This window comes from Manacus vitellinus, unplaced genomic scaffold, assembly GCF_001715985.3.
Source record: "Manacus vitellinus isolate BGI_N305 unplaced genomic scaffold, ASM171598v3 scaffold_23_pilon, whole genome shotgun sequence".
Classification (NCBI taxonomy): domain Eukaryota; kingdom Metazoa; phylum Chordata; class Aves; order Passeriformes; family Pipridae; genus Manacus; species Manacus vitellinus.
Window position 1 is genome coordinate 9,731,805 of NW_021939718.1, and position 71,221 is coordinate 9,803,025.

At 42.8% G+C, this 71,221-nt stretch overlaps 4 protein-coding genes across 4 annotated transcripts; 2 read left to right on the plus strand and 2 right to left on the minus strand.

Moving 5' to 3' along the window:
* Nucleotides 1-10,260: 10,260 nt before the first annotated feature.
* Nucleotides 10,261-28,923, minus strand: LOC103758838 (fibrillin-2). Its single transcript, XM_008925128.1, is given in 14 exon segments — nucleotides 10,261-10,366; nucleotides 10,368-10,621; nucleotides 12,104-12,124; nucleotides 12,831-12,990; nucleotides 14,266-14,497; nucleotides 16,585-16,704; nucleotides 18,127-18,255; nucleotides 18,905-19,021; nucleotides 19,174-19,296; nucleotides 19,854-19,979; nucleotides 20,655-20,725; nucleotides 20,727-20,862; nucleotides 24,558-24,683; nucleotides 28,752-28,923. Coding segments are annotated over 14 exon segments (1,893 nt in total).
* Nucleotides 28,924-29,048: 125 nt separating this feature from the next.
* Nucleotides 29,049-38,638, plus strand: RIOK2 (RIO kinase 2). Its single transcript, XM_008925123.2, has 10 exons — nucleotides 29,049-29,181; nucleotides 30,211-30,349; nucleotides 31,165-31,281; nucleotides 32,200-32,375; nucleotides 33,546-33,634; nucleotides 34,310-34,501; nucleotides 34,884-34,976; nucleotides 35,887-36,423; nucleotides 37,344-37,437; nucleotides 38,326-38,638. The coding sequence occupies exons 1-10, from the start codon at nucleotides 29,116-29,118 to the stop codon at nucleotides 38,485-38,487; spliced, it is 1,665 nt and encodes a 554-aa protein (XP_008923371.1). The 5' UTR covers nucleotides 29,049-29,115; the 3' UTR covers nucleotides 38,488-38,638.
* A 2,826-nt stretch (nucleotides 38,639-41,464) lies between these two features.
* LOC112841093 lies at nucleotides 41,465-42,646 on the plus strand. The gene has a single exon (XM_025895121.1). The coding sequence runs from the start codon at nucleotides 41,587-41,589 to the stop codon at nucleotides 42,484-42,486; it is 900 nt and encodes a 299-aa protein (XP_025750906.1). The 5' UTR covers nucleotides 41,465-41,586; the 3' UTR covers nucleotides 42,487-42,646.
* A 10,820-nt stretch (nucleotides 42,647-53,466) lies between these two features.
* Nucleotides 53,467-56,165, minus strand: LOC112841092. Its single transcript, XM_029959964.1, is given in 4 exon segments — nucleotides 53,467-53,851; nucleotides 55,532-55,807; nucleotides 55,809-55,944; nucleotides 55,947-56,165. Coding segments are annotated over 4 exon segments (813 nt in total). The 5' UTR covers nucleotides 55,999-56,165; the 3' UTR covers nucleotides 53,467-53,502.
* Between the last annotated feature and the right edge of the window lie 15,056 nt (nucleotides 56,166-71,221).

A 71,221-nucleotide genomic window follows, 5' to 3' on the forward strand; every position in this document is an offset into this window, starting at 1 on the left:
AGCCCATCTGATTTGAAAAGACTAGGTACTATGGCATTTGCCCCATGGTCAAAAAACCCAAAATTCCACCAGTGGCACCAATCCTTCAGCCACCTATTAATGTTTCCTATTCCTCTCCTCATTCATCCCTGCTACTGCAGGAACTGAGGCGAACACCACCTGTGCTCCTGTCCCATTAACTAATGGACCCAGTGCCTTGAAGTCCTTTTTAATCACCCTGGTACTTCTTACATTCATGTCATTAATGTCATTACTGCCAGCCTGGACTACCAACAGTGGATAATAATCTGAGGGCCAAATTAGCTGAGGGAGTATCCCACTAATATCCCTCACCTGGGCCCTGGGAAGGCAGCAGACATCCCTGTGGGTCTGGTCGACATACAGGGCCCTTAGTTCCCCTCAGAAGGGAGTCACCAACTACAACTACCCTTTTTTTTTTTTTTTCTTTATAGCTGTGGTTGTAATCCATCTGGTAGATGGGGTGCAACCAGGAGACTCTCCAAACAGATCCTCCTCTTGACTGTCCTCTGCCTGACTCTCTGGGTCCAGAGCCTCATACCTGTTCTATAAGGGCACTGTGGGAGGTGATGGGGGGGGCGGGAGAGGATTCTTTTACCTCTCTGGTCAGGGACCTGTTTCCATTCCCCCCATCTACTTGGTTTGCTCCATCTGCCTGATGGCAGGAGGGGTAGGGCTTCACCATCTCCTGCTGGACTTTTTGGGGGGGCAAAAGGGTGTGACTTTACCAGTCTATTTCCCTTTCACTTCCCCTAATGCTTCTTAGCCTCTCTACGTCTTCCTTGAGCTCTGCCACCACGCAGAGCACATCATTCACCTGCTCACATTGTACACAGACGCCAATTACACTGTCTTCTGGTACTAAAGCCAGGCTCAAACACTCTGTGCAGCCAGAGACTTGAACAGCTGCATCCTTCTTGGTGTCCTTCTTGAGGGGTTCTGTTTGTGTGAACACACTCCTTGTGATAACAGCAGCAGCAACTGCTTTCGATTTTCTGGAAACCATTGCTTAAGTTGAGTTACGGGGAAAAAAAAGAAAAAAAAAAAAAAAAGCTCACCTGAGAGAGCTGGGAGGTGGCTGTGTCCCTCCTGCTTGCCCTGCCTGCACAGACTGCCGCGCAAACTGCAGCACCGTGTCCCTCTTTGCCCGCTCCGGGTCGCTGGCGCTCCCAGCAGCCTTTTAAATCCCTCGTCGACGGGCGGGGTTCCGTCCCCTAGTGAGCTGACTGGCCTCCAGGAGACCTCCAGCAGACCGCGTGCAGCTCCAGCAGCCAGGTTCTGGGTTTGTGGTTCTGACCATGTTCTGATAGTAATTAACCATATTCTGTGGCACCTTTTATGCCAGGAAATTAGTTAGTGACAGATTCGGAATTCAGATCAAATCCTGTTTCCTAGGTTTCACTGTGAATACTAGTAATGTTTTCTCTCCCCTTTAATGGAAATACTTTAAAATTAATCCTTTGTAATTACTTTAAAAATACGCTTCAGAATTAAAATTACTCTTTGTAATCTACTTTGAAACATTAATTATCCCTGTGTTGTCTGGATAAGTAATTGTTATTGATAAAGAAAAATCAAATACATAAACCAGCTTGTTCCTTCAGTCCTTAAGCATAATACCTCTGAAATCTAAGCAAGAGCAGGAAAAAATATCATGTGCGTTCACTGCCTTTGCTACAACATATGTACAGAGATTTGAGATTGCCCTGTGAAATATGGAGCTTGAAGGACTGACAAGGTTCTACCTAAGGCTTAAGATTTTCTTGATGGCAGCAGTAAAACTGGGGCTGGTCAGGTCACATTGTTTAACAGGTTTTTGAAGTTTGTATTGCTTGTCCTCCAGTTTGTTTTTTTTCTTTTGTTTGTTTATTTTCATGATAAACCATTTTGTTATGGAATACTTAATATTACTTGCATCATTGAAAACTTTTGATTTTGAGAGTTTGTGCGGACCATACTCTGGATTCTGCTTCCTCTTGCTTTTTAAACAAATCTTGGGTTTTGTCTTGATCACTTTAGAATAATTTGTTCTTTGTTGCTCTCATAAGCAGCTTGTTTGAGGTAGACTGCATTCTACATCTGAATGCATAGTTGTTTGATATGTTACTACAGCAGCACATGACAGAGTTTCTCTATTTATGGGGACTGGTGATAAATGTTCTGCTTTTACAGATGAGACTTCTAAATGTTATGGAGAATTTGTGACACTAGGGAATTGAGAAGCAATTAAAAAAATAAATGGGTGAAAGTGAAAAATTAAGAAAATAAGAGTGGTTAATTAGGTAGCAACACTAAACAAAAGCAAAACTAAGAAGCTTTCATAACAAGGAACAAGGTTATTTCACAAAAAGAATTATATAGTATTAACTGATATTGTTACTCTGAAGAGAATAAAAAGACTGTGAGATTTAAGAGTGGTTTCTTTTTATGGAAGAAATTTCTATTATGTTAGTTTTGGAAAGTACTGTCTGAACAACAAAGAAAGTAGATCAGGCACTGTGACTAACATTTTTGCATGTTGTGGATAAATAGATATGACCCAATTTTCTATCTTGAGTTCATCTGGAAACTTCAGAAACATTAAAAAAAATACTGCTTTCCACAAAGGATAGGTTTGCTGGGGTTTTTTGTTTGTTTTTATTAAGCATACCAAGTTCTATGCATAATTGATACCCTTTTCATGTTGTCTTTTACTGTTTTGTTTTGTCTTGCCAGCAACAATGTTTTCATGGGTGTTTAATGTAACTTTAGGGGAACAGGAGCTTTTCAATCATTTGCTTTGCTGGTGCTCAATTTGAGATTTGGTTACTGTGTTTTGTTTTTCTTGGGTCTTTCCTCTGGACTGTACTTTTCCTTAGGAACATGTGTCCTGATGAAGGGTAGCTGAGTTTTCCTTTCACTGAAAGAAGCTGGAGGACGTACAGGAGTAGACAGGATGTCAGACACAAACACAGGAGCCAGTTCAGCCCATTTAATTACGTTCTGTTCAAGTGTTGCGTGGATCCAGAAGGAAAAAAGGCTCATTTGTGGGTTGATCCATATTCCACAAACTTTCGTATTTTGAAGTTTATAAACTTTACATTTGTGTTCTCAGCAGGTGAAAAGTTACAACAATAAAGTTTATTTTCGAACAGTCGTCTTCTACTTTCACCTTGGCTTTAAAACTGAATTCCAGGACAGCTACTGTTTAGCCAAAAAAACAGCTGTTGTGAGACTGAATGGATCTCTTATTCTGTGGGATGCTTGGAAATAGCATTTCTTGGCATCATATGATAAGCAAGCAAAGAAATTTCAGTCCATTTAGTTACCAGCATGTCTGGTATACTTGGTATTTTCCATGGATTGATATTAATAGATGGTCTATATTAGGAGCCATCCTAATGAAGCTCAACTCTAATTCAAGAGCAGCAATTTAAGACCATCACTCTGTGCTTGATCAGTGTAAAAATAGTACACATTGTAAGGATTTCACTGAGTTTTAGGCATACTGAAATAAAAAAGCCTAAAATACTGTGCATGTCCAGGAATTCAATGAATGATTCAGAAAAGTGCTTTTCTGCAGAGATCAGAGACCCATTGAGAAACACACTGTACTTTCCAGAGGTGGGGCTGCTGTTGACAGAACTGTCTGGTGTTTATTCTTCATGATCAGGATTGAGAGACCTAGAGCTGAGGTATCTCCATAGTGGGTTTGGCCTTAAAAATACTGTAGTTGGGGTTTTTTTGTTTGGATGGTTGGTTTTTGTTTGTTTTGGTTTGGTTTTTGTTTGTTTGGGGTTTTGTTTGTTTTTGGTTTGTTTGTTTGTTTTTTAATTTATCTTATCTGGGCCTTGGGCACCAATTGATAAATATGATGACAGGCATTTCAAGCTGGATCTTGATTCTTAACTATCAGTTTTCAGTCTCTTATCTGTATATTTGAAACAATGCCATGAAAATAAAGCATTCAGCAACGCTGTGCCCTTCATTTTACAATATAAAAATGTAAAACAATGACACAAATTGTGAAGTTAGTAGTTTAGATGGGGGAAAACAAAACTCTGTGACTGCCAGGTGGTGTGGGATTGCAGACTTTACTCTAGACCAGAAGTTAAAGATTGTGGTTGTCTATATAATTAGGACCTGGAAATAAGTGCAGCTTGAATGTTGAGGATGCAAGAGCTGGGTAGGGCAGTGCTGAATCAGGAAGGTTGAGAGGGAGACTGGTGATGGCATTTTATTCTTACTTTTGACAGATTAAGCATAAAATATGAAGGCTGTGCAATTCTAAAAGCCTGTTTGTAAGAGGTAGGAATTGTTGGATTTTTGAGTTAATCTCGAAATTCCCAAATCTGATCACTTCTTGGTGGGCTGATTGTGCATAAACACGGGGAAAAATATGTGCACCAAATGATGGTGTAAACGTCCTATCTCATTATAGGAGACCAGATGTGTTATATTTGTACTAAACAACTTTTCCTTCTTGATTTTAAATGTTTACATTTTTATGTTTACATTTTTATGTTTACAGGCAACTCAGGCCATAAATCATTCGTGCCTGTCAGTGTTATGTGGGAGCTGTTCTTCTCAAATGTTTTGCATGCTCAAAACTGACTTTATTTCTGATTTTTAAGAATTCATGGCTTTCAAAAATGTTATGTGAGTTGGGGAGAGCAGTTCAAATACTTTTTAACCCTTGGGTTGAACTACTTGGCAGGATTTCTATTTAATTGGTAAGTTTTTAATCAGTTACTTCTTGCCTACTTTCAGCCTTCTGCTAGAAGATTTTTCTGGAACAGACAGTGAAACGTGTGCCTTTTGGTGCTATGGTTGATCTGTGTGTTGAGTTTTATCTTAAAGCTAATGTGTTTTTTTTTTTTAAAAATTGGGTGTGCACTTAAAAGTGCAGAACAGTAATAAATAAATCAAATACCTTGTGTGTCTATTGACTTTGCACACTGGCTGAAAGATCCCACTTTTCAGGGACAACACAATTGCTAGTACAGGGTACTATTTTTTTTAAGTAATGTTGAAGCAATGATATTAAAGCTGGCAAAATAATTGTTAAGTAGAGATTGATGTCACTCACCTATACCAATGACCATGGGCAAATCTCTCACTCAGCCTTGAGGAGTGACCTTGAGGGGCATCCCCCACTCAAGGGAAGAATCTCCACACACAACCTGCTGTTAAAAAGAATCATAGACTTGCTAGAATAGCTAAAGCGTACTGATGAAATCCCTGCTGCCTCAGACTAGCTTAGATGTGGCCTTTAGTCACTACAATCTTGCTCCAAGTTGCCAAGAGATTGATACATCAGCCTCTTCTAAAGAGCAAGACGATTTTCATTTTATTGTTATCAACAGATTTGGAGGGTTCGTAGCTTTCTGGGACACTACCTGTGCACTAGTCAGCTTTCTCATTAAACTTTATCATTAAAAGGCTAGAGGCTGTTAAAGGGTAGAGTTTGGATAAATGGGTGTAGAAACACATACTAAGATAGGCTGGATTGAAAGCAGGTGGTTGTTTTGGCTTGGTGGCTTTTTGGTTTTGATTTTGGCTTTTTTGTTTTGTTTTGTTTAATTGTGGTTTTTTTAAATAATTCAATATTTTTCCCTATGGATTTGAAGCTGGGGTAACTTCTTTCTGGGTATTGTGCATAACTGGCTCGTGCACTTTAAGATGATAAAGGATAATGCTGCCTTTATAGTAAAGGGATAAGGCTTTTTTTGTATATTAAACTTAGTGTGTGGTAAGTTAACACAGGTATTTTCTAATGATAGTGTCTTGTTTTAAAAAAAAGGCTACAAAAATCTAAAAAGTGTGCACAGCACGTGCAAATAGTCACTGTTTACCAATAAAATTCTCCAGAACTTGTAGCCTCAGAGCTCTGAGTCATTAGTGAGTGTTGCTACTATTTTCTTTCCTCTTTTGAGAGCTGGCAACAAAGGATAATATGCTTTACTGAGTTAAGTCTGTTGACTTTTCTTGCAATAAATGCTTCCTGGAAAGCTCCTATTTTGGACAGAGAGTAGCCTTCTTGGAAACTGGCTGAGTTTTTAAGTCCTAAAGTCAGTTATCATACCTCTAGAGGTCTTTTTGTTTCTGTAGCTGTCAGTCCTTTTACCCAGAAGCAGCTTTGAATTGTATCTGAAGATAATGCCAAGTAAGTCTGGTTACAGAGAGTTTCATGTTGTTTTGTCTAATTTGATGCACTACTAAATGTCATATAAACCTGAGAATGTATGCAGGTTTGTGGTGGTTTGACCTTGGCTGGATGCCGGACGCCTACCAGGGCTGCTCTGTCACTTCCTTCCTCAAGTGGACAGGGGAGAGAAAATACAGCAAAAGGTTCATGAGTTGAGAGAAGAACAGGGATAGATCACTCACCAAATACTGTCACAGGCAAAACAGACTCAACTGGGGGTATTGATTGAATTTGTTACTAACAAAATCAGAGTAGGAGAATGAGAAACAAAATAAATCTTAAAAATACCTTCCCTTCACCCTCCCTCCTTCCCAGGCTCTCCCTCCTTCCTCCAAGTGTGCAAGGAGACAGAAATAGGGGTCACAGTCAGATCGTCACAGGTTGTTTCTGCTGCTGCTCAGGGAGAGGAGCTGACTCCTTCCCCTGCTCCCCATGGGGTTCCTCCCAGATGAGACAGTCCTTCAAGCACTTTCATTAATTATGAAACAAATTACAATGCCATAATTTCTATTTTGTTTCTTGAGAGAAATTTAAGTGTATGAGTCCTTAAAAAACTTGTATTTCCTTTATTAATTTATTAATATTTTAGGGAAGAGTGATGCAGGAGGGTGGCAGAAGTATGTTAGCCTGGGGCTTTGACAGCATGGGAAAGAGGAGTTTTATGCTGAAAAAGAATAAGTCTCTAACACTAGGGAAACTCATTGTTACCATGTCCAATAACTGGAACCTTAGACCCTCGACTTGACTTTTAATGCAATTAACTTGTGAAGTGCCACTCCTACAAAAGAACCCCAACAGAGTATATAGGGCTAATTCTGCTCATCCAGACTGATTCTGTCTTCTATTATACTCCGAAACTAAAGAGTACAACTAAACCAAGCATTTTTCATCTTAATTTGGTGGTTAAACCAATGTGTCCAATTTCCCTTTCTCTGGCTGTTACCAGTGTGACAAAAACACACAATCAGTATTGGCTATTATTGTCTCAGTTTGAAGAGACTGGAATGTTTGCTAAAGAGGATGAGTTATGAGACAGACCAAACTCCTCTCTCTCAGCAATTGTAAATTCAAAAATTAAGGGGCTTTAATCGAGGAAATGTGGAAAAAAAGGAAGAAATAACAACTCTTTATTAAAACATGTATGTATGTTGGCAAGAACAGTAACAGAACATAAAACCAGCTACCCAACAGTCCTGTGCCCAGCAGTCCCCTTCAAACAAAAGAAAGCCTGAACACTTCTCTGTCCTTCAGCGCATCCTCACCGTGGCCTGCAGGGGGCGCTGTTGGGTCACTGGAGGAGCAGAGCCTGCAGTGCTCGGTGTTGGCCTGCAGGGGGCGCTGTCGGGCTCTGCGGTCACCATGAGGGAAGGGGCTCTGGGGGGGTCTCGGATCGCGGGAGAAGCTGAGGAGAAAATGGGGACCCTTCCCTCAATGGGAGAAGGGCAGAAGGAAAAGCAGTCCACCCCCACAGGACTCACTGTTGTTCTCAGATGTCGGCACCTCAAGGCTCCTCCTTTTCTCCCAATGAGCACAGAGGCTCTCCGATGAAAATGCAGCAGGTCTGGGCTGGAGACAAAAGACAGCTCACAGGCAAATTGAGGCCAGCAGTCAGGGCTTGACCAGGACAAGAAACCAGAAAGACACACCTCCAGGCCTTCTCTCCAAATGCACGCCCGCAGACCCCCGTCTCCGTCCGAGAGAGAGAACTCAGCAGTCCGATCTCTCCCCCCTGAGGAGTGCCAGCAGCCCCCCCAGAACTCCTCCCTACCTTTCCCCCAGCCTCCGATGGGCCATTCGTTAGGAATGCAGCTTGACTGGCTAGACCTTTTGTAATGCTAATTGCCTCCCTTTCCATTCAAACTCCATCTTTCCTACAGTGGGGGCAGGGGGAAGAAAAATTCTCCTGGATTTCTAACCTACAACAATTACTTAAAAGCAATCACCCGTTTAACTCTGAATAGAATAAAAGGGCACTATATTATCTTATGTCTTTGTGGAAACCCTGCATACTTTAGGGAAAAAAAAAAACAAAACAAAACATTTTTTGTGTTATTTGACTGTGTACCTAATGAAGCAACTGCTAGCAAGCAAAACTACCTTTATTGATGGTCTTTAGAGAATTCTGCTGCTCAGGTGGGATGGAGATTTTACACTCCTACTCTTAAACGTATGCAGACTTTTTTTCAGAGCTGAATTATCCAACTTAAATTGTGATGGTCCTTCAGCACTCAATTAATGGACAAGCACAATGTTCTGCAAGGCCAACCCACCTGAACCTGATATTTGACAGATTCTTAGAGAGGCAGTTTTAACTTCCGAAGGACATTTTAACTCCTGTGTTTCAGCTGTGTCATGAGAGGGAAACTGAGTCAACAAATAGTGTATAACCTTAAATATGAATGAAGAAGTGTTTGCACCGTAACACCCTGTTTTCCTGCTCTGAATCTTTCAGATTTACTATTAGATGGCTTATTTTGTATAAAGAATACAGATATTTTAACAAATAAAAACTAACCCAAAATAAGCTTTATTGCAATTATTGTATTGTCTTACTGATACAGACATTCAGGAAAAACATTTTTTTCTTACAACATTTGATTAAAAATGTAGGAAGTTTCTTTTCCTTTTCAAAATCCCCATACTCAACGAGAGAAAAGAAAAATCACTGAGTTTAACTTCATATAATCTTTGGTCAGCACCTACATGAAACCGAAACAAATCTTGAATCAGCATGTGCTTTGGCTATTTCACATATGAGATTATGTTACATGACTTAGTTACAGGCACCAGCTGTCAAAAAAAAAGAAGCACCATTGAGACCTACACTTAACGCATAATGGTACGAAACTTAAAACAGAAAAGAAATTACTACAGTAAACTAAAACTCAACTGATTGTACAGTCACCCTTCTTACAAAATAAGTTCTGATAAAATGAGGCATACGGTGTATGACTACATCATTAACGAAATTTCTAACAAATGAACTTCAAAACCACTTTTTCCTTGGTCTGTGCTGCATAATTAGTTTGCACACATGGCACTCCTGAAACAGCTCTCAGGTTTTAGCAAATGCACCATCATTTCCAGACAGCACCAAACAGTATGAAAACATTGTGTGCTCCCTTCAGAGAGACATTTTCTTCAGCTTCCTGCAGTAATGCCAGTTTTTAGAGCATCCTTTCTGAGAGTGAGGTGTGGTTGCATGTGTGGCTCTTTGAGGTCACTGGAGGAAAGTACAGTACAATTTGGTTCTGCAATTCTAATGGTATTAAAAATAGACAAGGTATTTTGTTACAGGGGTTGTGGCTCTTCCACTATTTGCTGTGGCTTATGTGAAACATGATCTCTGCAGAGACTGATACTGTAACACTTGTCCTCTATGACTCTCTTTCATTTTTCCCTTTTTTTAAATACTCAAAGTTTTTCAAGAGCATTTTAGAATATTCAGAAGATGTACTACAGTGATATTTCAGCTCTGATACATTTTAATATTACTTATATACTATTTGGATGACTGGCCCAAAAAGGAAACATCTTTCAAATCTGTTTTTTTAGGAAAGTACCTCTAAAATGCTATAGCTCAAATGTATAAATCTAAATAAAACCAAGCAATTTCCCCCCCTTTTTTACATAATTTGTTATTTTCTCCATATATTACTGCATTAAAAATAAATAACCTCTATTTTTTTAATTAGGAACGATAGCAAAATACCCAAAGTGTTACAGACTGCTAACAGGAAAAAAAAGAGCTCACATTTTTGTGCCATTTAGTGCCATATGATGACTTCTTGAACTTTAGCACTTTAATATACTTTAGCTGAGGTTATATGAAAGATACAGTAAACATGATTGCCCTTGTAATAGAAGTTTTGGCAGTGGCCTTTTGAGTTATCCTCCTGAAAGGGTGGTTCTGCAGTCTTGGCAGGGGGGGAAGAAAGGGCTCTTCCTCCCCTGGAGTTCAGTGGCTTTTCAAAACTTTGGAAAAGCAGATATTGTCTGGTGGGTAGAAAGGAGAGCAGAAGTGACTAAAGGACTGGGCTTAGTCTGGAACATGGCTAATAGAGCCACAGCCTCATCCTGAGCACTGCCTCCAGCACTGCCCCCAGGAGGTAGCTGTCCTTATTGCTCTCTTCCAGTTTCTTTAGCTCCTTCTTCTGGTGATGGAATGCTGGTGATTTCCAGTGTGTGAATGCCAGGCACTGACTTCCTCTTTGCCGTGTGCAAGTAGCTCAGCCCACCCCTTTGGTGGATCCTGAAGATCCCATCATCGTTTCCGTGAGAGATGATGTAACACACATGGTGGGTGGGAGGCTTGATGGCTGGCAGGAGTTCCAGGATATGCTCCTTGTGATCCAGCCTGGAAATATTGACCCTGATCCTCACAGGACTATCCATGTCCAGACTTCCCAACTTAGTCTGCTCCATCTGAAGCAAAGGAGGAGAGAATGTTTAGAGCAGGAGAAACAGATACTCACTTGCATTGAGAGAGGAATTGTTATGTGATAATTAGCAGCTTCTGCATTTGTCAAAATCTACCTGTGAAAGAAGCAACTGTAAATCCTTTCCACCTGGAAGAATGGCTTGTTCCATACAACACATCCAGTAAACCTTAAAGGCTTTTCACACGGGCTTAACAGGTTGAATACTGGGAGGCTCTGATTTCAAATTCTTTTGACAATCTGTTTAACTTCATGCTTGTAAAGAGCCCATATAAAGAAGCGACCTATGTTTACTACTGCAGTAAAGACTGTACAATGAGTCACAGCTTTGTTTTTATGATCCATCTCACATTTCCGAAACATATACCACGACACCATGGGAATTCCCTGAAACTTTCTCTGAGAATTCCCTGAAACTGTTTTAATGAGTCCTGCCTTCTAAAAACAAGCAGGCTCAGTATTTTGTGATGAAGAAGCACCATTTATGAAGGAAACTAAAGTAAGGAGAGAACTGCTGCATTGTCAGCCTTCTGCAGAGAGAGCCAGTGTGTCACGTTGTGCAGTTATGCCCTACTGGGACCACTGAAGGGAGCGTGGAAAAAGACACAGTACTGTGAATTTTCTGCCAAATCATTCACAATTTCTTTTTTAATTCGAGTTTCAGTAAAGTTATGCTGCAGTTGTGAGTGTGCCCAGAGGTGTTAGTTGTGAACACAGTGCAGTCCTAGGAAAGCCATTTAACAAGTAACAGCTTTTTAAAGTGCTTCTGCAAAAATCCCACATGAGTGCAACTGTGTACCAATATGTAATGCAGTTAAAAACATATGCTGAAAACAAGGAAAATTTTTGGAGAGGAGCAAGAACTGTAGTGTTTTAAATACTGAACCCTATAAATGTCAATAGTGATAACAGCTTTTCTTTTTTCACATAGTTTTATGGATGCAAAATCTGTCACTTTTACCACCCAAGCACTAGAAACTGACAAGGTTAATGTTATTAGAAAAGTGCAACAACAAGATTTAACAATTATGAACTCGATATGGAATTAACTGTGCAACAGAAAAAAAGGTTTTTCAAAATATCCACGAATTTCAGTGGTGGGCTGACCACAGAGTTCACACTAGAATTCAGGTTCAGTGGGAGTGGGTGGTAGGGAGGGACAAGGAATCCTTGTAGGAAGTTTGGATGTGTGTGGGGAAATCAAATATTTAAATTTTAAATTATATGTCCTTGAGAGAGAGAGATCCTTTAGAGCAAAAATTATAAGATTACTTTGCCAGTAGAAGAACTGGCTTTGATGGCATCATGCAAAGTAGTATGTACTAAGGCTGGAGCATCTGGATTATTTTATGCCCTTACCCTTTCAGAAAGCAGACTTTTTTCTCCGTCTTTTCAGTGTAGTTTGTGTGGGTAGCACAATTTACCAGTTTAGTTGAGGTTTTGCATTTTGCCTGTCTGCATTATACAGCTCTTTACCTACCTGTGTGTGTCCCCCCCCTCTAAACTGAGTTAGTTTTATATTACTGCATATTCCAAGACTACAGCTACAAGAGCCATCACACAGATTATGCAGCTGACAGATACACAGTATCTAAAAAAAAGTATCTAAAAGGTGCAAACAGTAGGTCTGTCCATTCATCAATATCCTATACCTTATCTTTAAAAGCCCACAAAAGGCAGTAAGAAAAAAATAAGTCTGAAGTATAGTTCTCTATCAGCCTCAGCAATTCTGCAAATATTGGACTTCAGTGTATCAGCCAGGTCATGGGCTCTAGTCCCACACAATAGTGAGCAACCATGGAACAGACACCAAGACTACAATGATCTGCAAGAGGGTCTGTTTGGCTGTCCCAGAGCATAAATGCTGTGCAATCTCTTCTTGACAGCAGAACAGACTGCAGATATGACCAGTTTCCTAGCTCTCTGTCATCATATAAAAATTATTTCCCTGAATGTATTCTGAGAACTAGATGACATACAAGCTTTAAAGACTTCATCCATTCATAGTTATTGCTGTGTTTTTTATTGTCACACTACTGCTACCAACAGGGCAGGGGAAAAAAGATTTTCACCACTGAATGTGGCCTGTTAAAAATTCCCTCTATTACTGATACTGTTGGTATCATATCTCTGGAAATACCTGAAAATGAAAGCACGTTACAGTGGTTATTTATCCCAGTACATACAGTGTCATTAGCACTTCTCTTCTTCCTGTTGTCTTTTCTGAAATAGCCATTGATTTTGCACTCATAACATGCTAGAGGGGACAAAACATTCTCTTCATCAGCATCTCCATCCAGTGGAAGGTACTGGCCTTTGTTAAATCCCATCCCTGAGACACAGTGTCTGTTGAATAAAAACATCTGTTTTAGTTACTCTTTGCAGTTTTACCAACTGTCCTGTTGAATGGAAAGTGAGTGTGTAATCTGTACCGCAGTGACTGTGTCCTCTTCCTTTCCCTTCACTCAGCAGGAGGTCTGTGCATTAATTTCCTTCACACTAGCGTGGCATATTGAACAAAATGCAACCACTGGCTGAAGGCTTGTAAGCTTTTCTAATTTTGATTTACAAGTTTTACGAAGAAACAGAAAAAGGCCAGCCTGCCCTGAACTTGAGAACTACAAAATTTACCCATTGTCATGTACTGGCACAATGCCAATTTGTGTTTAATGTTCTGGATTGATCAGTGTTACTTACAACCCTTAATTATCTCAGTACAGGTGGTAGCAGTCCTCACTGAGTAGGTTTGTGAAGGAGTTCATCTGCTGGTACTGGGGAAGAAAGCAGAACTCTTTGTTTACTGTTATATACTAGATTTAAAATGAATGTCATGTTGCATATACAGATATGTCTTTTTTTTTTTTTCTAGTTTTTGGATATTGTATGTAAAAGTAGAAAGGAGTAGAAAGGATGTCCTAGTTAGAACAGCTGGGACCAGTTCTTCACTGTGTGGGTGTAACCCAAAACTGTGTATTCTATAGCCTTCCATGCCATTTCCCAGAAACTGTTACCAATAGACCATTTACAGCAGCTGCCCAGAGCACACCTGACCCCTCAGGTTATAAGATGGGTGTTAAGAGGCCTGTGAGATAGGAGGATGCTCCTGTCCTCACACCCATTGTGGAACTCCCTGCCCTGAGGGAGGTACTGGGCATTTCTGCCCGAACCTGAGGATATATAATCTTGGGAGTCTTGGGACTTCTGCACCACTCCTGGGATCCAGAGAAGGACTGTGACCACCACTCTCAACCAGACTGAGACCACCACTCTCGACCAGACTGCAACAGTGCTCTCATCAACAGGTTTTCCCTCTCCTTTTCCTTTGGACTCAGGGGGCCCAATGAACACCACTCTGTTCATGCCCCAGGGTGTTGGGTTATACATTTGGGTTTTGTGGGTTAAAACCAATTGTTTGTCTGTATAATTATATTTATTGTATTATTTTTATTAAATTGTTATTCTGATTTATAATCTCTCTTTTGAGTTGGATTCATTTCCCCTGCTGGTTTACCTTTAAACCAGCACAAAGGACATAGCAGTTTGTCCTTCATTTGCACCTCTGCTCCTCAGACCAGCCCTCCTTAATGTGTCTCCGGTGAATGACTCTGTGAAGATACTTACCCTTGTCCAACTCTGTAATAGCCAGGTGGGCAGCCACAAAGATAACTCCCTTCAGTGTTGGAACAACCATAATTGCAGGGGTTCTTGATGGAAGAACACTCATTCACATCATGGCAGGCACTGGAGGACTGGTCAAAGGAAAACCCAGATGGGCAGGCACACTTGTAACTTCCAAGGGTGTTGTAACAAGAAGCAGAGCCACACGTGTTAGGATTGGAGCATTCATTTTCATCTGGTAAGCAAACAAAAATATATTGGTATCTTCTAATCTGACAAACATCAGGCAAGCGTGATGTAGCTAAGAAATCAGAATATCTGCAAGTCCTAGGCCTCTGCTACATCCCTAACCTCATTACCCCACAGACACTTGGTTTCTGAAGGAAAAGTCATTGCCAAAGGCCCCATATTTGTGTATCTGGGATGAAGAGGTATTTTAGCATACTGTTACTGTTAACCTTATAGTCACTCAATGTTCACCCTTCCTTCAATGTCTGTTTTGCTTAGGGGTTCTGTTTCCCGTCAGGATAGATAGGAGGGTACTGCCTTCTCATACAAGGTCCACAGAGGGGAAAATGGGCTGGAATTCCAGCCATGGTGGTGTTCCTGGGCACCTACTGATGGGGAGAAGTTTGCACATACTTTTTGTGAAACTTTCAGGCTCTGTGAGGGGAAAGCCAATTGAAGTAACCAAACAAATGCAAGAGAAAAGGAGTATCATCTTCACCTTGTGGGTTTTAAGATACAGAGAAGGTGACACCTCCAGTCAGTGTGACTGAATTTGGTTTCAGGAAGAAAAACAGCAGAGAGATTATTTGAGGACTATAATATTCAGAAACTGTAGCTGGTTTGGAGTTTTGTGAGAGCTTTTTGTTTTATGTTCTGTCACTCTCACCCCAGTCCTTTGCTTTCTTTGCTGTAAAGCAGTAATAAGTCAGGAGTGACAATGTTGGTTGGAACTTCAGAAAAACTTTCTGGTGTGCTACTTAATGTAAAATGTGTAGAATAAACTAATTTATATGTCTAGGAGCAGGATAGTAATATCAGCCTATATGAAAAGTATGGCAGTGCTTATATCCTCTGATTATATTACCATGAAAGCAAGCCTGAAAAGGTAAACATGCTGTATTGTTCTTTCTGAGCAGAACAGGATGGGAGTTTTTCACTATGTTCTAGAACAAGTAGCAGTCACAAGTATTGAGGTCATGTTGCTGAGAACACAGCTGTGCTGGGCAGGGCACATCTCCAGGATGAAGGACCACCACCTCCCTAAGATCTTGCTTTATGTGAACTTGCCACCGGCTGCCGCAAGAGAGGAGCCCCGAAGAGAAGATACAAGGACTCCCTGAAACAACATCTCAGCCTTGGCCATATTGATCACCATAACTGGTCTACTCTGGCCTCCAATCGGGAGGTCTGGAGACACACCATCTATAACGCTGCTGATACCTTTGAGAAAGCACACAGGATCACTCTTGAGGAGAAAAGACAACACAGAAAGAATCATGTCTTGCAGAATATACCACCTAGGGAGTCTTTCTGCTGTGCCTTTTGCAACCAGACATGTCTATCTTGTATTGGCCTTATTAGCCACCAGCGTGCTTGTAACAAATGTGGATAGAGCCTAGCCATGATGATGATGATGATGATGATGATGATGATGATGATTGGTTTTTATTAACAAAAAAAAAAATCCCACATTTCATTTTGTATTGCATTTAGCTGAGTTAATGAAACACAGAAAATAAATTAGCTAAATCTACCATAAAACTCCTGAGCATTTTTATTTGTCCCTGTTCCCTGCACAAATAACTAATATTGACCTTAATACTATATTTTGGAAGTAGACAACTCTTAATGGTTTTGTTGGTTTTTTTCTCACCATTCACTGTAGATGCCATTCTGTAGTATTCTCAAATTGCTAATAATGGTAATTCTTAATAGTGGAAGGTATGATTTTTAATTTTTTTTTTCTTCCCCCAGCAGAGGTATTCATGTTGATACTTTCAGGAATTCAATTAACATCCTTCATCCTCCTAAGATGGGGATTTTTCTACAAAGAAGAGAATTATAATTTAGACTTTACTAGGAAAGCTTCTTGTCTCACAGAATTTCAACAGGACAAGTGTGTTTTTTTGTTAACTCATGTCATTGATTTATGTTGGGAGTAGTAAATCTATGGAAGGAGGGCAAGGGAGATAAAAAAGATCAGTCTTTGCATACCCTTTGTTCTGTCCATTCTTGCCCTTGCCCAGTGTTGCCACTATAATCCCCATGATATCTTTGCTGCTTAAATATATTTTGTGCTGTTTGTTTCCTTACCAACACACTGATTCCACTGGTAATGCTGAATATATCCTTGTGGGCATCCACATCTGTATCCACCCAGGATGTTTTGACACCCATGCTGGCACCTATGGTTTCCATCACATTCATCCACATCTGTGTGATCAAGAGAGAATCAGAACATGAAAGAACACACAATTACACACATTGCCAAATACATTACTCACTTGGATCATAATCACTGGAACATCAGAATTTTTTTTGCCTCAGCTGATCCATCATATTAGAGAACTACACAGGGCCGAGCTTTCAGTTTCCTGGAACATACCGAGGTGTTGGAATGCTAAATTTGGATGTCTTTCCAACCAAAAAGAAAAAGCCGTCTAAAAACTCTCTGAGGTGTTAATTAAGGAGAAAGCCCTAGCTCAACTTCCCCAAATGTAAAAACTCAGACATCTGAAACTGTGTCCACTATAAGAAATAAGCAGATTGTAAGCAACCAAATTTGTCAGGTATAGTATGCAATTCTAGTAGAAAATAAAAAAAATCATGTATGGTATCACAGATTGTAAGTTACATTCCATTGTCCACAGCTGGAAAGAAATTTAATGGAATTGTAATGTCCCAGAGGCTGAGGTGTAGAAAACCATTGTGCCAAGAACTGAAAGCTGTCACTTTTATCAGCAATGCCATATAGAGCAATTTTGATGTGCTAGTTGTTTACATATCTTGTGAATGCTTTGATATATATAATTTTTGTGTTTCATAGGCACACAAAGGTATATGTACTTCATGACAACAAAGTAATCTAACAGGAGATAAATCTTTCTGAACCTTCTAGCTGCATATATCCTGCACTGCTATTCTAGAAATAGGCTCTATATATCAATTCCTATTTTAAACGCTGTATCAGAGTAGCTGCTATTTTGAGATCTCACAAATTTGTTAATGTATACCCCTGCATTTCTAATTCTCAGCAGTCAGATGGCCTAGTACTGCCATTTATTTTCTTCTTTGCTCAATACCTAAGGCCTACTGAAGAGTCTGTAGGTCTCAAATAGAGATTTCCCGACTGAGGCTCCCTTTTGGGCCAATACAGGGAGATGAAGCTCATCAATATAATTTGCATTTTGACTGTAATGGACTACCCTTCTGAGTATAGAGAATTAGCCTTTTGAATGTGTATCTTTGTGGTAGGATACCTAGAGAATTTAGAATCTAATCTTGGATACCTTCAGGTAGACAATTACAATTAGCTGAAAAATTGCAGACAGACTGTTTAGAAGTATAGAGACAAAAATAAAAAAAACCCAACTACTAGACTTTTAGGTGCATAAACCTACGTGAAGTTGAAATGGCGGGCTGAAAACAATTGTTCAAGAGTTCGGCTAAAAAGTGCCTTTTATTCTAATTTGTGTAAAAATTACTCAGGCAGTCATGTTCTTCCATATCCTTACACCATGCTTAAAATTACTCAAATGCTTTCCAATTACTTTCTGGTGCTCTGACATCAAATGATCCACTAGACATAGAAGTAAGGATTTGCACCATAAAAAATATTTGACCATTGCTAGTTACCTTCACAGTTTAGTCCAGTTGAATCTAGAGAAAATGCCCTTTGACACTCACAGGTAAAACTTCCAGGAGTGTTTTGGCAAATTCCTTTTGATCCACAAAGTGATGGATGAGAACCACATTCATTGTTATCTTAAAAACACAGAGGAGAGAGAAGAAGGTTGGTTTAACCTGTGGCATTATTTTAGACATGTTTATATAACAAGTTCTTAAGAGTCTGAAATCCACAGAGATGCAATATTTTATTTTGTAGCTTTTCATTTTTAAATGTCAGATGACCTGAAAAGTCATGCAGAGCTAGGAGTAATTAATAAATTGGAAGTGCAAGCTGTAATTCAGTTATGATATGAAAGACCAGTCATGTAATTGCTGATATTGGAAAAATGTTGCACTTCTGTGTTAGCTGAACTAAAATAGTTTCAGTTGGCAAGATTCATACAGATGCTTAAGATCTAAAGACATCTGTATCTATTAAGAAAGAAAATGCAGTCTGGTACATTTTAAATGAGATTTTAATAATTCACCCTTTTGTCTCCATGTGGTGATACTTAGAACATAATAACATGTATTAAATACGGACAACTGTTTACTAACCAAGAAAATTCAGACAGTGGACAGACTGGATAGACTGATTTTTTTTTAAGCTATAATTGTTGCTTTTCAAAATCTGTTTTCTGAATTCCTGATACTATTGCTCTGTATAAAGAGCAAAAGAAATAACAGAGTTGAGAATGTTGTTCTTACAGAAAAACCTATGAAAGAAAACCAATGTTTTTCTTACCAATACAACCTTTGTGATGTTGTGTAAAACCAGGTGGACATTTGCATGTGAAGCCTCCAAGGGTATTGACACAGAGAAACTGACAATTGTGTTGTTTGGTTTGACATTCATCAAGATCTGAAAGTAAGAGATGGTGTTGTCTTAAGAAAAGTCAACAAAAAAAGAGGCACATTTAGTCTAATTTGATAAAAAAATTACACTTCAAAACTATTTGCTTTTAAGCCAAGTTGAAACCAAATAAAAAAGTTACTGTGTATAACCTTCTTTACCTTTACATGTCTTTCCATCTTCCTGAAGGATGTAGCCCTGAGGGCATGAGCACTGGTAGCTCCCTTCTGAGTTCTTGCAGATAAAATTGCATGGTCTAGGAGACTGGGAGCACTTATCAATGTCTGAAGGGAGAAATTATTAAGTATCTGTTGTACTGAATTCCTCAACAGAAGGATATCTGCTGGACAGCAATACATTTAACAAATGTTCACAGAAAAAGCCTCTGATTCACACTTGTTCAGAGTTTCTATTCCTTTCTCTATGTTGCTGCGGAGTTTATATGGGTTTGCCTCTACCATGAAAAACTGTCCTGAGTTTTTTCATGTAAGGAACTAGTATTTTTTTTGGCATACTATGGTATATTTATACGTGTTAACCAGCAAAAAAGTGGGAAAATGTAGACCAAAGTCATGAGCTGGTTTGTCAGTTAATGTGGTTATACAACTGATCTGTACAACTTCAGTGATCATTCTACTGCAGGAATATTGCCAATAGAGTTCATTTCTCTATTTCCCCAAATCAAACGCAAAACCAGAAGTGCATGTTAGGAAAAGAAGGACAGAAACGAGATAAAACAGAAAAAGAGAAAAAAATGGTTTGCTACAAAGGTTTACAGAGGTTGATACATCACTATGTAAAAACCAAATAAATCTCTGGTAACTAAGACACTGAATCTTACCATCACAAGATGTGCCACCGATGTCAGTGGTGCGACCAGCTTTGCAGAAACATCGGAAGGAGCCCATTGTGTTAATACACTGTCCATTTCTGCACGGATTTCGCATGACCTTACATTCATCAATATCTGTACAGAAAATAATAAACATGTCACCTCTCAATTTTAAATTCAGCGTTTTTCCTCTTCCATTTTTGCAGAGTTCCTTATCACGGTGCTTCTGATAGGAGCTTTACCCCTTTTCCCTCTTTAAAAATGGATTCGAATCCAAAGCCAAACATCCTTCAAACTTTCATTACTCTTGTTTGTATCAAAACCTTCCTGCTATTTCTTTGTGTACTCAGGTCCCAGTTTTACTAACTCAAAATACAAACCCCACAGAAGTGAATTTTCTTATGACTGCTCATGTGGTCATAAAATTTTCACAACTAAAAAATGTACATTAGCTTCTGCTTCCTCTGAGGAAACAGTACCTGCAAAGTATTGTGAGAGTGTTGTTAGAACAACAGTTGTTGCTTTTGCCATGTATGCAACTTTTCAGCACACAAAAGCTTTGGGATAATTTCTAGCTTTTAGTTACTGTGGTATCTCCTACTTTAGAGATTCCAATCCTGAACATTCTGCACAGCCGTTCTGGTCGCAGCTACTGTTGAAATGTGGTTTTAATATCTGGTCGCTGAGCAGTATTTGAAATATCAAACTCAACAGAAAATTCTTCAAAGGAACTTCAAAGAGAATCCTTCATTCTCTTAAATATGTGAGCATATTCTTTTCCCCTTTTTTGCCTCTTTGCCCTGCCAATACCTCTTCCATCTGTGGTATAGCCTGGTCCGTGGGGACAGAGTTTCTTGTACTGGTTCTGGGCAGCGGGCATTGCACTGCATACACTGGTTCCCCCAGCCCTGGCCTCCATCACAGCAGCACTCAGATTTAGTGACAAGATTCTGGCTGCTGGAAGCCATCTGACACATTGTTTGTAGAACTTCAGCAAAGCAAAACCTTTGGTGATTATCTGTGAGGAAGAAGGAAAGAGATTAAAACAGAGAAGAATAGAAAATTATGCACCTGATGTATTACTGTGGCTCTCCGTCAACACATGCAAGCACTACAAGATTACTGGCTATCATGAAGACTGTCTTGATTTAACCTTTCAGATTTTTTTTTTGTATGCTGCAATTCCAAATATATTCAAGACATTCCTAATGTTCAGTACCTGCATGAGCTGGATAAGAGTTTTACTTCTAGGGAAGTTGAGCCCTGGGGCATATCTGATGATAGTAAGACTGGCTCAACAGTAAAACAGGCTGTGGGCCAAACTGAGCTTCCACTTAGGCTGCCCATGCTTTTACTTGGAGTGGGGTTAGAAGTCTGTTCTGTTTGTTTGTTTTACTGGACAAAATAACATCTGATCATCTCTAATTACCCTGATGCGGTTTAAATAATAAAATCCTCGTCACTAAAAAGTGTATATGCAAGTCAGTCCTTTTTCTGTGGTTGTCCTAGTCTTTGTTGTGGGGGGAAAAAAAAATTATGGTCCTACTGTTGATCCGTCCTTGTCTAATTCTATTTTATTTTTTAAGCCTTGTCAATACTTGTCAATAATGAAAGGGAAGCAAAGTTTGAAAGTCATGGAGCTGCTACAGGTTTCCTTCAAACAGGCAGCTGAGGAGAGCAGAGATCCCAGTTTCCAGTGCTAATGGAAACTGCAAATCTTGTGGAAATCATATCTTGTAAATAGGCTATGTCATGTCTTATTTGTTAATTAAAATGGAGACATTATCAAATATGGTCTGAAAATGCTTAAATTTTTAAATGAAAGATTAGCTCTGGAAGATAACATTCTAAAAATGAACAGAATTTCATTCCTACAAAGATAGTGAAAACTCAATAAATTGTAGATCGAAACTTTTAGGCCAAAAAAAGTGAAGGGTTTGGGGTTTTCTTTTGTTTAGTTAAAACATCCCATTAGTGCACTGGATTTGGTACAATGTAATAGCCTTTTCCCAAGTTTTTCAGCTCTGTGTCCAATAGAGATCATGAGAGCCCATGTGCCTTGAATCCTCTCATGACTTTCCCAGTAGTGGAAGGAGTCATCCTGACTACAGTGGAAAGTCTATAAATTGGGAAAAATTTATAATGTGGCTTCTTACTAATTTATAATAAGGCTTCTTACTAATGAGGAGCCTGGAGCTGGATTAATTTTAAAGTTCATATTTTCCCAAATGGCTTAAGTTATCCAGTTACATCTCTACACGAGGGCAGACACACAGAGTTACACATGCAAGTTGTGCCCATGTGCTTTGGAAATCCTTTAAACCCTCTTTACTGATATAAAATTGCCATTAATTTCTGAATGGTTAGTTCATGTAAACTGTAATCTAAGGCTCAAAACAAATCTGAGAAACCTTTTTACTGATGACTTAAAAAAAAAATGAAAAAAAAAGAAACACAGGAATATAAAGCAAGCAAATAGCCCAGCAAAGCAAGTTTATTGCTTAGCATAGCTCTATGAAAAAAGCACAAAATGAACTTTCACACTTATTCTAACAATAGCTATTTTTTTTCTAGGAAGAACAGAAGAAAAACCTCTAACTCACAGAATACATCTGGATGCTTAAGGGCAGAGGATATAGCAGGGGATCTCAAATCTCTCCTTAAATAAGAGAACTGCTGTTATAATAAAGAAGGTCTGAACAGTTAGTGTAAGATTTCAGCATTTACCTCTGAACACTGGAGCCTTAACTAGTTACTGACTGCAACTTTGATTTTGTCCTTTGTAGCCACTGAGTAACACTCGATCTGGTTCCATACCTAAAGAAGAGAAAGGAGCGAGCAGAGTACTTCATACCACACCATTTCTACACAATGTTTTAAATAAAAAACTTCATAAAAATAATGCAGTGTCTATTAAATAATTTCTCTGTACACAGTTTCTAACTCATAGGACACCAATTCCTTACATCCTTCCCAATTCATATATGTATTATATAAATGATGTAACTTCACTCAAATGGCCAGTCCCACTAGAAGTATAATTGTTTGAAGGACTAGTTATAGTTATATCCTATAAATCTAATACTGAGTGATTATGAACACTTAATTAAACAAACAAGCATGAATAAAGCTATGGCTTGGCTTTCATTCTCTGCTCCACTGTTGGATAATGGTATTATCCTGGTGTAATTTTGGCAGTACTATCGGGCTGTGAAGCTTGGGGAAATGGACAAACAACAGTTTCATGATGTCTTTTTTACCCAGAAAATTTGGTACAAACTGGGTAGGGCAAATTGTATTTGCATAATTCCCTGTGTGGAATTATCTGACCAGGGAAGCTAATGGGGAAGCCGTGATCAGGGAGTAATTTCTGCCACAGACCGAAGTGGTAGGGGCTTAGAAGAAACAAAGCCAGAGCATATGACCTGTTCTGCAGTAGGCTGCCAACAAAACAGGAAATGAAACCCACTGATTACTGAACCATGAAATAATAGCAAATATTTCAGTCTGCAGATAATGTTTCACTTCTACTATGCATGGTCCCACAAGCATCACAGATTTTTAAGCAGATCTGTCTTAAAAATATATTCACCTTTTCCTATAGATACTATCAGGGAGAAATGCCAAACAGCATTTTCAAAAATTAAAGCAGAGCTTTACATAGGTTAAAGAAGTAGAATGCAAAGAATTAACTCTTAATTACTGTTTTCAGAAGAAAGGAAACATATCACTAAGTTCTCCTTTTGGCATCAAAGGTGGATAGCACATGCCAGGCAAAAAAACAACATATACAAAATGACCTGCATTTTTTTGGATCTTTAGGAGAACAACTATTTTATGTATTTGAACTGCATCCTTGCCTGAGAGGAGCTCCTTCACATGGAGCTCTCCTAGGGTTAACAGCAGAAAAACCCTGAGCACTGCCAGGGGCAGATTACAGATATCAGAACAGGAACTTCATTTATTGAACTCCTACTGTCCATCATAACAGATATCCAGATGCTGTCTGCTTTGATGAGATATTGTATTAAAAATGCATTTTTTGAGAGGGGGATGGACTTCCACCTCAACTGGTTTGGGTAAAAGCACTTTTACCTGACTCCTGCTGTACCAAGTCTCATGGACTAATAACAAATACACCATGGATAAGAGAATCAAAAATGCAAGTGCACTTCTTGGTAAGTAACTATGGATAGATAGAACAGATTATAGGAATGGATACACAGTGAAGAGCTGCCTCTGAGAAAGAGCCACAAACAGGCTGAGAGCCTGTGGGTAAAAATCGAAGACTAGACCAACAAGGGACGCCTGGTATTTGGGGTCTACTCGAGCCATCTCCAGGAAGGTCTAGAAAAATGGACTGCACAAAGCAACTAATTTTATCACCAGGGTGGGGAAAACTTATCTATAAAAATATTCCCCCACAAAGGCCAGGCAGTACCTCCAGGATTCTGGACATCCCATCACCAATGCAAGAGCCAGGATTGGTGATTCCTCCCTCCCTCCCTCCTCCCTCCCTCCCTCTGTCCCTCTCTTTCTTTCTCCCTTTCTCCCTCCCTGTGAAGAGGAAACAAAAAGCACAGCTCAATGATGTTATGTCTGTCCAAATCAAACAACTGCAACTATTCAAGTATTCAGTAATGTTCATTACTAAAGTGCTCTAATGCTTTACATGACCACTTTTTAGGTATGTTCCCTTACAACATCACTTACCATCACATTTTTGAGTTTCCTCGTTCTGTTTGTGACCAACAGGACACTTGCACTCATAAGAACCTACTGAATTAATGCAGCGTCCTCCTTGGCAGACTCCAGGGATAGCCTGGCATTCATCAACATCTACAAAGACAAAACCCCAAATGATTACTTGGCATAAGATATATAAGTCACTTTCAGTAACTTCCTGCTGTATTTTATTAAGCGCTACATCCAGTTCAAATTACGTTGGGGTTTTTTTGTTCCCCACCCTCATTTGCTTATACTGTGTGGTGTTCCCAGTTGACATCTGGCAAGAATACAGCACTCTTTTTCAGGAGGATGTTCATTATCTCAAAGCCCTTACAAGGCACTAAAATTCCACCTGAGTTTGTGGATTATAGTCCTTCTTCAGTTTTTATTTCTCCTGGTGTTTGTGCTATAGATAAAGCCTTGTCCATTCACGCACTTTTTCGTTTAAGCAACTATAATTTCCCACAGTCAAGGAAGAAGGCAAGGGTTTTTTGCAATTTTTTTTAATCACTGGACTTGGGTTTAAGTACATTTGCTGGAGTAGTTTGCACTTAGTTCCTGGATCTATGCTGACTTACCACACTATTGTGTCCAAATGCAACAGTTAGACTGTAAATGAATTAAGGACTTCACCAAAGGCATAAACTTTCTATATTTTTTTCTTCTAAATAACTAATGCTTGGTGCTACTTGTTTACTTGGAAAGCAAACATTTCATCTCTAAAGTATTTTAAGGAATGGGGACTGGACTAGATGATTTCCAGAAGTTCCTTCCAACCCTAATTTTTCTGTGATTCTGTGGATCTTGACATGACTTAACAGCATCTAGACAGAAGATGGGTCCATCATTTATAGATACACAGCCCACCCAGCAGCTCCCTTCTGAGTAAAAACATATGGTGTTTGTCTTTTGACCCTTGGGCCTCAAAATGCATTTATCACATAGAGGATACCTGTGCCTCATGTCACTTATTAATGCTTATTTAATTAAGTTTACTGTGCCAGCAGATCGCTGTCAAAAGAAAACCCACTGTGTATCTGACACAGTTTTATAAGTCGAAGACATCAAGAAATAGTAAATTAACAGCGGTAGCAGCAGGCAATGAATACTTTCCAGAAACAGAAAAAGTATCACTGGAGCCTTGAGGTGACCAAAATTTTAAGATCTATTGATTCCATTAATTTCTTTCAATTCTTTTAAAAAAAGACAAATGGATGCTGATCTTTCTAAAATCGAAAAGCCAATCCAAATTATGTATTGCTATGCAGTGCCTCTCCAGTGAAGAAAATAGAAATGGTATCACTATGAAAGGTGAAATTTTTGAATCACAAGCACTCTCTTGCTTTTTTCTGCTAATAGCAATCTTAATGTAATCTTGTATGTTAATTATTCTACATCATATTTAAATGTAAAGATAATAAGCATATTCAGCTTTATTGTTAGCTTAAAAACATATATACACACTGCAAGTCTGATGCCTTTTTTTTTGTTTTTTGTTTTTTTTTTTTTTATTTGGCAGTATCACCTTTTGCTGAAAACACAAGTTTGTTTCAATATATCACTGGTGTTTTGGAAGGGAAAAAAGTCCAAAAGAACAAAAGTATTTTATTAAAAGGGCATGTTTTATCAGTTGCTTCCTAAATGCCGTTTTAAGACATAAGAATATTTTTTCTGAAAATACAACCAATTTGAAATGAAGCATAGTCTTATTTATTTTTTTGTAGCTTTGACAGTCAGGTTAAGTCATACAGGAGTTTTAGAATTATTAATTATCCATTTCCTCACACTTTGAAACCCCCATCACATTAACAGAATAAACTTTTTGTCATAAATAGAAAATTATACTAATAACTCTTTAGATACAGTCCTGCATACGAAGGTTCAATATGCTACAGATTAGGTAGAATGTTTCCATGTGTTCACAGTCTAATACCTGGTAAGTGAAAAAAAAATGGTTTTGTGCTTTTGCAGAGTTTTCTCTGCAAAATGCTTGTGGGATTTGCACAGCAGAGCTGAAAGGCAAATCCTCATCAGAGCATTTTCTCAGGGACCCACAAGCTGTACCCTCATTTTTGAGTGTGAAATGGTGCAAAACAATTTGTCAAAGTAAGTGACATGCTGCTCTCTTCTGATTAAATTTGATCTAGGAGTAGCTGCACTTGCAGTGAAAGAAGAGATGTGAGAAAAACACTAAACGGACTAAAAATGGGGCTTGGCAAGTGGATGGATGAACCCTCTACTGCCTGGCAAATACAGCATCCCACATCAAAGCAAGAGATATGGAGAGCCTGAATAAAAGCAACTTGAATTGCATCTGTGTATTTTAGGGTAATAGTGAAGAGTGGCATATAATGCAAGTAGCAGATTTAAAGCATGCAGGGCACGCTTCTCCTGTAATTAAGCCATGAAACTTCTTGCTGCCCAGTTTTGTGCCACACTGAGCTTTTCAAATATTCAAAAACAATCCAAGCCCCAGAAAGAGAAGTACCGTGGAGAGTTATCAAACACAACCAAATGTTCAGGAAGTGTCTGAGCTGCAAACTGCTGGATGTGCTGCAAAAGTATCACATGCATGCCTTTGTCTGATGCCCTCTCCTAGGTATCTCTCACTGGCAACTACCACTGACTAATTTCTGGCATCTTCAGTGCTCACCTTACTGAAGGATTTCTCCTCTAAGTGCAAAATATGAATGGCAAGTAGATACTAGGTGTTTCTCAGACCTACAAGGTTCAAAAGGTTCAAAAATAAGATATGATCATGCAGAAATATGTACACGTTGAGCCATTTGTCTGATTAGTGTGACTATTTTGATCATAACTTCCTTACTGATTATTTCACACCAAACTGACATGAAACGTTGTTCCAGCTGTAAATCAGCTGAAAATCTGACTGCTTTTCCAAACTATCACAAAAAACCCCAACCAACAAACCACTAACTAAAAAAAAAACCTAAAAAACCAACTAACTGGCATCCTTTAAAATGTAATTTCTTCAAATGCATTGTAAAATACCCCTGGTATAAAACATTTTTAAATGCAGTCAGTTTATGAAGACCACATTTGTTTCTGTACTGAAATATTTTATTCGTACTCCTTTAAACACTCATGAATGATACTAAAATTTAAAATTATACAAATTGTGTCACATTTTAATACCTGTCAAATTCAGTGCATTTTTGTGCATAATGTATGAAACAGGATGATCTACTATTAATGTTTGTAGGCAAACCTCTTCATACCAAAAACAAAAAAAGGGAAGATTTTTGGCAAGTAATGTTGTGAGCCCACAGATGGATTTTGATATGTAATAGAGAAGAAGAGCAGTTTAGTGGGAAAAGGTTTTGAATATTCATGTTAAATACATCATGAAGACTTGATCATTTTTATACAGCTGACAGCATTCATTTTAAGGCTGAATTTTTAATACTGTTCTACTGGTCCTACATGACCATTTCTGACCAGCTCCTGTGATACAACATTTTCCATCACACAGACTCCTATGATTGATTAGGTAACTTAACAAGACACACTTGGCAACTAAAAAGGAAGCGAAGGACAGCTCTAAATGAAAGAAGAAGAAAAAAAGCATGTTTAATGCAGGAATCTAGGCTTAGTAGCTTTTAGCAAAATTCCAGTTTCCACCAGTACTGCTATCATGTCCATTTTAAGCACATTCTCATTTTCCTCCGGCTGGAACAGCAGAAGCAGCTCTTTTCCAAAAGCAAGACTCCAAGGTTTGCACACACACATTTTAATATAATTGATATTACATCAGTTATAAGGAGATAAAATATTTTTATAGTATTGGTATAGCATTATCTGGAGACCATAAAGCTCTTTTTTCTGATATAAAAAGAAGATAATTTCTCTATGAGAGAATTTTACAACCCCTCTCTATGAGAGAAGTTATCCTTTATGTTACATGTTTATATATGCTTGGATGTTTATACACGTTCGTATGTTTGTGTAGTTGTATGTTTATATTTTGTATGTTTATATATGTTTGCATGTTTATATATGACTGTATATACATGTATGTAATGTGTATTTATGCTTCGCTTTACTGTACGCGACACTCAGTGCCCTGGTCTGGCTGACAGAGTGGTGTCTGGTGACAGGCTGGGCTGGATGCCCTTAGAGCTCTCTCCCACCCCAAACGACACCGATTCCCTGGAATACCACATTTTCTCAGGCTGCCACGTGACGAGGGAGCAGCGGCCATTCCTGGGGCAGGTCCTGGCAGCTGCGTGCGAGCCGCACAAACAACTCTCTCTCCGCAGCAGGGAGGGATGGAAGGCAGAAGATGCTGATTTGGGAGCGGCGTCTGGCTCTGTTTTGGCTCGTGGTCCATCCCGGCTCGGTAAGGAGGGAAGAGCACAAAGATCTTGAGCTGATCTGAGACAGCAGCGCTCACGCAGCTGCCAGGACCCACCTGGGGAGTCGCTCTGCGCACGCGTCCCGCTCCCTTCCCCTCCTCCTCCCCCTCTTCTTCCCTGTTTTCCCTCTTTCTCTGTTTTGCCTCCTGTTTTTCCTCACCGCGGCCATGGGGAAGCTGAACGTGGTGATGCTGCGGTATCTGTCCCGGGAGCACTTCAGGGTGCTGACGGCGGTGAGCGGGGCCGGCCGGGCGGGCGGGACCCGCGTGTGGTGTCCGCGCCCTCCCCCACTCCCGAGGCTCCTCGCTGGGGTTCCTGAGGGGCAGGACGTGGTCGGGCCGAAATCTGCTTCGGCCGCCCGGATGGGAGGGAGCGGTGAGGGCAGGGGGCGCTGGGGGGTGCTGAGGTGGTCCCTGGGAGTGCCCAGAGGGTCCCGGGTGGTCCCTGGGGATGCTCAGGGGGTCACTGGGGCTGCCCAGGGGGTCCCGGGTGGTCGCTGGGGGTGCCCAGGGAATGCTTAGGTGGTCACTCGGGATGCCCAAGGGGTCCCTAGTGGTCCCTGGGGATGCCCAGGGGTTCCTGGGTGGTCCCTGGGGATGCTCAGGGTGTCCCTGAGGATGCTCAAGGTGTCTCAGGGGATGCCGAGGGGATCCCTGGGGATGCCTAAGGGGTCCCGGCTCATCCCTGGGGACACTCTGGGGTTGCTCAGGTGGTCAGTCAGGATGATACCCAGGATGTCCCTGGTGGTCACTGTGGATGCCCAAAGGGTAGCTGGGGATGCCCAGGGGATCTCAAGTGGTTGCTGGGGATGCTCAGGGGATCCTTGAGAATGCTCAGCAGATCCCTGGGGATGCTCAAGGGGTCACTAGGGATGCCCAGGGGGTCTTGTGTTGTTGCTCGGGATGCTTAGGGGATGCTCAAGGAGTCGCTGGGGATGTTCAAGGTGTCCCTGTGGATGCCCAGGGAATGCTCAGGTGGTCACTGGGGACGCCTAGATGATCATGGAGGATGCCCAAGGGGTCCTGGGTGTTTGCTGGGGATGCTCAGCAGGTCACTGGGGATGCTCAGGTAGTCCCAGGATTTCCTTGGGGATGCCCAGGGGGTCACACACCCCCAGCAAGGTTACATCATCAGCATCACCAGGCCTCCACTCATGGTGGCTGGGACTAAAATCGAATGAGCCACTCTCATACTCTGGCTGTAACTGAAGAATTCCCCAGGCTGGATTGGCTGACACATTATTTTTGTTTATCTGTTTTTAGGTGGAAATGGGCATGAAGAACCATGAAATAGTTCCTGCCAGCTTGGTTGCTTCCATTGCCAACCTCAAACATGGCGGCTGCAATAAAATTCTGAGGGAGCTGGTGAAGCACAAACTTCTGGCTTATGAACAAACCAAAAGTGAGTTTGGGTTTTGTGTTGGGACTCCCTTTCTCAGTCTGTTCCAAGTGCCTCAGCTGTACATGCACAACAGGTTGGGATGTGTGAGCAGTTTGTGACGCCTTCTCTTGGACTTGCCTGGGGACTGTGGGTTTGTTCAGCACTAAGTGCTGGGTCTACCTACAGAGATGACAGGCAGAGAAGAGATGGACAGCTCACTTTTTTGCTCAGAATAAAATAAAAAGAACCATTTAAAGCAATGTTCAAGTGCATGTAGGAATCAACCCAAGTGAGTTTCATCCTTACAGTTCTGGAACAGACTGCAGAGTCCTTGGACATTTTGCCCCCAGGAACAGCTACTGAAGCAGTTTTTATTCCTTGCCACATGGCAAGTTGTGCAGGCCTTTCCCCATTCCCTTCAGCCTTTTAGTTGCATCTGGCCCTGCAAACATACTGGGGGAGTCTGCAGTACATATCTGTTCCTTTTGTCCCAGTTCTTCAGAGGATTAAGGGTTTCTGTAGTTCATTGCAACAATCCCAGGTCCCTTCTGTGTCACCTATATGTGTATCTTCCCAAATGCTGGCTTTTCCTAGGCTGTTTAAGGTACTGCCATTGCCTCTTTTAGAGACAGGCAGCACTTCTGTCTCTTGCACAGCTGTCAATTTTCGTAAGTTGTGGGAATTGAAACGTCTTTACCTTTCCGTCAAATTGGACTGATAAGGAGCTAAGGGGTGAAATATTACTTGGGTGTAAGCTGAAGCAAGACTAAAATGAGGCTTATTTTAAATGTGATGTATACATAATAAGGAATGAAATGTCTTTTATTTCTACCCAGCTGTCCAGGGTTACCGGTTAACTAATGCAGGATATGATTACCTTGCTCTGAAAACTCTCTCTTCCAGACAAGTCATCACTTCTGTAGGAAACCAGATGGGTGTTGGCAAAGAATCAGGTAAATAAAATAACATTTTTAATAATTTTCTTAAAGCAGATACAGCTTTAATGTTGCAAATATTTTGCTAGAAATTAGGTGAGTTTTCCTCTGGATAGTTGTTGCATCAGTTAATCTGTGAAACACCAAGGTCAGTCGTTCAAATAGTACGTGAGGCTTTTGGCTACATGTGAATATTTCTTAACAAGAATGGTTTTGTCCTTTGCCCATTTTGTTTGGTTCTTAGTTCATCACTTAAAAAGGCGCTTTGCAGGCAGCAGATGCTGCTTGTCTCGTGCTTTGTGAAGAGTTTCAAACCATTTTAGCAAAAACAAAATTTCAGCTTTTTCATCCCACTTAAAAATAAGGCAGTAAAGTAAAATAGGCTCAAAACCATTGGAATACTATCTTGGTTCTTCCTATGTTCATGTAATTTGACACAGGATGTAACTTCTGTAATTGGAGAAGGGGATTATTGGGGGACAAATGCTCAAAATGAAACATAGGCTATTTTAACAGTGTTTAAATTAAGAGTCTGCCCCCTTGGGTTGGTTGTCCACTCAGCAGAGAGGAGTGGCTCCTCCAGAGTGTGATTAAGAACAGCATCTGCCCTGGATTTCCCTCAAGAAGAGCTCTTTGCTGTGCAGATAGTCCAGGAGTGTTAAACCTGAATGTAGGAATCTTAAGCTGAAAGGTTTTTCTCTGAAAAGGTGAACTCTGAAACATGTTCCACATCACATCAGTATTTCTCCTAGTGGAGTAACATGAACTCTTCAACAGTAACTTCTTCATGTTCAGATCTCTGATACACACGCTGTAAATTCAGCTGCCTTTACTGTAGTAGAACATGCCATGCCAGAAGTGGTGAGAAGTAACAAAGTTACTGTGGCTTGTTAGATATCATTTGTTCCTTAGATCGTGCCCTTGTGTGTCTTCTAGACATTTATATTGTTGCAAACGAAGAGGGGCAACAGTTTGCACTGAAATTACACCGCCTTGGAAGAACCTCATTCCGCAGTTTGAAGAATAAACGTGACTACCACAAGCACAGACACAAAATGTCATGGCTGTATTTATCTAGGATAGCGGCAATGAAGGAGTTTGCCTACATGAAGGTAGGTGGCCACTCATAGTGTCAGCAGTTGTGTAACAGACGGGAAGGTGCCTTTCAGACTGCCTTTTGATCAGCCTATGTTTTCAGGACTGGTAGGATTTAGGCTTTATTTTTTTCTTTCCCCTGATGGACTTAAAGTAAACATTTCAAAGACTTTCAGTACTATATGTTCTGTACAATTTCCGTACGCTTTGCCATGGAAGTCACATGGAACAGAAGCACAGTGTCAATGAATTTGAGTTTGACATTGTTATTTATGGATAGATAATCTGTGTTTCACCAGCTCTGCAGTTTTTCCTTTAAAATTCATTGCATAAGCTTGCAAACAGCTGAAATTTCTTAAAATTCTTTTATCTTTTAATCTACTGTTTTTTCAGCTGTGCTGTGCTATTGAGGGAAGTCTTTTAGTCCAGACTAGTGTTTTGATCTGAAAAGGCACACTTTGTCCTTCACTGTGGGGAAAGATTTAATTTCCAAGAATATATTGCCACTCTCAGAGTTATGGATTTTTTGACCTGCTGAAAAAACCACAGATAGTGTACAGTGATTGAAATATAATAGTGGAAAACTATTTATAAAAAACTAGTTTTCCTTTCTTTTTTTGTGCTGTTCAAGAGTGGTATACATATTAAATATAATTTTCTGTTTTCTCCCAAAAAATCCTGTGATAGGCTCTACCAGTGGCCTCCACAGAGGGAGAAAGAACTAATACCCTCATTAGGACCTCTTTTTTGGTTTAGGTGGTCCAACAGGTAAAGCATTATGTGGTCAGAACTTGTGGGAATTGTGGGGGTCACGTTTCTCTGAACAGAGGGTTGGGGGGTGGATTAATTGTGTGCTGAAAAGCAGTAATAGTGTAACGCTTAAATAACAAAAGGCGTATTTATATTACTTTAACTTGGGACTCTGTCTTAGAAAAAAATTCACTGGTAACAACAGAATGAGTAAAAAGAGAATGAACCCGTAAAAAAGTTGAGTGGATCAAGTGAATGGATAAATGTCCATTAGAAAAGGCAAACAGGAGAGCTTCAAAATATTATGACTGACCTTTGGTTAATCTTCAATGTGGTGTAATGCTCATTATTAATACTTAAAAATGAACTTAGATGTCAATGTGTGATGTTTCGTTAACTATTTAATTTTAATTTTTTGTCGTGTTGCCTCTCTCCAGGCTTTGCATGACAGAAATTTTCCTGTTCCAAGGCCCATAGACTACAACAGGCATGCAGTTGTTATGGAACTTGTTGACGGCTATCCTTTGTAAGTAGTGAGGGTTTAATTTGCTGTGTTACAGAGACTCTAACAATGCTAAGTTAAGAAAGGTAACAGGGTTAGGGTTTTTCCTTGTCTTGTGAATGAATTCTGACTTCACCATGCTGAATAATGCTCTCCAGCTCATGCTCACTAGTATTCTATTTGATAGGGTTTTGCTTCTCTTATATTTTTATTCAGAGAGATGGTTTTTTCCTTAGTCCAAGTAAGGAATTTATTCCTTAATTACTTAACTTCTGATGAGAGCATAAGATTACCTAAAACAGGAGAGACATAAAAGTTTACTGATCCAATATTTAAATAGTGCATTATGACAGTGGTGCTTGATGGCAGTCAGTGAGTGTGAGTTTAAATGAGATTTAACCTGGGTATAAGGAGACATTTTTCCCTGTTGAGGACAGAGAGGCAGTGGCACAAGTTGCTTGGGGAGGTTGCACAGCCTTTTTACATCCCTGGAATTTTTCTATCCCAACCAGACACAGACCTGAGCAATTTGGTCTGGTCTCAGAGTTGACTCAGCTTTGAGGAGGGTATTGGACCTGAGAGCTAAGGGCCTTTTTAACTTGAATTACCCTGGCATTCTGTCAGATGTATTTCATATAACTTCTCTGTATTTTCAAGTTAAGTCTTCCAAAGTTCAGAATATTTTATTTAACTTTTCAGGTGCCAGGTGCACCACATGGAAGATCCTGCTGCTGTCTACAGTGAATTAATGGATCTCATTGTAAAACTTGCCAATCACGGTCTGATTCATGGGGACTTCAATGAATTTAATCTCATCTTGGATAATGATGATCATGCTACTTTGATTGATTTCCCTCAGATGATGTCAACATCGCATGCAAATGCTGAGTGGTGGGTTCAAATTTAAAGGTATTTTCTGAGTAAATGCTGTTGACAGCAAACAGTCAACCATGGCTTGTTTCCAAAAGTCTGTTTCTTTTTCTATCACTGTTGTCATGCAGCACAAGCAACATTCCAAACAAAGAATAGGTAGAAATGTCTCTGTAGAATAAATACATAATTAATTGTTTTTCAGAGATAATAATATTGTTCAGTTAGGAAACAGATTTAAACTGCATCCAGTTTCTCTTCCTAGATTGTTGTCTTGGGGTCACTGATAGAAATAATTAAAAAAAGAAAAGCAATAAAAGACAAGAAATGTAGGGTAAAAGTTTCTCATTACAGTAGACTTTATTGATTTTTTTTTGTTTGTAAAATTCTGTGCTTTTTACAGGTATTTTGACAGAGATGTTAACTGTATTAAGGAGTTCTTTAAGAAACGTTTCACCTACGAGAGTGAGCTCTTCCCAACATTCAAAGACATCAGGTAGAAACAACCAGATGAACTTGAGTTCTCTTATTTATGGCATTAGTGTTGGTTTTGTGGAAAACAAATGGGTGCCTGTGAGAGATGCATGTACAAGAATTAAAAAAACTAGGCCCAACTATGCAATTTTAAAGTATATTTTTGTCATTCCTGTTGTGTTTTCTTCAGCCAAAGTTACCGTAAGTGGTCTTCAAAAGCTAAAGTGTGCTTTGAAATGCTGTGCTGCCTCCTTTGTCTGTCTTCTTGCAACTAAGGAAGAGAGATCAATCTGAAAGCTTGATCCAAATGATAAATGTCCAGGAAATGTTAACAGTGATGCAGAATCAGCCTATTTGACAGTTCTGATATATTGAGGATTAATCTGGGTTTCAATTTTAAGTCTGCTTTTAAAATGCTCATAAATGTGGTGACTGCCTCTTCAAGCATTACGTTCCAACTTTTCTTCCTAATGTCTTTTTTCCCTTTGGAAAAGTAAAGCAATATTTCACTCATTTTAAGGCCGAAGCTGTTGCAATGAAAATGGCTTCCTTTCATTCTCAGCACTTTCCCAAAGGGGTCTCAGACTTGAGTCAGTCTCTGTGTGTCAGCGACCCTCTGTTTGCTTCAGCATACTTTGAACTTAAAACCAAATGGTTTTCCTGCTAAAGTAAAACAATTTCCTGTAAATAAACATAAATGCAGGTTGTGGAGATGGAATCATCTTCTGTAGAAGTTTTCTTCTCTCAGGTCACATTCTGTTTATATTTTACCTAAAGCACAGCACTATCGTGTATGTTTCAGGAGAGTATGTCCTCTTTGTTAACAGGATAGGTAATTACAGTCTAACTTGATTAGCATTTTTAATCCAAAATGTAGCACATTGGTAGCTTGATAATTTAGCCTATTAAACGCAAACATCCCTCTTTCACAGGAGAGAGTGTTCTCTTGATAAAGAGATTGCTGCCAGCGGCTATGCAAAAGAAATGCAGGAAGATGATGACCTGCTTTATCCACCAGGTTCTGACAAGGATGACAACACAACAGAGGTACTAGAGCTTGTAGAAGATGCTGAGAACGAACTCAACTTCTTCAGCAAAGACGGAGAAAATAATGAAGACATGTATGAAGTCGGTGATTTATCTGAAAGCAGGACCTCTGACAACGCTGTGTGTAGCAGTGAGGAAGAGGTTGATACAGATGAAAGTAGAGAAAATGCACAAAGGCTGAGTATGGCAGAGTTGAGTTCAGCTTTGGAGAAAGCTGGAGGGCAGGCTATGCTTTGGAAGTGCAATGGAGATGCAGAGAGTTCAGCGATTACTTCTTTTAAAGGCAAAAGCATAAAGAAAAATGCTGCTGAAGTGGAAAACCAGAGGAGTCAAAGAGGGTCCTGTAAGGACAAGGAGAATGAAGATGAGTGCCCAGAGCTGGTTGACTCGTCAACTTTAAATGAGGAGTTCAGGCATTACAGGTAAAGATTCATAATTACTATCTAGGAGTGGATGTGGTTCCTCCCTTCCTCCCAGTAAAAGCAAATCTTTCAAGCAGCTCAAGAAGGACTGCTCTTCAGCTACCCTTGTTTAAACTGAAGACTAAAATGCAGTTTATTTTGAAAACATTGCTGTGAATATCTTTCTTGTTGGTCTTATGATTGTCTAGCTGTGTAATAGTGTCTAATGAGAAAACAAGTGTTGCACTTCATAGGCCAACCTATTTTCTGTGGTGGTTTTTTCCCCCCTTTTTTATTTCAATTAATATTGGTAGTGGAGTAGTTCTTTATGTTAAAATACTACTTCTTAATAACTTTTATGAGTAAGTTTATAATTCAAATACTCTGTGTCAAAGTGTTCTGCTGCTTACTCAGCTGAAGTTAGCTAAAACAAGTGCCTTGGACTGTAATATTAAAATATGTTGCACTGTTTGTTGTTCTAGCTTTTAATTCCTCTCCCAACATACTTAGAAATTCCTGCTTACCTTCCAACTAGCCCCTTGTATGTGAAATTTAACTCCTGAGTTTGCTAGCCCACCATGTACCTGGATGCATAGATCAAGCTCACAGTCTTCATCTGGTTTTTTGCTTTTCAGTTAAATGACTCATCAAAACATTGTGTAGGATCTAAAATGTTTCTTTTTAGTGCCCTGAGGCTTCTCTTTGTGTGCATGATACACATGTGACTGTTGTGCTACAAATTTCTTCCTTTCATGAAATGCCTGTTTTGAAAAACTAGTGTTAATATTTAAAATAGAAATGTTTTGTAGCACTTGTAGCACTCACTCTTGTGAGTTTTCAGGTTATATCCCAGAAGGTTAAGACTCAAACACGGTGCTCATAAAGGCAAAGGATGTTTGTCTTGCTAGTGGAATAACACATTGATGTATGTGTTTTATTAGTGAGGAGTGTGTCATTCCTGTTGCTGGGCACAGAACAAGGACTAAAAGTATCTCATCAGTGAGAAGTGTTGGGAGCTGCTCCACCATTCCTCCGGTAAATACTGTTGTTGTTATGCTCTTATTACTCTCAGACCATGTTAAATTGCACATAGCTGCCAGCACCTATTTGTAAAACTGTCCTCTGGCATTTATCATTTTTACAAAGACTGTTACCATGTCATCCATAGCAGAATGAAGCACAGGTGCAAGTAACTTGAAATTTCATAAAACTACTGCAGTTCTATGTAAATGGCGGTCACTGTTTTTCAATGCTTATACTGTGGAGGTAGGAGACAGTCCTGACCTTGTGAATATTAACAGGAGAGAGCCTCACAACAGGAAAACTGGAGCAGGAATTGTAAATCACTCCTGACTGCCCGTCTGCCTTAGCCACACTTGTGGCAAGGAGTTGTTGTTTTGCATTAGAAGCACTCAGATCTTTGTAATCTAAACTTCAGGAAAACCAGAGTGCTGAAAAAAAATAGACACAAACCAAATAATTACTGCTGGACATGAAGTGTTCTAGAAGGTTATCAGCTTTTACATTTTTGTGGAAGGAATGTGTTCTGCATCAAGAGGTACTGGTCCTTTATCATCTCTCTAAGAAAAGACACTTAAAACTCCGTAAGGCAGGATTTAAAATGCTATTTATTAGACCTAAGACTATGAGAAGACAATAGGATAGATAACCCCTTTAGATGCTGGGAATCCTTGGGGTATGGCATTTAACACACATGTAGCGCTCCATGCAGACTTTGTCCATAGCAAAGAATCTCCCTTTTCAGTCAGCTGATTTGTTTTATGATTTTTTTACAAGGAAGCTACTCTGCTCATCCTTTCTGCAGTCTTGTTCGTGTTGGTGCTGAGAAAGTGCTGTTGTTGTGTTGTGTCGTGGTGCTAAATGGTCTAAAGACGCTTCTGATGCCGAATTGTTTGTTTGTAGGAACTGGTGAAACAGAAGATAAAACGTCAGCTGACCAAGCAGCAAAAGGCTGCTCTGAAGCAACGACTGCAAAAGGGAGAAGCAAATGTTTATACAAAACAACGCAGGGAAAATATGCACAACATCAAGTCAAGCTTGGATGCAGCCAATTTCTGGGGATAATTTATTAAAACTGTTGTGGAATGTGAGAAATGTATACAGGTGAAAGAATTAAGCTAATTTACCAATAGTTATCTTTCATAATGGAGCGGTTTCTTCTATGCAAACCCTGTGTTTTTCTGGAAATTAATAAACCTCATTCTGGTTCCTGCGATTTTGACTTGGGGGGAATTGTGTTTTGTGTTTCTGGTCAAAACCATTGACTGTAATTTACATTGTATAAGTGGTACTGGTTAAGATCATGGCAGTGATTTCCAACAGTATCTTGTTGTAAATCAATTGTACTTTGTAGTGCAGAGGATTTCTCTTAAGAGGGAAAGAAGGAAAATTTTTAAAACCAATTTCTGCAATTACACAAGATTTAAATACATGCATATGATGAATATGCATTCTCTGAAGCCAGCAATTCTCATATTTTCCTTCACTCTGGTATGTCACATAAGGATAACAACAGAGCCTGGCCATGGTGTCTCCACTCCACTCCACCCTCCATTTCATCCCCCTTAGCATGTGCTTAAGGCTGCAGATTGTGCACGTGGGGAGTCATCGCGGAATAGGTTCCAGGCATGCTCTGCATTCCATCTGACTCCTAGCACATTACAATCCATGGAAAAGGATTCAATTTCTGTTCTCTCTTGGAATCTGATTAATTCAGATGCATCTGTTAAGTGAAGGCCACTACACTTTCTGAACACAAAATATGTAGATAATGATTTGAATGAAGTGGCTAGTGAAAATAAACATGCCAGATCTTCGCATCAGAAAACATTTTTCTGTGAGTGTGATTGAAGCACTTGGATGAGATTCTTTTCTCACTTATGGTACCATAAGTCAATGGCAACTTCACTGAACTCAGCAAACAAGCCCAAAATTTAGTTTACTCGTTCCTCCCCTACTTGCAATCAGAAATTATGTAAGGTTTCAGGAAAGACAAGCTCTTTGTTAGTACCAGTCTTGACCTTTGACTCTACAGTTCTGTGTTTATAGTAAGGCTAAAAATGAATTAAAAAATTATCCTTGGTACCTATGCAAAGCTTCAGGAAGAGATTAAAGTGGAAAAACATAACTCCCTTGTAATCAGGATATTTTACTGTGTTTACATGCTTTATAGAATAGGAGTATTATATATTTGTAGTATATTAAAACCTTTTAGTCTCTAAAATGCCATCAGATACACTTTGATTCCCAATGGAAAGTCTTAAACATTTAGTTTAGCTTATAAAGTGAAGTTACTGACATTAAATAATATGAACTTTGTAGTGTGTCTTGTTAAACAAGCCCTATTATTGCTCCCTAATTGTAGCATGCTCAACCTTTACATTCCGTGAAAAGTGTTACATATGAACAAATCCTAAATCTGTGGTGCAGACACATATGTTGAAATGGAATATATTTAGCATAAGTTAGTAAATGATTAAGTTGTTCTGTGTTGCTGCCTGCAATGTGGGGAGACCAGCTGGCCCGGCCTCCAGCAGCATTTTAAACCCTTATGCAGGCCGGTGTGTCCCAGAATTCAATGGCCAACATCTCAGCTCAGGTAAGATGTAATGAAAATAACTTTGGTTGCTTGTAAGCAATTTTTTTCAGTAGTAAATACTTCAGAAAATAGGCTTTTCTATTCCAATCTTAAAACCTTTATTGCATTTGCAACTGGCAGTTTTGAATGCAGCAGGAATTGTAAAGCTGGATGTTTTTAATTATTATTTTATTAAAGAATCATTGAAGTATAGCCTTTTTCCCTTTTCATCCACAAAATAGAAGTCTCTTGAGTTATATCTCTGGCAGTCTAGGAGTGGTGAACCTCTGAAAAGATGAGAGTTTACACTATTAGCTAGTAGTATCAAAAAAAGAAGAAAAAAGGTAATAACAGGAAAAAGTCCTTTTAGCAAGTACTAATTTAATGACATAATTAAATCCTAAAGGCTGACTAATATCAGGAAGTTCAAAAGGCAGCATATTGAAGGTAATTCTTGAATCCTCTGACTGATGGCTGATTCCATTTAAGCCTGTTCATGGGGCTTTTGTAGTCGAGAGCCTCTAAAGTATCATCTCATGAATCTTACCTGCATATAATACCTAGTTCCCACTGACAGTAGTGAAGAATACAACGTAGGCACAATTATCTTAGTTCTGTTCAGGAATGTAAATTTTGCAATAAGTTTTCTCTAAGTTTTATAAAAGATTTGACAAACACTTCTTATTTGAAGTCATATGTTCCAAAAGTCTTTTAACAGCCTGGGGAATGCTCACGCTTTCAAGAGCAGAAAGATTTTTACATTTTAAGGGCAGAAAAATGTAGGCATCTGAGGACCTTCAGAATTATTACAAAGCAATATTAGTCTTTCAGAAGATATTACTGATACATATCTGATGCAATGCATCTTTTAGCCAGTTTTATTTCATACAACCCTTTACCTTTTATTGGCCACAATACTGAATACATCCAGTATATGTATTGGATATATCTGGATCATGGTCAATCCAAAGTTGCAGCTTTGAGAAGATTTTAAGCCTTTGACTATGATTAACTTGAAATCGTAATTGTTATTCTATTCTGGGAGCTGTTAAGTTGGTAAATAGTTAACTGGTTACTGAGCTAGTTAGATATGAAAAAAACTGAATGGCATGCAAGAACTATTTTGTTGAAGACATTGGAAGCTGTAGACTAGAGGAGTGTAATCAAAAGCTCAATAGTAGAAACCAACTGGTATTATACTTCGCTTTCCTTTTGTTTGTTTTTCTTTCCGCTCCCTGTGAGCAAAAAACTTATGATGAAGATGTGTGTGTGAAGGCATAAGGGAATGCAGGGATGGATGTCCCATTGTGACTCCACTGGTTGGTGGATACATCACGGGGTGGTGGATTGTGACATCACCAGGGAATGGATTGTGACCTTGCATTCCTTGCTATTCATGTTCAGGTGCGAGACGTCCCATTGTGACATCAGTGAGTGGCAGATGTGACATGATTGTGATGTCATGTCCCTCTCTGATTATACCTGGGTGCTGCCAGAGCCTGAGTCAGACTGACTCCAGCCCTACAGTGCCTGTGAGTGGGAGCAGCTCCTGGTCCTCAGCTCCCCCCCACCTGCTGGGACCAGACATGGCCACGGAGACACAGTGGAGCTGCCCCATCTGCCACAACACTCGGAATGATGTGGCTTCCACTCTGCCCTGCCGCCACCAGTTCTGCCTGGGCTGCATCCTGCGGTGGGCAAAGACAACCCCAGCGTGCCCACTCTGCAGCAGGCCAGTGGAGACTGTCAGGTTCTCTGAGCGGGGTGAGCAGGATTACATCCAGTTTGAAATCACAGCCCCCAAGGAGCAAACTGAGACCAACCACCAGGCAAGGAGAGCTCGCTTCTGCCTGGCTGAGAACAGCCCCCAGCGCCCTGTGGTGCCCAGTCCACCTTCTCCACAGGGACAGGAGGATGCAGGGACAGAGCCTGTGGGTGGCATCCTGCCCGAGGTGTGGGCAGCACTTTTCCGTTGCCGACAGCACCTCCTGGATCCTGCACGGTCCTGGCTGCGCCAGAGGCTGGCTGCACTCTACGGGGAGCAGTGGTGGAGGGTGGAGGCTGCAGAGGGATCCATCCTGCACGGCCTCTGCACCTGTGGGCTGCATGCTGAGGTCCTGGTGGAGGTGCTGGAGCCCCTTCTCAGCAGGCACACAGCACCACTGATCCATGACATCATCAGTGTCATCGTGAGCCAGTGCAGCCAGGAGGCACAGAGGCTGCATCACACCAGAGACGAGGACAACAGGCCTGCGGCCAGTGCCGGCTCCAGCAGCTCCCAGGACAGAACTCCCACCAGCAGCCCTGCAGGCTCCAAGGTGGAGGAGGGAGCTGGTACATCACGCGCCAGCCTCCAAGGGAGTCCCAGCTGCCCCAGATCTGTGCCTGATCCTGCAGAGCAGGACCAGCGCCGGGAGGGGATGGAGCAGCCAGAGGGGGCAGGTCCCTGTGCCCAGGGCAGCAACCACAGCCCCTCTGCTCCTTGACGGGGCAGGGACTACTCACCCAGGGGATCCCAGCAACCCTCAAAGACGAGGGTCCCTAGCCCTCAGGATTCTCCTTAGCCCAGCAAGAGGTGGCCTCGCAGGTGGCAGTAGCAGGGCTCCAGAAACTCTTTAGCCAAGCAGAAGCAAATAAATTACTATTTCCCTGACAAAGTCTTGGAGTACTGCTTTCTCCCCCTTATGGTGCCTTTCCCTGCCCCTCAGGCCCAACAGTCATCCGAGGACCCCAGAGCTCCCAGGGCCATTCCAGCAGCACCTCCTCACACGGAAGTCCTGCTGCAGCTGCTGTGGGGGAAGGGCTTCTAAAACTGGTCATCCTGTGAGATGTGTGGGGCTGCCTGCAGACAGGACTCACCCCACAGGAGCCTGGGTGGCAAGAACATGCTCCCAGGAGGAGGCTACCTCACCTGGTGGCCTTCTATGAGGGACTGGCCTTGTCCCAGTAGACAAGGGAAGGGTTGCAAGTGCCACTGATCTGGAATTCTGTGAGGCCTTTGACACAGTTCCTACAACATCCTTCCCTTCAATGGCAGAGAGATAGATTAGGACAAAGGATTAAAACCGAGTGTGGGTTAGCTTAAAATAAGGAATGAAAATGTATCCTGAAAAGCAGGACCAGCGCCAGGATGAGCCATCTCTCTCCAGCCTGCTAATCACGGAGACATGGACATAGAAAAGGACTTGGAACGGTTGCCAGAGACCAGCAGCCAGGCAGGGACAGCTGCCAGCACCCTGAAAACAGCTTTAGATATATCAGTGTCTTCAGGTTCTCTGGGGTTTCTTTGTTTGTTTGTTTGGTTATTTGGTTTTGTGTTGATTGGTTCATTCCAGATGATCTTCATTTTCATTAGGGCTCATTAGCTGCTGGCGCACTGCTTCAGATAAGTCTAGAATAAACATTTTCATGTATATTTTCCTCAGAACAATCATTTTTATTTTCCTTCTGACAAGAATGTTTAAACATTCTTTTAAAAAGATTTAATCTCTCAACTGCTGTGGGAGAGAGCAGGGGTTTTTCTGCATTAGAAAACAGTTGCTTAAACAGTACTAGGTGACTAATTTCCAAGTTATATATACACTCACAGCAGAGAAGCCTGTTATAGGGTAACCAGTTCTTCGACTTTGTCATGTTTAAATCCTAAGGTTTTTATTTCAGCATCTTTAAAATTGGCAGTGAATGTGACTGGAGAGCATCTTTTGGCCTTTGTCCTATCATTACATGCCATGTTAAAAAGATTAGTAACCTTACTCTTTTGGGTTTTTTTTTCCTTTTGCTGTTGTTTTCTTTGCCTTTGCTTGCAGGACTCTCTAGATGAGATTCCACATAGTCTTTCTACTGGAATCTCATTGCAGCTATACACTCATAATTTCAGAGGGGTCAGTAGTACTGTATCATATTTTTTCTAGTTCATGAACTTCATTAATCATGACCTCTCTCATTGGTTTTCACACATTTTTATTTTGATTCATAATGATTGTCTTTGTTGTGGTATTTATCTACTCCCCTAATCCAATTCAATTAATACCACATTCACTTTGCAAAGTAATCAAGCATTTGAATCTGTATTCATATTCCGCACACAGAATCACGTTGCATAGTTTATGCTTTACGTTCAATTCAGAGATAGAAAGGTTGCATGGAAAAAAAAAAAGGCAAGCAAAAACTCTAGGTACCTGGAGAATATTCTTATCATTATTACAGATAATTACAGATAACTACAGAAATTGAAAGGAAGAACGCAAATTTAATTCTCAGTGCAGTATCTATGACCAACTGGTAACTATAATCCCCAAGATATAGTGAAGTGCATAAATGTGAGCTAAATGTTGATGGACTGGAAGATACTGTTACTGTAAAATGCTAAAAATTTGCTGTCACTTCATTAAAAAAACACAGAAACAAACAAACAAACAAACGCCCACACTTATTTTTTTTTTTAAATCTTACCTATGGTAATGTATTTTGATTTTTTTCTCAATGCCTTCTACCCAGCCAGTGTCCACCACATCCCCACCATGCTACATCCAATCAACTGTAGCAATCAAAGATAAAAGAGTGGACAAGCCTGTCACAAAACTGAGCCTTCTGAAAGAATGAATTCTGTTAGAGACTCCATCAGCTCTTTCTGATTAAATCTCTTTCCTCCATTAATTCCCAGTTCTCATAAATACTACACAAATTCATCCTTAATTAAGGGCCTTTTGTCATGGTGAATGTGTTTCTTTATACTCTGCTTGAGTTGATTCTGAATTCAGCCTATTCATTTGTTCTACTTATTTTCTTAATTTTCAGATTTCTCAGTCAGAACTACAATGCCACAATCAAAAGCTTAGCTTCTTAGGGGCTGAGGGCTCAGGTTGAAGAGTCATAAGCCATAATAAAAATAAAGGAGCAGTCACTAGGATTTCAGCAGAAAATGCTTTTGGTTCCTAAAGCAGCTGACAAAGGACTGAGCTTTCACTGAGTTCATTAGGATCCATTGTGGAAAACGGTGTTTTTCACTAAATACATGCTTGGGTTTATATCTGAAAAACAGCGTAAAAAGGGAAGATTACTACAAAATCTCTTGTCGAAAACATGGATATTTGTATAAATAAATAGACAGATGACATGAAAGCTGTTGTTCCTTTTATTTCAAAAAATGCTAATACAAATTTATTCCAATTTTATATTAACCCTTGTCGAGTAGAAAATTAAATAAAAGAAATACATGTATTAGTTGTATATATAAACAAAACAGAGATCAAATGGCTAGATCTAAAAGGATGAAGTATAAAAATTGTACAGTAACATCTCAATTGCACATTATCATGAAGCAAAGTAATCAGTATTTCAGGAAAGCAGTAAAGAAAGCAGTGAGCAGACTTCGGGCAAACAAACATTTGTGCTAATACATAGATATACTACAGGGAAAATTTACAGATGGTAGAAGTCTGCATTATTTAAACACTTAAATCCACTTTGTTTTCCCAGCTCATAGGTTCACGTCCATAGCCTCCCAAAAATTCCTGAAAACACTGAAAGCAATGGAGTTCAGCTGAACTCTGCGTGGGGAGAACCTGTCATTAAGGACTGACCCAACACACAACTCAAAATTATTTCTTATTTAATTTTGTTTATTCAGTCAGCTACTTCTCTAATAGATTTTTTTTAACTGATGCGGATTCCATTTGCAAATAATTTTTGCGCTCCTCAAGCTGTATTAGTTGATCAGTAACGCTGTTATTCTACTGAAAAGGTAAATTTGAAAAAAAAAAAAAAAGTAAAATACTTTAACTAACTTACCATTTAAATTAAAACATTATATGTGCAAGTTTAAAATCTGACAGTAAAAAGGACCAGACCCGCCCCAGGGACCACCGCCGCCCGAGTCCCTCCCTCCGGGACGAGGAGCCGCCGCCCGGGTCCGGCCGCGTCCGAGCAGCGCCTCAGCCCGGGTCCCGGGGGGCGACGGGACCTGCACCGCTGAAGGGACGGTGAGGCTGAGAAGGCCCGGGGCGGCTACGAAGCCGGTGGGGCTGTGAGGGCTGAGAGGGAGCGGCGAGGCTGAGAGAGTTGAGGGGGACTAAGGGGGACTGAGCGATGGCGGGAGGTGGTGGAGGCTGAGAGGACTGGGGGACTGAGAAGGCTGCGGGCAATGGCGGCACCCGGGGCGCTGAGGGCAATGGGGGCACTGGAGAGCTAAGGGCTGTGGTGGTTGTTCTGGGGGTCTGAGGGCGATAGCTTTGGGGAGTCTGTGGGCAATGGCTCTGGGGGTCCAAGGGTGATGGCTCTGGGGGTCTGAGGGCAGTGGGGGCCTGGGGGCCTGAGGGTGGTTCTGGGAGTCTGAGGGCGATGGGGGCTCTGTGGGCCTGCGGGCAGTGAGGGGCACTGGGGGTATGAGGGCAGTGGTGGTGATAGGGACTGACAGCAATGGCTCTGGGGGTCTGGGACGATGGGGGTTCTGAGGGTCTGAGGGCAATGGCAGCACGGGCACACTGGTGGCTGGTGGTGACCATGGTGCTGGTGGAGCCCTTGCTGCCATGAGCCCGAGATTAGCAGCTCTTGAAGTTGTGTTTCAGGTGTTTGAGGAGATGCTTTCATCATCCTGCCCTGAAATGGCTGCATTTTTGGAGGTAACTATATTCGATAGCAATGCTGGGGTCCGGACTGAGTTTTTTAGTGTTGTTGCATGCCTGAGAAGTAAAGGCTTCCTTAGTTAAGCTTTTAATGGACAGTGAAGCATTTGCTTGGTAAAGCAAGATTTTGAAAAGAAGAGGGAATCAAAAATATTCCACATTAATGAGCATGAGACATGTTAGCCTGTGTTGGCCAAGTTTAGGTGCTCATTTTCATGGGGAAAATACATAGTGCAAGTGTATTTGTGGGGATGAAGTGGAAGCCTTTTAGGTTATAACTTAACCAAATCCGGGCTCTACTTCTTTTGGGTTTGAACACAAAGGAAAAGCAAAAGCTGGACTGCACTTGCTGCTGCTGTGTAAGACCTGCTTTACCTACAGGCACTAACAAAAAGCCATGTTTGTGTATGTGCTGGAGCTGCAGTTTTATTGTCCTCTCAGTATCTCGATGTCTTCAGTAAAGTTTCTAGCTGGGAAATCCGCAGGTGGTGCAAACTGGCCAGTATTGCTCTCAGTGTTCCAAAGATTAGTTCCTCTTGGGTGTCTCCCTAGAAAGAGATGTGTACTCTGATCAAGTCCCTGCAAAGCTCCAACCTGAATAAGATTGTTTTGCTCACGGCAGTGTGGGGAGGAGCAGGTCACTGTGCCAGCACACAGGGAGTTGGCAGGACTCCTTCCTTAGTGTCCTCTCAGTGTATTGTGTCCTGCTCATTAAACATGTGACAGCTTTTGAACTGCATTGGGGAAGTTTATCTTTTCCATTGTTGAAGGCCCAGACTTTAGGGCCCAGACTTCCTTGTTAGGAACGAGGGATTAAGTGTGTGAGTCATGGAGTTGGGGTGCAGGGTGTTTGAGGCCTCTTGACCTGTGTGATTGGTGAGAAGGCAGATGTTGATCATGGATGTGAAGTGGTTAAAGACCTCGGGTTTATTTTGTGCTGAAGAGCAATTCAGGGACTATTAGGCCTTTTGTTTGACAGATTCCCTCTTTTGATTAGAAATCCCCTTTCTCTTAACTCTTGCCTCTTCCCAGACTTCCCCAGTGTTCAGTTCCTGTATTGGCACAGGAGTTTTTTGCATATTTTTATACAACTTTGCCAAAGTTTCTGTATTTCTGTATTTCTGTTTATATGCAGTCCCATTACCTGCTGTGTATTTATCACTGAGTAAGGGGAAACTCAAGGTGGGGAGTGGGATTTTTTGAAACTACCCATATCTTACTGCCAAGTGTGATGCCCTTTTATCTCCTATAAAAGCACACATACTACTTTTCAAAAGCTTCTCTTTCATTACCTGAAGGAAATGTTACAGGCTCTGAACAGTCATTCTTCTTTATCATACTGATGGCTATTCACAGAAGAGATGAATATTCTAGAACAAGTTATAGTGAGAATATCTTTCTGTCTAAAGGTAATTTCTAGGTGCTTGATTTGGGCCTTCACTTCCTCAGTGGAATAGAAACATAACATGGTTGTCCAGCTTTTGGGATTTTTTTACCCAACAGATTTTTGCCGTGTGATCCTGGAAATACACCAGTTAGGTAGGTAGATGTTTGCCTGCAAAATACATATGGAGGGGCAGCAGAGAACTCCAAAGAGCAAGCAACACATTAGGATTTAATATCTTAACAAGTGGATGGGGTGGGGTGAGATTCCCAGCCAGAAATCTGTGGTTTGTGTGCAGTTTTGCCCTGTGCAGTGGTTTGAGTGAGGTCTATCTTTCTTGACACACGTTTTGGTAACAAGGAGGGCACCTGCATTTCTGCTGGCTGGTTTCTTACAGCTCATGTGATAAGCAAGGGCAAAGTTCAGACTGTGAGGACACACAGCCTCACTTGGTATATTCTGGTTTTCTGATTTCATGTTTTGCTTAATAGGTCTTTTTGTAAGAGCCTGAGTTTCAGTTTCGCAACCTTAATTCTGAGTTTAAAACACTTGTCATGTAAACCATCTGGGAGATGTTCACCTCGTGTTACACATCCTTTTGGAGTGGAGAAGAGTTATTATTTTGTCCCTAAAGTGATTACAAGAAAATACTGAGTAATCTTTAATTTTGTTTTTTTTTGTTCTGTTTTTCTTTTAAGGAGAATATTAGTATCTTCTCTGAGTCTTCAGGAAGGGAGTCTGGGAACAAGGCTGCAGCAGAGAGAGCTTCACCTGGCAATGTGGGCTGTGGGAACAGTTCCCCAGAAGCAGAGGATACTGGTAAGAAGAGTCTTGTTTTTCAGAGATGTCTGAGCCTGACTGTGACAGAAAGGAGAGATCAGAGCAGTTTAGTGACCGTTCACAGTGTCAGTGCTTCCTTGTGCCTTCAGTTCAAATACTGTACTTGTACAGCCTCACAGAGCACTCACCAACACACTTCTCTATACGTGCTTACACTCAGTGCTCTTCTGTGCAGAAGGGTGTGAATTAGAGCAGTGAATAAAACCTGACAGTCTGGGATTTGTCACCAACCCAGATGTCACCACTTTGAGTTGATGTCCATCAATGTTTGCTGCAGAGTGACAGTGCTACAGAGGCAACACTGAGTAATGACATGACTGCTGGAGCAATGGGGAAAACCCCCACCAAACTGATGAAGTCAGTGCAGAAGTCCAAACTTTCTGTCCCAAATCACTAACTAAATTTAGTACCAGTCTGCTGATACTTATTCTAAGACACATGAGAAAAGAAAGCAGCAGAACACCTGAGGCCAAACAATTCACAAATCCAGCAACTAAAGGAAAAACCTAAATGTCCACAGCTTAGCAAGACCTAAGAGCACTTTGAATCCAGTTTAGAGAAAAGCTGGTGCAGCCTGCAGTCCTTGTAAGGAGCTCTTTCCCTCCCAGCTGTTCACCCAAGAGCTGATGGTAGAGTTGGAGAAGCTGTTGCTCACTTCAAATTGCCAAGTGAGAGCCTGCCTTCTGGGCTGTGTTTTATAGTCCCTGATGGAAGTACAACTGCTCCATGTGCTGCCAAGACCCATGTGGACTCAGTATTTCTTTTTTTGCTTCCCAGATATCCACCTGCTGTATCTCTCCAAAAGGGCTGCTCTGCGTGGGAGGAAGCGCCTGAAGCCCAAGTCTGGGCCGGCCCCGTCAGGTGGTGATGGCTGCGGCTCTGTGAGGCCGGGGCACCTTCCTCAGAGCCCCGAGCTCCCTGTGGACACCAAGAGGCTGAAAGAAGCCAACAAGGAGAACCTCGAGGCCGACCTGAAGGTGCCCGAGCACAGCCACTCCCAGCAGCGCTTGGACACACCCCCGAGCAGGGACCCGCCCTTGGCCAACAGGAACGGTGAGACAGGGCCGTCAGGGGGGGCGGGTCTGACAGGCGTGTGGAATTTGGAAACCTTAGATGGGTCGGGCATGTGCAGGGACAGCTGGAGCACCCCGTGGGTTGTGTGCAGAGGGGAAAAGATCTGGCAGTGAGGTTTCTGGCAGTGAGGTTTCTGGCAGTTGACTCCTCCCACAAAACTGTGAGTGAGACAGTTTTTCAAAAGGATTGAATGGACAAGTTGTTACTGGAAAGCCCCAGAACTTGGAGTTGTTTTTCTTTCTAAGCCTGCTTGAGAGGATCAGAGATTTTAGAGTCCCTGACAGAATTGCTGCCAAGGGAACTGTACACATGACCGATATTTACTGAATACTCCTTTTTCTGGATCTGCCTCCAGATGCTTCCAGGACAAGTGAAGCTTCTCTTGGGTTGCTTCCAGGGCATGAGGCTTCCCCAGCTCTTCCAGAGAAAGTCATTGCCACTCCAAGAATTTAGAGGCTTTCATCTAAGGTCACAGTCCCATCCATGTCCACAGTCCTGGTTGAAACTTATATATTGTCAGGACTGTTGTAACAATCCGTAATAAGTTTTTAAACTGAAATTGATATTTGCGTGTATTGGCAGCACCGTTGTAGCCCTTTGCAATAAAATTTTTAAATTGAACTAGGTGTTGATTTGTGTTATTCACAACAATTAGCAGATGTAAACATTACAATGCTGGAGGATTTGGGGAACGAGTGAGGGGGACTGGGGGAAAATATCCAGGCATGTCCAGCAGATCTCTCAGTTCCAGTAAAGCTGGGGAGTGAAATCACAGATTTTTGATAGGCAGCCCAATCCACTGTGTAAGTAATCCTGAAATGCAACAAAAGCTCTCTATGGGAGAGGTAAAAAAGGAAATAACTCCAGAGAAATACTGGCAAATAGATTTCTCTGAGTAACCTAAATACGGGTGTTTGGGTATCTGCTGGTATTAGTGGATACATTTTCAGGACACTGGCTGTGCAAACAGGTCTACACAGAACCTTATGTACTTCTGTAACACCAACAGGGGTGCAAACCTGGTATAAAATCCTCCACACATCACACATATTGAGACTGACAAAAACTTACACTGTTATAGCACGGAACTTCCTTTACCTGCTACTTCAAATCCCCCTGCATTACCCAAACTGAAAGACATTTCCTCAGTCATGCCTTACCATCTAGATGTGGTGGTGTTTTACACTTATCCTGCCAGATAAAGGAGTAGCAGATTTGTTCATATTCACCATTGCAGTTTGACACCAAAAGGAGACAAACTGCACATATATAGATAAGACAAAAAAGCTCAGCAGGATATGGAACTGATGTAAAGCTAATTAGAAAGAAACACTTTAAGAGTGAAGGTTGCAGATCACAGGAAGATAGGTTTCTGGTGGGGGAACACTGGCTTTAAAGAGAAGAGAAGCTCTTGGGGTTTGATTTGTTCACTCTTTCAGAGTGCAAAGATGATCTGGTGTTCCAGAGCAGAATCTGGAGCCAGAAGTTTGAGAATAGGGTGCGATAAGAGCACCAGAGAATTATCTCTGTTTATAAGAAGCAGCCCTGCAGAGCTTTCTTTGGCTTAAACTGAAAGTGGAAGTCCTGTTTTACTAAAGAGAACTTTGATCTATTGGTGTTTTGGAGGAAGAAAAAATAACAAAGCACCTGATGTCTGTATTGAGATCAAGTGTATCACAGAAAGCTAACAGTGCACCAAGGCAAGAGACCTTCACATAATTTAGGCTGTTATTTTCCCAATAGCAATAATTTCCCAGTACATGTGGATTGAAACAACCACCGTCACAGTAAGTCAGAGCTTTCCTTGCTCTGGCCTTTCACATATCACTAAGGAAAGGTTAGGCCAATTTATTCTCAACAAGATTTTGAATTCTTCAGAAGTCAAAACTGAATTCAAGTCAGGTTATAAATACTGTAATGTCCAAACTTCTAAAACCTTGTATTCTCTTCTATTTGAGTCCACCTTGTTCCTCTGTCAGAAGAAAAGGCTAGATATGGGACTAATCCTTTCTTTGATAGGAAACAGTTTTTAACAATAAAGTGGAAAAAAGGCCTTTGAATAAAGGTTTACTTACAAAAATTATACTGCTGCAACAAACACCAGGACAAAAAAGCATGGACTGTATTATTATCTGTGTTATTAAATGTGAAGTAGTGCTATTGAGTCTGTGTTTTCCATACTATGAAAACCCGCAGTACCTTGAGAATCCCTGACTGAATATTGTTATTTAACCTCCTTAACAATGCAAATTATGGTGGGTTCTAAGAACTCAGTTTAATTACTGCTATGCTTTGATAACTCCTGTGCACATACAACATTCAAAACCCATTAAACAACAGTATTCGTTTTTTTGGTAGATATTTGGTCTTGAAGGAAAACTTTCTACTAATTTTTTCTTTTTCTTTTAAAACTCACTGTTGTTGGTTGGTATCAAGACCTAGAAAGCTAAGGAATGCTGGAAAGGGCTGCAAAGGTATTTGCCACCCTTTTATCCAACATCAACAACAGAGTGTGGTTTAAATACAGACTTGTAAAACAGCACTGCTGCTGTAATCAAATTACTGTTGATTAGTTAAGTTAGATATACTCTGCAGAAGGTGATTATCTTTGGCCAATGTATAAAAGAGGGTTTAGTTGGTTTGGTTGGTTTGTTTTTTTTCAATAAAACTCAAGAAGGTGAGAAGACCACAGTCCTTCAGCCTGCCAAAACTCGTATTTCCTTGGACTTACTCTTTTTAGCAGCTTACTGAGAAAACTATGAGAATATTTAATATGCTGCTGGATCTCTTAGCGTGTTCCTGCAGGTGCTTGATTGGATTTACCTAAATCTTCCAATGCATAATTATGGCAATTGTGATGGGATAACCGAGTTGAAAAAGTGAACAATAAACAGAATTTTGTCACTTTATAATAAGAGTGTTTTGGGATGAGGGCATGGGGCTTGTTTTTTATGGAAAATACAAGAGAAAGTTTGTAGGTTCTCTATGATCCGCAGTAAAAGAGCTATAAGCACAAGGTGGTATCTTGAAATCCAGATAAAGAAAGTTGATTAGAAAGAGCTCATAGCATTCCCCTCCTTTAGCCGACTACTCACAGACACCTTGGACTGTGAGCAGTAGCATCTGTCTACTCACAGAGGCTTTGCTGAAAGCCTCCTCCTGCTGTAATACAAAACAGACATCAAAGAAAGGTGCCTTGATAAAAGAGGCATTTCACTGTTTGCCTTGAACTGACTAAGAAAAGGTGTGAGCTCTTTTGGCCTTTTTTAGAGAGATAAAAAAACCAAACCAAAAACTGTTTGTGGAATTCTCTGGAAAATCTGACTTATTGAAGGAAGTAACATTTTGTGATACTTGTGCTATCAGAATGTGCAAATTTTCTGCTTATCGTTCATTCAGACGCTTGTTAAGCCCATAATGGTCTTATTAATGTTTTAACACAGCTGAGTGAAATAAAATTACTCAACATTTTGGCTTCAATCTTCAATGATGTTTTGAATATGAGAATATTCATTTGGAGGAAGAACAGAACGTATTTTCACAGATCCATTATGTTTTATTGTTCCAACACACAGATCCTCTCATTTCCTGGGACTGCCAGGAGAGGCGGATGCTGATGTACCGGCTTCCTCCTCCACTTTGGAGCCTGCAGGCCAGCTGCTGGACCTAGAGCTGCTGGAGCTGGAGCTGCTGGATCTGAATCTAGAACTGGCCACAGGACCATTGTTCACATCCCTGGCAGCAGCAGAACCCAGCAGTCTCTCTGCATCCTCACTGCACCGGCCCACGATGACATTGCTGATGCTGTGGATCAGTGGTGCCGCGTGCTCGTTGAGCAGAGGCTCCATGATCTCCACCAAGACCTCTACATTCGGTCCGTAGAGGCAGAGGCTGTACAGGATGATGCTCTGTACATCCTCCACCAGCCACCACTGGTCCCAGTATATTCCCTCCAGCCTCTGGCGCAGGCAGGGCCACACACGGTCCAGGAGATGTTGCTGTCGACGGAACAGTCCTGCCCACACCTCGGGCAGGATGCCGTCCGTGGGCTGCGGCCCAGCTGGGGACAGTGTTCCGGGTGGGGGAGGTGGAGTGGGCACCACGGGGCGATGGGGGCTGTTTCCGGGCAGGTGGGAGGGAGCTCTCCCTGCCCAACTGTTGGTCTCCGGTGACTCCTCAGGGGCTGTGATGGCCCTTCCTTCTCGTTCCCTCCCAGCCATGGTGCTGTGCGGGACGAGCAGGCACCGAGGGGCGGGCACCTCAGGCCGCTTTTGCAGGGGAGTCGGGGGGAGCCTTTTGTGACGCCAGAGCTTTCTGAGTCACCGTCGCCAGCGAGGTCACAGTGGCTGCACCCGATGCGTCACAAGGGGGTCCCCGGCTCCCCAATAAAAGCGGGTGAGCCGCACGCCCCGCACACCACCATGGCCCGTACCGCCGGCGGCTTGCCCGCGAGGCGCCGCAGCGGAGCCGCAGCCGCCGCCGCTCCCGCCGCCGGGGCGCGCGGGAAGGCGGCGGGCTGGATTCCCGCCGCTCCAGATACCGCCGGCGCCGCCGGGGCGGCAGGAGGCGCAGACGCCGCTGAGCGGGCACCGGGCAGCGCGGACCAGGCCCCGTACGGACACACGGCGGGCCGGACAATAAATTAGCACGGCAAACGTCACATGGGTGTGCTTGTCTCTGCTTCGCCCCCCTCACAGCGCCTCACGCCTCAGGGCTCCCCCGTGGGTCGCGCTGCTCGGAACCCGCGCCCGCATTCCACGTGTTCCATCTGCTGCCGCTCCTGTGTTTCCAGCTCCGCTGTTCGACAACAGCGCTCCCAAACTCTGTCCCTCCCCGTTTTTCTGTGCCCTGTTCATGTCCATCCCAAAGCTGAATCAAGAAGGAGTGTGAATTGCAGACCTTTTCAGAGGTCCCCTACCTGATATTCGTGCTGTATAGGAATATATTTGCATCAGTTAATCAAATTTATTTACATCAAATGGTGAATATTTTTACATAACTATTCCTTATTTGCACAAATTCATCAAGTGATGAATTTCTTACATAAATGATGCCCCTTATTTACATAAATTCATCTTCACAGCTGGCAAAGCTTCAGTCTGTCACCAGCGATTCTCTGCCGTGGACATGGTCCTGGGGCTCCCGGGCCCGTGGCCGTATCCCCCAGCACGTGGGCCGGTGAGGCGGCCTCTTGCTGGGCGGAGGGCAATCCTGCGGGCTGGGGACCCTCCTCTGGGGAGGTGCTGGGACGCCCCGGGCAAGCGGTTCCTGCCCCGTCTGAGAGCGGAGGGGCCGCGGCTGCTGCCCTGGGCAGAGGGACCTGCCCCCTCAGCCTGCTGCTCCTGCTCTGCGGAGTCAGGCACAGCTCGGGGGCAGCTGGGACTGCCAGGAGGGGTGGCCGCCGATGTATCGGCTTTCTCCCCTTTGGAGCCTGCGGGGCTGCTGGTGGGAGTCCCCTCTTGGGAGCTGCTGGACTTGGGGCTGCTGGAGCTTCTGGTGCTGCTGGACCTGCATCGTCCCTGGCAGCAGCAGAGCCCAGCAACCCCTGTGCCTCCTCGCTGCACCGGCCCACGATGACACTGCTGACGCTGTGGATCAGTGGCCAGCCACCACTGGTCCCAGTATATTCCCTCCAGCCTCTGGCGCAGGCAGGGCCACACGCGGTCCAGGAGATGCTGCTGTCGACGGAACAGTCCTGCCCACACCTCGGGCAGGATGCCGTCCGTGGGCTGTGGCCCTGCAGTCCCCTGCCCAGCTGGGGACAGTGTTCCGGGTGGGGGAGGTGGAGTGGGCACCACAGGGCGATGGGGGCTGTTTCCGGGCAGGTGGGAGGGAGCTCTCCCTGCTCAACTCCTGCTCTCCAGTAACTCCTCGGGGGCTGTGATGTTCTTCATGTTCTTCATGGCCAGGAAACCTGACAGTCTTTACTGTCCTGCTGCAGAGTGGGTACGCTGGATTTCTCCTTGTCCACCACGGGATGCAAACCCTGCAGAACTTGTGGTGACAGGGAAGAGAGGCAGCCACGCCATTTTGATGTCCTGGCACATGGGGCAGCCCCACTGTGTCTCCATGGCCATTCTGTGCTCTGCGTGGGGCTGGAGAGAGCTGAGGACCAGGAGCTGCTCCCCCTCGCCGGCACGCTCGGCAGGAGTCAAGGCTTGGACCAGCCTGGCCCAGGCTCTGCTGGTGCCCAAACATGAACAGCGAGGGACGTGGCCTCGCAGTTTGACCAGCGATGTCAAAATGGGAGGTTCCCCCCTGCAGGTGCTGGAGCTGGAGCTGGAGCTGGAGCTGGCTCTGGCCACAGGGCCGTTGTTCTCATCCCTGACTGCACCAGAGCGCAGCAGCCTCTGGGCCTCCTCACTGCACTGGCCAACAATGATGTTGTGGGGTTTTTTTCCCACTTGATTTCCACTAAGCTGACAGTTGACTGAAACTCTGCATTTTCCACCAGAAGTTTTAAAGTCTGCCTGCTGGAGATAAAACCCTGTCAGGCACTTCTTGCAGACTAGTTTACTGAAACACATGGAGCCGGCATCAATGATTTCGTTGTGGTTCATCAAACTCTGCCTTTCCATGGAAAGTCTAAAAGCTACATAACCTGGCCTCTAGTTTACTGGAGTTCTGGGTTGAACTACGTGGTCAGCTCTTCTCCATCTCAGCTGCAGAATTTATTTCTTCTAAAGCTGTAGAAGTGGCACAGGCTCAAAATGACACTGAAAAGCTCAACAGAAATGCACAATGAACACTGGATTTCTTATCACAGGAACACACCCAGTCAGGCAGAGAGTTCAGTCTGGGTGTTGTCTTGTTTTAGAGACTGGACTCGCAAATTAGAAATCGCGTTTAGCCTGGAGGCCTCTTTAGAGTGTGCAGCTGCCTCTTGGAAGTGCAGGTGTGCTTGCAGAGACGGGTGCTTTGGGATGGTCTTTCCACATCTACCCTGGACATACGCACGGTGCCTACAAGCCTTGGGATTGCTTTGGAAGTATTTGTGCTTGAATCTATAAACACACGAGCATCCTTCTTCAGGAGCCAGTACGAAAATTCTGAACAGCTGGAGAAAGACAAGTCTGTACTGTGGTTCAAGACTTGAGGAAATGAAATGAAGAAATGAAATGTCTTTTTCCCCCTCTCCCATTTCTCACCCTCCCCCCCCCACGTTTTCTGCCCTTTTCTCCGATCACGTTTCTCTCCTCTTTTCAGTCACGTTTCTTGCCCTTCCTTTCCCCCTCATATTTCTTGCCCTTTCCCCCTCACAGTTCAGTCCCTTTTTTCACTTGTTTCCCTCCCCTTTTTCACTCACTTTTCCTGCCTTTTCCCTCCTCACGTTTCCCACCCTTTCCTCTTCACATTTCTCACTTTTCCCCCTCATGTTTCCTGCCCTTGTCCCCTCATGTTTTCTGCCCTTTTCTCCCCTCACGTTTCTGTGCTTGTCCCAGTCACAGTTTTCACACTTTCCCCCTCATGTTTTCCACCTGTTTCCCCTCCCATTTCTCACATTTCCCCCTCATGTTTCCCCCCCTTTTCCCCTCACATTTCCCTCCTTTTATCCCCTCCCGTTTCTCACACTTTCTCCATCACATTTCCTGCCCTTTCCCCCTCACATTTCCTGCATTTTTTCACGTTCTCAGTGTCTGTTTCTCTTCAGTGGTGTTTGGCCTTCTCTTCTTTTTATTTTTTTTTCCTGCAATGCCCTACTCAAGTAATGCTTCCTTGAGCAGCAGCCTGAGAAGCCCTAGCCTGTGAGTCTGTCTGTTGCTGAACAGAAGGTCGTGCTGAACCAGAAGAATCTTAGGGAAAAACAAACCAGAGTGGACTTCCTGCTGGAATTTTGGTGTTTGGGGGGTTTTTTTGTTTGTTTGTTTGTTTTTTCCCCAAACTCTATGTACATAGTCTTCTTAGTGTTCTAAAACAAATAGGTAGCCTTAGGCATACATGTCTCAGAGAAGCACCCACTGCACAATGGACTTCAAGTAGATCCCATCTCCTTCTTAAGAGTCACCTCAGAGTCACTATGACTCCTGTCTGAAAGAAACCTGCCCTGATGGCTCTTTAGGTTAAAGGAAGTCCATCTGGACAAGAAGTGCTTTTGGCCCTTTGTTGCCTCCATATAACTTTAAAAGGTGCAAACCACGGAGTTTCTTCCCATTTTCACCTATTTGGACTGACTTGACATCAGATGAAAGCACTGAGAGCCGAGGTTACAAACTGGCTCGTGGATCTCTGCGTGTAGAGACCAAAGATGCAAAACTGGATCGATCAGCCCGTTGTTCATTACTGTCCATCTAAACAGGGGGCTGAAAGTGGGGGCTCCGCCTGCCCTCTGCTGCTCTGGGGCCAGGGCTGGGGAGGGAGAGACCAGGGATGGCCCTGGGAGGCGCCTCCAGCTCCAGGCACCATCTTGTGTGTGGCTGCAGTCCCGGCTGCCATCTTGTGCGGTCTCTTGTGCCTCCAGGGATGGGCGCCTGTCTTTTTCTCTCCCACACTGGGATTTGGAAACGGTTCTTTTTTCCTGTGTTACACTGTTTCTTCCTTGTACATGCCCAAGTCGTTGTCTTGCTCATTTTACTCTAAGAATGGAAATAAGAGGGCTCAGATAAGCATCCATCCAAATGTTCTCTGACTACTGCAGCTTCAGCCAGCAGTCACCTGCCTCTGCTTTGCTCCTCCAGCATTCTCTCTACCACAGCAACACACATCATTCAGCTTTCAAAGCTTTCCACAGGATATCGTCCTCTGCCATCTCCTGTTCATTAGGATCTGCCTCCAAACACCCCATGAGGCTGGCTTCTCTATGCGAGCACCTAGGCACACACTTCTGTGCTTTCTTTTCATTTGGAGAGGACCGGCCGAACATTACAAGATAAGGATAATTCTCCACGTGTGATTAGTACAGGTTTATGTATTTTCTGTAGCCTTTTACAACCACAGTTTGGAAGTGCATTTTACAAAACTGTACGCGCTACAGAGCGTTTCAAAGACAGCTCTTTCAAATTTTCCTTTTCTTTCCTAAATAAAGATCCCATTTCCTAAGCTGAGTCTAAACTACAGACCTTCTGCTGGGTGTCTGTCCATGCCCAGATCAAATCCAGGCTTTCTCTGCATGAGCGTGCCACTGGGAGCAATCATTTCACAGCTGTTCCATGTCTTTTGTGGAAGGAGTGGGTGATATCAGTCCAGTTCCTAGTCAAGGTTTCCATATCTCAAAATCTCCTGCCTTAATTAGCACTAACTGGCATCCTTCTTGGAAGCATCAGAAGAAAGGCCAAGCATGAAGAATGAAGTAGTCTCTCTCTCCTGGAGGTGAACCCCCCAGGACACACACAAGGCACCAGGCTTAATGGTATGAGGGCTGAATATGAAGTTTATTCTTATTAGATTAACTAAAGGCTATTCTCATCCTTAAAATACACCAAAAAAATAGCACAAGTGTGTAGTGGCCAGAAAACAACAGGAAAAGGGAAATGGGAGCAGAGTGGGAGCAGGCTGTGTGCTCAGGAGCTGATCTGCCCTGTCAGGCACCAGCCTAGAACTGGGCCGTGCCCGCAGCCCAGGTGAAATGGCCCTGGGCAGGTGGAAATTCAGAGCTCAAAACCAGGTGATGCCAGCTGAGGAGAATGGGTGGGAGCAAATTTGGGTCACAGGGGGAGCAAAATGCTGATATATTTTGCTCGGAACGGGTGTGGGAAGACGGGCACATGGCACCACCCTTTGCACACCCCGGGAAAGGGGGACACTGTGGAGATGTGGGGACAGAGCCACTGCATGGACTTGGGAGTGGTTTTGGGGGGGCTGGCAACCAAAGTCCTGCTCCTGAGTGGGGTGCAGGGACACGGAGGTCATCAGAGATGCAGGGCACAATGAGGGACATGGGGGACAGGAGGCCATAATGGGCTGGGCCAGATCTGCACGAGTGACTGGCAGGGAAGGCGTTTCCTTGCTAGCTGCAGTCACTGTACTTCCCACTTTACATCTGCAAGAACAATCACCCTACAGGCTTGGCCCAACATCACTGTGATGATCAGTCAGCCTCCACCCTCTCTGGCTGGAACCTCGGCCGGGGGCAGCAGTCAGCAGTGTTTATGCAGGTCTGTCCGCTTTTTCTGCTGTCAATCCAGGAAGCGATTCGCTTCTTCAGGCCAGAAGCTCTGGCCCAAGCAGACTGATCGGTGAATATCCATCTGTAAGCTTTAATCTCACTGCACACACAAGTATCCACAGCTAAGGTTAAAGGAAGCAGACAGATACGATATTCACGGGTGACAATGGGAGCCCCTTCTTCCCCATCACACATGCATTTTGCACATAGGCGTCTTTCACTGGAAAGGCAAGCTATTGCAATGGCATAGTTATCCCAAAGTCCATACAACAGTGCACCAAAGCATTAGACCCTTCATTCTTCAGTACCTTCTTACTGATACTGACTAATTAGGTTCTACTGAATTCCAACCAGGGATCACCCCCATAATATCAGGGGGCTGTTCTTCCTTTGAGTAATAATGGTTCAGCTGTCTCTTGAGGACATATTGCTGACTGAAGGCCAGTCTCTCCCATATCCCTTGTAGAAGGAGTTTACCTTAGATCCCCAAATTTTGCATGCATGCAAAAAGACCACCAACAAACCAACAAAAAATCCGCAACAGAAACTTTCAGGAGGACCAAGACATAAAAGCAGATTCTGCTTATCAAACCCAGAGCTATTGTATTAAAATGTCTATGAATCTTTCTTTGGCATTTTCTGAATTATGGCTGTAGAGTCATTTTTGAGAGATAAATATGCCGCACCTAACAAGCCCAGATTACACAGTGGCAGGAGCAATTAGTCATCCATACAGTATTCCAGCAATTGTGTAGCATTTTATTCAGATAACTGGGCCCTGGACATTGCAACTGGCTTCTGATTTACGTTTCACCACTTCTTTTCCACATTCTGAGCCAAGAGTGTCCCAGGCGGCCAGGGGAGTGGGGCTGCGCAGGGAGGAGAAAAGGCTCCATGTGCCTGCGCAGCGAGGGGAAGGCGCTGCTGCCCATCTGTGAGTGAGGGAGTGGGGCAGGCACAGGGAACTGGGTGCTGTGTCCGTGGTTCGGTCTGCACATGCCATAAGGGTGCAGCTCCTGTGCCTGCACAGGGTGCTTGGAGGAGGGTGAGGAGGGTGCCGCTCTGGGGAGTAAGAGCTCCACGCTGGGGTTGGTTTGTACCCTCAAGGGTGTCGGATCCCTTGCTTTGTTTAAGTTTCTTGATAAATTTTAGCCATATGGGCCAAACTGAAAGTCCATGAGAGGAAAGGAAAGAAAAATTGAAAGCTTTTAGGGCAGGGTTTTTGTTTTTCTGGCGGAAGATGGAGATGATGCATGAAAGCCGTAACACTCCTTCCAGCAACTTCCAAGGTCTCATAGCATTGAGGGGTACAAGGGTCAGTTAAAACAGGGCTAATTAGGACTAGGATTTTAATCCAGACAATAAGATATAGGTTATTCATGGGTTATAGGTTATAAGATATAGGTTATTCATTTTCTGCTTCTTTCCTTGTCAAGGTCTGGTATGACATGTATTTCCACTGCTCAATACCTGAGGGGTTGCAACCCACAGTGGTCTTCTTGGTGGCAAATACAGGGGTCAATCCAGTCTTGCCCTTGATTTTTTTGTACAGATTATTTTTTAAAGGTTAACTTCAGAGGGTTGCTTCCCTCTACCACTGTCCACTCTGTGGGAGGAGGCTCCACTGGTCCCTTAACCCGGGATGCGTGTGACCACCCTTTTCTGCACTGCAGACTGCTGTCTCAGTTGTTAAGAGTACTTGGAAGGGACCTTCCCATGCCGGTTTTAAGGTTTCATCTTTAAGGGACCTTCTCATGCCGGTGTTAAGGTTTCATCTTTCTGTGGGAGATGAGCAAAATGAAGAAGAACAATACCGGAGATGGATCACAGTTTTGAAAGAATCGACAGAGGAAGAAGACCTTATTTAAGACTACGGACTTTACTTACAAACAAGGGACTTTATGAATTAAGTTAGAGTTTAACGTTAAAATAGGGTTGTCATGTTATATTTCATAGTGTTTGTAAAGATTCTATCCTCTCTTATCCCTTTTTACTTGTTAATTCCCTTATAAGGTTGTTACTCCTCCCCTCTTGTCCATATACAATTGTAACCCCTCCCATGATCGCCTATTTTATGCAAGCTCCTCCTCCTCTTATCTATTATATTCATAATGTTCCAGAAAGTTCTCCTCCTTCCCCTATATAAGGGGGAAGCCATCTTAATAAAGAGTTCACTCCTGTTCCACCTACAACCCTTTGAGTGAATTTCCCCATTTCCCTTAGCCGGGCTGTGTTACCTTTCCAAGATATTACTAGAACCCCATCTCCTGGCTTTATCTGATGTGTGTCAAAAGTCCAGGGGTGAGGCCTGGGGCAACAACCCTTTTCCTCTAAGCTTTGCAAGAGAGAACGCAATTGCCTGCAAGTAAGTTTTGAGAGACAGGTAATTTGTTTCAGGAACTGGCAACCCTTCTTCCCTTCCCAGAGAAGGTAGTCCAAACAGCATTTCATAAGGAGTATCCTTTCTTGGAGCAGTTGTAATTCACAGTAGTGCTAAAGGCAAACATTTAACCCTAGTTTCAATTATTAATGAATATCTAGTTTCAATTATTAATTTAGTAATACGGGTTTTAAGAGTAGCATTCATCCTCTCAACACGTCCTGAACTTTGAGCATGCCAGGAAGTATGAAAACTCCAAGTGATGTCCAATGCAGCACACACAGCCTGTAAAATTTTTGAAGTGAAGTGAGTCCCTTTATCAGATCACTCTGTATCTGGGAATGATTTGTTCTAATTGAATTTTAGCCACATTTGAGGTTGTAGAGGTTGCAGTAGGAAAAGCCTCTACCCAGTGAGTAAGATGATCAGCTATAGCCAGGAGGTATTTCCATCTCTGCACCGTGGAGAATTCAGTATAATCTACCCGTGTACTTTGAACAGGTGTAGCGGTTAGGTGCCGCGGTCCGGGGTTGGCGTTGCGACGACGACAGCAATAAAGGGCTCTTTACAAGGTGGAAGGTCTGAGGCTATCGCAAGTTTATTGAAAGAGGGTGCCTGCTTTTATAGGGTTCAGGGGGAAGGTACTGGAAAGATAGGTGGAGCATGGGATTGGCAGGTGAGAGAACAAACCAGAGGACAAGCCAGTGAAGGTAGGAGGGAAAATGAAACAACCGGGGACCAATAACAAGTCACTCCACACTGCGGCAAATCCCAGCCAATCAGAGGGAGGAACAGGGGAACAAGGGGTGAACATGTCTGGGCAATAGCAATGAATGGGTACATCAATGTATGCATGCATTAACAGTTTTATAAACATTCTAAAGTCCTTGAAGTCAGCTCAGCAATGTCGTCTCAACTTCCATAAACTTCTCTCCACTTTTGGAACCTTTCCCACTCTGATTTCTCTTCCTCCGCTGTTAGATGCGGTTCTTCCTCCACTAGGGGCTTTTCTCATCACTTTCTTATGTACCCTTGGGCAAACCAAACCTCATTCAGTCACTTGTTTTGCTAGTGAACATACTCCTACCCAGCCATAGGTTCTTAGAAATGGGTCACGTAATGCTTGGGTTCCCCAGGGTGTTTCTTGGTGTAACTTAATTAATATTTCTCTAGTAATTGCTTTGTTCAGTATTTGCCTTCCATCTGGTAAAAAACCACCTGCCTTCCTGGGTTTTCACACCTCCCATTTTTTGTAAGAGTTCTTCTTCTTCCTTCATAAACAATGGAAGTTTTACATTCCCTGTTTTGCTGCTACGTATCAAGGCCAGCATTTTGGTTTCTTCCTCCCTTGCAGCCTCCTTAGCTAGTTTATCAGCCAAACGATTTTCCTTTATTTCCAGAGGCTCTCCTTTCTGATGTCCCATTACAGGGACTACAGAAACAGCCTCAGGTAGATCAAGAGCTTCCAAAACTTCCAGGACTACCTGCTCATGTACTGATTCCTTCCCTCTAGAGGAAATTAATGCCTGTTCCTTCCATATTTTCCCAAAAGCGTGTACTACTCCAAAAACACACTTAGAATCGGCAGAAATTGTTCCTCTCTCTCCTCTAAGTAACTCCAAGGCTCGCTTTAATGCATATAATTCACATGTCTGGGCCGACCAGCTGCTGGGCTCCCCAGTGGCATAACCATTATGACGCTTCCCATTTATACATCGGGACGACCTGTCACTACAAATTCTCTTTCCATCAACTAAGGGGGTTTCCTGTAAATCCCCTCTGACTCTAGTTTGGTATTCTAGAATGTCTAGTTTGGTATTCTAGAATGTCTAGTTTGGTATTCTAGAATGTCTAGACAGTCATGTTCAGGGATTTCTGATTCTGCCCTCCCACACAGGAACTGAGAGGGATTTACATTCTTATCTGTAGCTAATACTAAGTTGTCCTTTTCCATTAAAATGGTCTCATATTTCAGGGCTCTTAAGTCTGTCAACCACCTCCCAGACTTCTGACTCAGAACTGTTCTAACTGCACGTGGAGTGGACACAATTAAAGCACCTCCAAAAGTTAATTTTCTGCTTTCTTCCACTAGTAAGGCTGTAGCACCTACTGCCTGGACACAGGTCAGCCATCCCCGCAATACCGGGTCTAACATTTTCAAAAGGTAAGCTATGGGTCTTTTCTGGCCTCCCCATATCTGAGTCAAGACTCCGTAAGCCATTCCTTCTTCCACACTGATATACAAGTGGAAGAGTTTCTCCAAGGAGGGGAGTGCCAGAACAGGTGCTTGGATCAATTTCTCCTTTATATCCTCAAACTGTTGCTGCTGATCTCTAGTCCACTCAAGTTTTTCTCCCTCTTCTTGTAATTTTTCATATAGGAACTTAGCATGCTGGGTTAAAGTTCTCCATCCGTAATCGACAATATCCAAGCAAGCCTAAGAACTTTCTTGTTTCTCATTTGGTTCTAGGAAGGTGCATGGCAACAATGCCAGAAATGCATTCTGGGGTTATCCTCTTTCACCCTTCACTTGTTAAATGCCGGAGATATTTTACTTCTTTTTCCACAAACTGTAGTTTAGTGTTAGAGACCCTTAGTCCTTTCCCTCCCAGGAAGTTTAATGACCGGACAGTGGCATCTCGCACTACTTCTTTTCCCTCCCCTGATACCAGTAAATCATCTACATATTTTAGTAACCTAACCCCTGGGGGTGTTCTGAATTCCTCAAGAACTTTTTCTAGGATTTGTCCAAACAAATTTGGAGACTCTGTAAACCCCTGGCGTAAGGAAGTCCAACATAACTGCTGCTTCCTTCCTGTGATAGGATTTTCTTCTCAAAAGCAAATATATCCCTACTGTTCTCTGCTAAAGGACAGGCCCAGAAGGCATCTTTAAGGTCCACTACACTAAACACACATGATTGTGGGGGATTTTACTCAATAGGGTATAAGGATTTGGGACAGCTAGATGACATACCTGGATGAGCTTATTCAAGTCTCTGAAATCTTGAAGTAATCTGTAAGTCTCATCTGACTTTCTGATTGGTAAAATAGGAGTACTGTAGGGAGACATGCAAGGTTCCAACAACTCATCTCTCAAGAATCTTTCGATTGCCAGTTGTAACCATCATAGCCGAAGCTACTTTTTTTCTGGTCCTTTCTTTTCTTGAATACTTAAGCTGCCACTTGCTGACATTCCCCCTCACCCCAGCCCCTTTTTTGCCTCCGGAAGGCTTTGAACAGGAAGGGCACTGGAAGTTCAGCTCTGCACATGCTGAACTGGCAGAAACGTGTCCCGCGTGTCACTCTTGGCACAGGTGAAGACAAAGCTTTGGAGTGGTCTGGGTCCCAAGGGATGCACTCACGGCATAGGGTCCTGGTTGTGAGAGGCCCGATCCCCAGCGGAGCGCTCCCGAGTGGGGTCCAGGGGGCTCTCCCGAGCCAGGGAAAGCCCGGGCGAGCAGAGACGCGGGCCCGAGCACACCCTGAGCGAGTCGCTGCCGGCGCAAAGGGACACCAGGGACCATTGACACCCTCATCTGATGGGAGCTTGCTGTGCTTTATTGGCAGAGCCAGGCCCGCGTCAGGGCCGCGCTCTGGTTGCTCTGGCTCTGTAAGGCCGAGGCCCTGAGCTCGGCTCAGCGGCGTCTGCGCCTCCTGCCGCCCCGGCGGCGCCGGCGGTATCTGGAGCGGCGGGATCCAGCCCGCCGCCTCCTCCGCGCGCCCCGGCGGCGTGAACGGCGCGGCTGCGGCTCCGGCTGCGGCTCCTGCGGGAGCGCCGGCGGTAGCGGGCCATGGTGGTTCTGGCTGAGGGCTGGGGGCGGCTGCCCAGCTTTTATAGGAGAGCCGCGCAAGAGCCCTTTGTGACACCAGCACTTGTTAGAGCCAACATCACCAGCGAGGTCATAATGAGGGCCACACCCAGATCCTGCAGAATCCCTGTAGGGGAGGGACAAGAGCCATTTCGGAAAACTTCAGGGAAATGAAGGTCTCTCTTCTCTCTAAGGAAAGAACTAGGACAAATAGATGTTTCTGGCTTGTAATGTGAAATGCTGGGTCATCCTTAGAGAAAATCAGCATCCTCTCAGAATGCAGCCAGCACCAGCCATCTGCAGTGTGACTTATCCCAGCCCTACAGCCTGAACTTACCTAGAAAGTATTATCTCCAAACTCCTTCTATTTCACTGTAAGCAGGCCAACCTTCTGAATGTCTTTAAAGAAATGTTCCTTCAGACTGGAAGAATTATCCTCTGGATTCAGGTGCCATGGATTCTGCAGGATCTGGGTGTGGCCCTCATTATGACCTCGCTGGTGATGTTGGCTCTAACAAGTGCTGGTGTCACAAAGGGCTCTTGCGCGGCTCTCCTATAAAAGCTGGGCAGCCGCCCCCAGCCCTCAGCCAGAACCACCATGGCCCGCTACCGCCGGCGCTCCGCAGGAGCCGCAGCCGAGCCGCAGCGCCGCCGTTCCCGCCGCCGGGGCGCGCGGAAGGAGGCGGCGGGCTGGATCCCGCCGCTCCAGATACCGCCGGCGCCGCCGGGGCGGCAGGAGGCGCAGACGCCGCTGAGCCGAGCTCAGGGCCTCGGCCTTACAGAGCCAGAGCAACCAGAGCGCGGCCCTGACGCGGGCCTGGCTCTGCCAATAAAGCACAGCAAGCTCCCATCAGATGAGGGTGTCAATGGTCCCTGGTGTCCCTTTGCGCCGGCAGCGACTCGCTCAGGGTGTGCTCGGGCCCGCGTCTCTGCTCGCCCGGGCTTTCCCTGGCTCGGGAGAGCCCCCTGGACCCCACTCGGGAGCGCTCCGCTGGGGATCGGGCCTCTCACAACCAGGACCCTATGCCGTGAGTGCATCCCTTGGGACCCAGACCACTCCAAAGCTTTGTCTTCACCTGTGCCAAGAGTGACACGCGGGACACGTTTCTGCCAGTTCAGCATGTGCAGAGCTGAACTTCCAGTGCCCTTCCTGTTCAAAGCCTTCCGGAGGCAAAAAAGGGGCTGGGGTGAGGGGGAATGTCAGCAAGTGGCAGCTTAAGTATTCAAGAAAAGAAAGGACCAGAAAAAAAGTAGCTTCGGCTATGATGGTTACAACTGGCAATCGAAAGATTCTTGAGAGATGAGTTGTTGGAACCTTGCATGTCTCCCTACAGTACTCCTATTTTACCAATCAGAAAGTCAGATGAGACTTACAGATTACTTCAAGATTTCAGAGACTTGAATAAGCTCATCCAGGTATGTCATCTAGCTGTCCCAAATCCTTATACCCTATTGAGTAAAATCCCCCACAATCATGTGTGTTTAGTGTAGTGGACCTTAAAGATGCCTTCTGGGCCTGTCCTTTAGCAGAGAACAGTAGGGATATATTTGCTTTTGAGAAGAAAATCCTATCACAGGAAGGAAGCAGCAGTTATGTTGGACTTCCTTACGCCAGGGGTTTACAGAGTCTCCAAATTTGTTTGGACAAATCCTAGAAAAAGTTCTTGAGGAATTCAGAACACCCCCAGGGGTTAGGTTACTAAAATATGTAGATGATTTACTGGTATCAGGGGAGGGAAAAGAAGTAGTGCGAGATGCCACTGTCCGGTCATTAAACTTCCTGGGAGGGAAAGGACTAAGGGTCTCTAACACTAAACTACAGTTTGTGGAAAAAGAAGTAAAATATCTCCGGCATTTAACAAGTGAAGGGTGAAAGAGGATAACCCCAGAATGCATTTCTGGCATTGTTGCCATGCACCTTCCTAGAACCAAATGAGAAACAAGAAAGTTCTTAGGCTTGCTTGGATATTGTCGATTACGGATGGAGAACTTTAACCCAGCATGCTAAGTTCCTATATGAAAAATTACAAGAAGAGGGAGAAAAACTTGAGTGGACTAGAGATCAGCAGCAACAGTTTGAGGATATAAAGGAGAAATTGATCCAAGCACCTGTTCTGGCACTCCCCTCCTTGGAGAAACTCTTCCACTTGTATATCAGTGTGGAAGAAGGAATGGCTTACGGAGTCTTGACTCAGATATGGGGAGGCCAGAAAAGACCCATAGCTTACCTTTTGAAAATGTTAGACCCGGTATTGCGGGGATGGCTGACCTGTGTCCAGGCAGTAGGTGCTACCAGGCAGTAGGTGCTACAGCCTTACTAGTGGAAGAAAGCAGAAAATTAACTTTTGGAGGTGCTTTAATTGTGTCCACTCCACGTGCAGTTAGAACAGTTCTGAGTCAGAAGTCTGGGAGGTGGTTGACAGACTTAAGAGCCCTGAAATATGAGACCATTTTAATGGAAAAGGACAACTTAGTATTAGCTACAGATAAGAATGTAAATCCCTCTCAGTTCCTGTGTGGGAGGGCAGAATCAGAAATCCCTGAACATGACTGTCTAGACATTCTAGAATACCAAACTAGACATTCTAGAATACCAAACTAGAGTCAGAGGGGATTTACAGGAAACCCCCTTAGTTGATGGAAAGAGAATTTGTAGTGACAGGTCGTCCCGATGTATAAATGGGAAGCGTCATAATGGTTATGCCACTGGGGAGCCCAGCAGCTGGTCGGCCCAGACATGTGAATTATATGCATTAAAGCGAGCCTTGGAGTTACTTAGAGGAGAGAGAGGAACAATTTCTGCCGATTCTAAGTGTGTTTTTGGAGTAGTACACGCTTTTGGGAAAATATGGAAGGAACAGGCATTAATTTCCTCTAGAGGGAAGGAATCAGTACATGAGCAGGTAGTCCTGGAAGTTTTGGAAGCTCTTGATCTACCTGAGGCTGTTTCTGTAGTCCCTGTAATGGGACATCAGAAAGGAGAGCCTCTGGAAATAAAGGAAAATCGTTTGGCTGATAAACTAGCTAAGGAGGCTGCAAGGGAGGAAGAAACCAAAACGCTGGCCTTGATACGTAGCAGCAAAACAGGGAATGTAAAACTTCCATTGTTTATGAAGGAAGAAGAAGAACTCTTACAAAAAATGGGAGGTGTGAAAACCCAGGAAGGCAGGTGGTTTTTTACCAGATGGAAGGCAAATACTGAACAAAGCAATTACTAGAGAAATATTAATTAAGTTACACCAAGAAACACCCTGGGGAACCCAAGCATTACGTGACCCATTTCTAAGAACCTATGGCTGGGTAGGAGTATGTTCACTAGCAAAACAAGTGACTGAATGAGGTTTGGTTTGCCCAAGGGTACATAAGAAAGTGATGAGAAAAGCCCCTAGTGGAGGAAGAACCGCATCTAACAGCGGAGGAAGAGAAATCAGAGTGGGAAAGGTTCCAAAAGTGGAGAGAAGTTTATGGAAGTTGAGACGACATTGCTGAGCTGACTTCAAGGACTTTAGAATGTTTATAAAACTGTTAATGCATGCATACATTGATGTACCCATTCATTGCTATTGCCCAGACATGTTCACCCCTTGTTCCCCTGTTCCTCCCTCTGATTGGCTGGGATTTGCCGCAGTGTGGAGTGACTTGTTATTGGTCCCCGGTTGTTTCATTTTCCCTCCTACCTTCACTGGCTTGTCCTCTGGTTTGTTCTCTCACCTGCCAATCCCATGCTCCACCTATCTTTCCAGTACCTTCCCCCTGAACCCTATAAAAGCAGGCACCCTCTTTCAATAAACTTGCGATAGCCTCAGACCTTCCACCTTGTAAAGAGCCCTTTATTGCTGTCGTCGTCGCAACGCCAACCCCGGACCGCGGCACCTAACCGCTACACCTGTTCAAAGTACACGGGTAGATTATACTGAATTCTCCACGGTGCAGAGATGGAAATACCTCCTGGCTATAGCTGATCATCTTACTCACTGGGTAGAGGCTTTTCCTACTGCAACCTCTACAACCTCAAATGTGGCTAAAATTCAATTAGAACAAATCATTCCCAGATACAGAGTGATCTGATAAAGGGACTCACTTCACTTCAAAAATTTTACAGGCTGTGTGTGCTGCATTGGACATCACTTGGAGTTTTCATACTTCCTGGCATGCTCAAAGTTCAGGACGTGTTGAGAGGATGAATGCTACTCTTAAAACCCGTATTACTAAATTAATAATTGAAACTAGATATTCATTAATAATTGAAACTAGGGTTAAATGTTTGCCTTTAGCACTACTGTGAATTACAACTGCTCCAAGAAAGGATACTCCTTATGAAATGCTGTTTGGACTACCTTCTCTGGGAAGGGAAGAAGGGTTGCCAGTTCCTGAAACAAATTACCTGTCTCTCAAAACTTACTTGCAGGCAATTGCGTTCTCTCTTGCAAAGGTTAGAAGAAAAGGGTTGTTGCCCCAGGCCTCACCCCTGGACTTTTGACACACATCAGATAAAGCCAGGAGATGGGGTTCTAGTAATATCTTGGAAAGGTAACACAGCCCGGCTAAGGGAAATGGGGAAATTCACTCAAAGGGTTGTAGGTGGAACAGGAGTGAACTCTTTATTAAGATGGCTTCCCCCTTATATAGGGGAAGGAGGAGAACTTTCTGGAACATTATGAATATAATAGATAAGAGGAGGAGGAGCTTGCATAAAATAGGCGATCATGGGAGGGGTTACAATTGTATATGGACAAGAGGGGAGGAGTAACAACCTTATAAGGGAATTAACAAGTAAAAAGGGATAAGAGAGGATAGAATCTTTACAAACACTATGAAATATAACATGACAACCCTATTTTAACGTTAAACTCTAACTTAATTCATAAAGTCCCTTGTTTGTAAGTAAAGTCCGTAGTCTTAAATAAGGTCTTCTTCCTCTGTCGATTCTTTCAAAACTGTGATCCATCTCCGGTATTGTTCTTCTTCATTTTGCTCATCTCCCACAGAAAGATGAAACCTTAACAC

What these genes read in the sequence shown, in the direction of transcription:
- RIOK2 (XM_008925123.2), top strand. Translation starts at nt 29,116, where the DNA reads ATGGGGAAGCTGAACGTGGTGATGCTGCGGTATCTGTCCCGGGAGCAC. An exon ending in GGCTTATGAACAAACCAAAA is followed by an intron (nt 30,350 to 31,164) that starts GTGAGTTTGGGT and finishes ATTTCTACCCAG; the next exon opens with CTGTCCAGGGTTACCGGTTA. An exon ending in GCTGCTCCACCATTCCTCCG is followed by an intron (nt 37,438 to 38,325) that starts GTAAATACTGTT and finishes GTTTGTTTGTAG; the next exon opens with GAACTGGTGAAACAGAAGAT.
- LOC112841093 (XM_025895121.1), top strand. Translation starts at nt 41,587, where the DNA reads ATGGCCACGGAGACACAGTGGAGCTGCCCCATCTGCCACAACACTCGG.